The sequence below is a fragment of the Paralichthys olivaceus genome, chromosome 9 (genome assembly GCF_024713975.1).
Source record: "Paralichthys olivaceus isolate ysfri-2021 chromosome 9, ASM2471397v2, whole genome shotgun sequence".
In the NCBI taxonomy this organism is placed as follows: Eukaryota; Metazoa; Chordata; class Actinopteri; order Pleuronectiformes; family Paralichthyidae; genus Paralichthys; species Paralichthys olivaceus.
In genome coordinates, this window is record NC_091101.1 from 24,161,684 (window position 1) to 24,233,772 (window position 72,089).

Below are 72,089 nucleotides of genomic sequence, written 5' to 3' on the forward strand. Positions count from 1 at the left end.
GAAAATGTCCGGATCTAAGGACTTAGATATTTGTGTTCTTACAAACTGCTCAGAAACTTTCAGCGAAATGTCTGGAAGCAGCTTTACTCGCTTGTTTCAACAGCTCGAGAACCTCAGACGAGGTTCAACAATCTTACACGATTGTGTAGTTTAAAAAAAAAAAAGGGTAAAAAGGACAAAATAAAAAACACAAACAAACTGCTCGGTTGGTTAAATCACACTTGAAAGGTAAAATTGAGATTTTTCCCTCCGTCAGTATCAAACTGAGTTAAAATCTGGTTCAAACTGAACTGATCTTCTGTGATTCAGATATTTCCTGACCAGTCCTCGTGCTCTGGTTCAGCCAGGCCGTCCTCGTGTGCAGAGGAAGTGAAACCTTGCTCTAATTGACTTTACGACCACTGCGAACACAAATTGCAGCTCGAGCTGAGTGTGTGTCCTTTAAACAACCAGTATCACGGTTGTAAAAGTGCACAGCCGAGCTCCTCTCCAAACACAGGAGGAAACGCTGAGTGGTGGTCGACAAACACCAGAAACAGGCAACAAACAAAAGGGAAAGTCTTTCCTTTCATTTCACAGAATCCCATTTTAACGATGTACTTCTTTTTTTTTTTTTTTTTTTTTATCCACAAAGCATCATGAGCAGCCAAATTGGGTCTTTGGGGTTTGTATTGTAGAGCAGAGAACTGGCTTTTATAGCAAATCCTGTTTGTAATTACACATAAACCAACCAGTCCAGGGATTCTTTTCATTTTGATGGAAAAGAAAACAGGGGGAAAAAAACGTGCCAATTTATTTGAATGTTTATTTCATTGGTATTTATTATTTTTTCATTACATATTTCTGGTGTCTATAAACTGCTCTGACATTGGACATCGTTTCTACATTTGTAAAAATGGCTAACGGACAAAACGGATGGTGGAACGAGTTCGTAGGTTTTGACTCAGAATCACAAGCTCCACCATCGTCTTGTCTGTTGTCTGTTGTCTGCTCCACATGTGTTTCTTAACGGCGATGCCAAACTAAAATGATGCATGGAGCCATGAGGGCACTGACGGTACTTTCCTTGACATACAAAGAAAGCTGCCGTTACCATTTCACACAGTTTAACGGGTCGAACCTTCGGGCAAAAAAGCGTTTTCGGATTAAAAAACAGTTCCTGGCACTGCAGCTGAGAGAAGAAGAGAAACTGAACGATGCCTGCGACGTGTTCTGTGGTGGTTATGTAACTGAAACACAACAGGATGATATTTTTAAACTGGATCCTGTTCCCGAGGAATGAAACGTCGTGCACCTCGCTCACCTCCGTCGCCTCCTGCAGACGATTTGTCATTAACAATGCACAGACTCTATTAACTTGTTTTACAGTGTTGACAGTTTGATTTGCACGTCCCAGATTTCCGGAGACGACACGTAACTGTGCGACTGTTGTTTTAGAATGAATAATTCACAGGGGCTATGAATTTACAATGGAGACTCTGTGTTGAATTGAAGAATGGAATCTGTCATTATCCTCCAGCACATGAGGTGTTTGTAATAATTTGGTTTTGGTGCGACACATTTAATATAAACTCACAGATTCATTATTGAAATAATCAAAACATTTATTCCAACACTCTTTGGGAGCAGAGTGGTTATTTTAGTATTTAACATTTAACATATTAGCATTGGTTATACACACTGTTTTTATCTTGCTCATAATTTTAACTTAAAAACAGTTTTCAGATGTAAAAATCTGTCTATATCGAATAAAAGGAGCAAAACTAAAACCCAAATCTTAATTATCCTTTAAGGAAATCTTTATTTAACCCCTGAAATAACAACTGTGCCTCTTACGAACCTAAAAGACTGATCAGCAATGACATGATGAACAATGAAACCTGCAGGGAAACCAGTAGCAGAAGAAGAGGGAGAACCTTTGCTTTAATGCAGTGCACACATTAGCTTGGGTGATATGCTGCGTGTGCACACACACACACACACACACACACACAGACTCTCTCCAGGGACATAAATATTTCAGAGAGTTGTTGTTAGTTCCAGTCTGCTGAGTCGTACGAGCCCAAAGCAAAGGAGCAAATACCAGTTTGTAGAGAGGAGGGACACGAGTTCATGACCCAAACAGACAATTTAAAATGGATAAAAGCAACGTGGCTGAATGATTCTGTTGTCTGAAGCATCTCGAGGAAGAGTCTGGTCTTTAGTGGTGGAACACAAATATAAAGTTAACAGGCGCAGCTTTCTTTAATACTTTTCTTTTTCTCTCTTTGGCACCGACATCGAATCAACTCAGATCTGCTTCGGTTTGACCTCTGGCTCTCATCAAATCAATTAGTCTCGCAAAAGACGCCAGATGCTGAGTCCACACGGCTTCATTGATCTATTTCCAGAATATCTAAAAGTGAATATCGCAACTGTTTGATCCAGTTCAGACAAAAACGTGCTCATTTAATCTCGTATTGTTCAAATCTCAAAACATGGAGCTGCAGAGAGATGAGTCCCTCGTAAACAGGATGTTATGTTTTATGTATAATACATCTGGATCCTGCGACTTCACTTTTCCCAATGCAGTTTACTTTATTTTGTACAAGATCTTGTAAGAAAACAACAAACTGGATCGTCGGTTGTTGCCTCATGAAACGACTTCGGAGTATTTTCTGTTTAACTTCATATTTAAAACTTCTCTAATCAATGTTTTCTTTGACACAACAGATGAAATGATTGTGAAAATGTAAAGATGTGGCTCAACTCTGCAGTTTCCACGGCCGTGTCGATGGAAACGACCGTCGGATACAACGCGTCGCTCTCTTATAAATGTTTGGATTCCTGACCTGAGTCCGTCGCGTCAGCCGGATCTGCAAAGTTTGTGCAAACACTTTGAAATAATATTCGGGTTCATGTCGGGTTGATTTGATATTTTATCTTCACGTGTCTGTCATAAGAGAAAACATCAGTTATTTGTGCAGTTTGAGTTGGAATTGAACAACATTTCTGAAATAGCACAGTGTTCGCCCGACATACACACAACAACTTCAAGGTAATGACAAATTTCTGTTAACAGCTTTTTCAGCTGCCTCCGAGTCCGATCTGAACCAAACTGAAGTCAAAGAAAAGATCCAAAACATCCAAACCGAGCTCCTCTATCCGCCATTAACCTCCGATTTGTTTCTGTTTGACCTTTGACTCCCATCAAATCAATTAGTCTCTGCCGTCATGAAGTATTTTGAGTCAAAACAGCTTCAGTAGAGAATTATTTAAAAAAAGAATCAACATTTCAGCCCCTGAACATCTTGCCAAGTCATTCAGGCTTAAAAAATCAGCTCTGCCACTGTGTTGAAAGTGAGTGAAGATTAATTTGTGTCAGAATTCATTTCAAAGAGTCAAGCGTTGACACGCACAATTAAAAATAACACACAATCATTTAACTGCATATGTATAACACATGTTTAAGATTATAGGAGTCGGCAGAAGATTGATGAACGTAAGTGAACGTCATTTTCTCAACGAATTATCTTCCAATAATTGGAAAAGTTTCAAACTATCCTTTAAAAAAAACATTGTAATTTGTTATTCATTTAGCAGACATGTCACGTCTCCCCTCCAAAATAAATTCCCAAACAAGCCTCCAAACTCCTGACATATTTATCACCACATCTCTCTGATCTGAGGAAGCTGCGCCGCGGAACACAACATCATTTTCTACTTTCAGACGCTGTGCAGCTCAGCGGCCTTGGAACTGCCAAGTGCGCTTCCTCATTTTCCGAGGGGTCACTCATCTGCATCACGCAGTTTGCCTGTCAACTATTTGTGTATGCGCCTGAGGATAGTGAGCAGGGAAGACTTGACGAATCTGACAGGGGGGACAAAAAAATAAAAAAAATGAAAACCCGTATTTACTTCAGAAGGCTCCGGGCTCTAGCAGTCGTCATAGACGGACAATATTTTCTGAAAACCGACATGAGCGAGTGAAAAGAAAACAAGAGCATATATCCTACGGTCGAGCCATCATTTGTAAAACTGATCGAGGGGAAACACCTTTTGTCTGAACGCCTCAAGTTAAACCTCTGTGATTCACTAACGCACTAAATTACTGTGGTGACTTTTGTTTTTCAATTTTCTGTTCAAGCATATTTAAATAAATGTTTACTCTGGTCCAAAGGTCTGTTGCAGAAGAAATGACAAAGCTCTCAGAAAAAATGTGATTTTAAAAACATGAAGTCATAAGGTGCAAGCAGAAAAGAGTCAACCGCCTTTTTTATCACGTGTATGTTTAATAAAAATATATATACGAATAAATTTGGCGTAAAAGAGAAAAACAATACTTTCTGTCCAGATTCAACAAGTACCACAGTCCAAGAGAGAGATAAAATACTACTGCTACTACTAATAATAATACTATAATAATCTTGAATATATATATAGTTTTTCATACTTGTGTTTCAAAAAAGCCACCAAACGTTTTAATCAGATCTGACTGGTGATTCTGTAAATGCAGTTTTTGTTTCGTGATGACTTTTAAAAAGTGACTTTGTGACACTAAAAAAAGGCTGATAAAAATTTTGTGGAAAAATTTAGGAGAAACTGATGAACAAGGATCAATCTGAACACAGTTGGTGTTTTTCAATGGGACAGAAATTCCCGAAACTGTTTCGATTAGAGTGCAAACGAATACATTTATTCTATAGGATGAATTGTAATTTTCAAAAGCAAGATTCAAGAAAATATTTACTTAAATAACTAGTTGAGTTCAAACACACTGACTGCTCGATTACTCGTTGCACTAATATAATATTATCACAGTGTGGTCGCACAGAAAACTGATTTTGAAGTGAAATTGGTTGCCAGATAAAATAAAAGAAACCGGTTCAAGTGGAGCCGAACTGTGCCTCTGAGAATCACTTGAATGAAATATGAGTTATAAATAAATGGATGGATGCAGGAATCAGCTATGACTGCTACCAAGGTGCAGATTTAATCAGTTTGGGTTTCAGCTTCACCCAAAGTCACAGAACCTGATCATGCATCTGAATTATTCTGCACTTTGCAACACAGCAGCAGTCGCACATGCATCCTCGTACTCGCACACCAGGGACACACAACCAACGCAACCACTGGAGTGCCAGCGTGGCCCCGTCCTGTGATTGTGAATTAGCGCTTACAGGCCCGTAGCTCCGGGTTCCTTGATTGCCAATTATGTTTTACTCAGCTTCTTTTCAGAGGCCGAGCGAAGTGCTGCTGCACCGGTTATCACGGTCCGCATCCTCATTGTTCATTACTGCTCCCGCATTATGATTCTGGGCGGGGAAATATTGATTCTGCCCGTCGTTGTGTCGAAGGCGTTCTCATACATGTGACGTCGTATTTGTTCTGCAGGGACGTGAGCGGACATTTCGAGAGGTGGCTGCTGAATTTAAAAAAAAAGGACACCCCCTCCCCCCCCCTCCCCCAACTCATTGTCAGTGTGCTGCATCAAAAGAAAAGTCATGTCAGGACACGCACACTCATCTCTCTTACGTATGCATGCACATGCACACACACACACACACACACACACACACACACACACACACACACACACATTTAATCATCCTTGTGTGACCCCGCACATGGTTTGTTATTTGGATTTTTTATTTGTTGAACAGATCAGATCAGGACCGAGGTTAAAGAAATTTCAAAATGTCTCTTCAAAGATTTTTATTTTCCTGGTACTTGGTCAAATTAAACCCTGAAGCCGTTATTTTAGATCATTTTAATAATAATCTAAGACGAGCACATTGTTATTTTAAAATAAGATTTGTTTATTCCAATGCTTTTTTTATATGAGGTACTTCTTATCTCAAACTATTTTACTGACCGTGATATTAAATCTAATTACACTTGGTGTCTTATGTACTTTATGCTTTCTTGTCTTTTCAGTTGAATTCTCTTTGTGAGAGCTTTTGATTTATATCCTCTTCTTTCCTCTCCATCTTCTTTGAGCACTATCTGAGTTAAATCATGATTTTGACAATTTAAGACAACATTTATTTTACTTATGCAATGTTCTTACATGGCAGCTTCTGTTTCAACAACATAAAAACTTTGTCTTCTTGTGTTGGATAAAAAAAAGAGACTTTAGGGGAAAAAAGGTATTCAACCTATCAAAGCAGTGATAAAATATAAAACTGAAATAACGGAAACTTTTCCCAAACTCTCAGTGACCGTTACTAAGATTCACCTCAAACATTTCAAAAACAACAACCACAAATCGCACCGCCACAATGCCTGGAACTCTGTGAAACTGATAAATGTCAACCAATTAATTAAAGCCCCCTTTAGTCTCCGTCTCAGTCAAACATGCAAAACAACCACATTAACTGCCGCTCTGACTCGTTTCTCTGCTCTGACTCGTTTCTCCGCTCTGGAGTCGGCAGCCAAACTCCAACAGCAGAAGACAAACAAAGGAACTGAACTCGTCCAACTCAATTTACCAAAGCAAAGCTACGGTTCTCCGGCCAAACCTGAGTCAGCAGACGTGCGTCATCTCGCTCAAGGTGGAGAGTTTTTAATAAATGAATAATCACGGCGACTCCTGCTGGTCCGTCCTCCTGAGGACTGTGACCTGGACCGGTCGGTATTCAGTCCGAACCACGTCAAAAGAAACTGCTGTAATTATGTGAATTTGCGGCGAGCGGATACACACATCAAACCCGATGTGAAAACAGAGAGTAAACAACATGTGTTTTTCTATGGGGACCAGCGAGCTTGTGACTTGGCTCCTGCTGATACTGGACTTTAAAGTTACCGTGCATCTACGACTGAAGTTTGTTCTTATTTACACGAGCTCAGTGAAACTGACGGGAGGGGGAACAGACATGTTCAATGTTGGGTGATCAACCAAGATTTTCCATATTTTTATAGACATATACGAAAGAACTGACACGAGCTAAATGTCCCTCGGAGGCTGCATTTAAAAACTGATCACCATTTTGAATTGTTTGAGTATATTAGCATGCTAACAGTTGCTAACATACGACAATGTGAACACGTTGAAGTTAAGTATGTCACATTTGATAATTCTTTATGTATATTTGTGAGTTTTACTTATTTTATTTTTCTAATAGTTTTATATAGTTTTCTAAATCTCAGAGTCCCATTGTAATTTTTTGTTTTCTACACTATAATGAAGAGTCTCAGAATATATTTTCTGTAAAGTTGCTAACTGTACTCTTCATCCCCGTCACCAACACGAACGTTGTAAGAAGCTTTGATCATGAAGTCTGAGTCTCTGTGGTGAAAGTGATGGACAGGGAGGCTGGTGCTGCTCATTACTGTTTCTGAAAGGAGGTGGGTGGAAAACACGGACTGTAGTAAAGTGTGTTGCAGCTCACAACTTCTACAAAGTGTGGAAGAAATAACGTTTGAAGAACTGATGTTTCATTTTGTATGATTATATCATTTTTGCATTTTTGGCTGCTTTTAATCAAAACATACTGTAATTAAGCTCCAATTAATTACCTGGACAAGAGGTGAACTTCAGGTCACCTCATCTTCCTCCAACCCTTCTCTTGCTTATTTGCCGAGGAGCAGGTGTTTGCAGAGGAATTAAATATCATGTAAGGTCAGTCAGTGTTTGTGATTAGTTTGGAGAGCGGCTCAATATATGGATTTGTTTATCTCGTGGCTGCGTCCACAGCGGGCACCTCCACGCTCACCGCTCTGCATGGTAACACCAACACAGCCGATCATGCATCAGGCGCAGCAGAAACCAAACAGACACCAACGTCTGCAGGTTTTCAGTGAACGAGAAACACACGAAGGCTCAACAGCACGAGTCTCTGGTGTGATGTTTACTGTTTTAAAAGCTCTGTGGGGAATCAATCATTGTAGGACTGACAGCGGACAACTGGTAATTATGAAGGAAAGGTTTTGTTTTTTCCCCAATTTGAAGGCATCCTACTGTTATAATAGTTTCTTTTCTTTTTACAACATCGAAATTGAACCGCTTAGTTTTGCTGTTTGATAAATCTAACACCAAATATTCCAACAGGGACTCACTGGTGTGTGTGTTTATGGGACTTGTGTATTTATTTTTACCTCTCATTATATCACTGTTGCTTTAAAGTTCCTCTGTGATGTTCGACCTTTTAAAACACAATACAGCCTCAAAGGTGGTGAATCAACATCTCCACAACATAGGAGCTGTGAATTTTAAGGGTCGAGTGAGAGTATGAAGACGAGCCATCCATTATACTGTATATACCGCTAACACTCTGAGGGTTCGCGATTGAGTTTAAGCGAGAGGCAGGGTCTATCTTAGACAGAACCTGTGACAGCGCCAACCACCACAACACTGTGCTGCCTGTATGAAGATGACGCTGCGGGGGAACTGTTTTTGTGACAACATGCACAGGAATGTACTGCGCTGACGTATTCATGTTCACATATCGTCAGCAGGTTTATCTGTGAGCCCCGTGAGGGAAGCGGCCCCACTTTCATAGAAATACGCACCATGTGAGCTGAGCATTAATCCAACCAGCTCCTAAAGTTAGATTTGAAAACAAGCCAGAGTTAAATATACTAATACTTTCATGTTGCAAATTTATGTGCAACTATTTGAGAAGCAGTGAACTTTTGCGTTTCCAAGTTGGCGACTCAGCTTTGGTCATAATAAATAACTGTTCCTGGACTTGAGTCTGCATTTTCCTTCCCACCCTGATGGTTGTGTAAGTCGGAGTCACACTTCTCACTGAGTCACATCTACAGTCACTCTGCTTCGTCCATCAGTGTCATCTCAGGTCTCTGTCAGAAAATGTGCTCGCTCATGGAGTCGAGCTGCAGTTTGTTGGTTTATCCACCTGTCAAGATTTTAAATTGTGTTTCTGAAGAGTTTTGCTCGGGCAGCTATGGATATTTTCATATTTTGGCTTAATTTTGTTCAAAGCTGATTAAGCTGAGAAGCCGCTCAACTTTATTTACAGTCAAAGAATGACACACACGTAAACAAATCCAGTCATGCAGTCGTCACCGATTGTGAACGGAGGCAGCATCAGCTGATAACACACTGTCAGCTGTTGCATCGTACTGCAGCGACCCCTGAAAGAAAAGGCCCCATGGAGGAATTCCTCAGGGAGCGATAAATACGTGGTAACATCGGCACCCTCCAGCTAAAGCATCGTAGACCTGAGAGCCCCATGTGCATCCTTGCTGGAGGGAAGAAGTTTTTTTAGATCAACCTGCAGTATTGTTTTTCCAGCTGTGGCTGAAACACAAACGTTGTTAAACTGCAGGGACGAGTGTTATCGCCGAACCATAATCTGAGAAATAAAATAGGACCTGACATGTCAAGCAACAAGCATGTTTTCATCCTGGTTATATTACATCAAACTATGTCAGCGCCGTGGACTTTACTCAGAGATTGGCAAAGAAAAACACAGATTTTCAGCCTTCGTGTGGAACAACTCCTGAAATTAGAGTCCAAAGTAAAACCTAATTCCAGAAACACACACCTGCCTGCTGCTCGCTCACATCGACAACATCTGGTGCGTCAGCTGTGAGGCTCAAAAACACATCTCAGATAACAGCTGGACCTCGGTAGCAACAGCAAAGTGATGTTTTCATTTCAGATTAATACGGCGTTCAGTTATTTTCCATGTGGATCCATAAATAAACACAAATAATTATATAGTGTAATCGGATAAATATTAAGGGATACGTATTGTAAATAAACAATATTAGATTAGACTTCCAGGACCATGTTCAGGTCTCCAGCCTACTTGAAAACCAGTGGAAGTTGATGCTGCGTGTAATCATTTATTTCATTATTAATAGTGTTTGAGTGTAGAGGGACACGGAGAGAAGAAAAGAAGTACAGATTTAGAGTTTTGAGACTAATACAATATTTCTATCAACCCATTTTATGTTATTTCACCAGTTTAATCCACTCAGTATCAATACAGCTCTCTGGGGAGTCTGGGTACTTGCAGAATGTTAAAAACAAACATTAAAGTTTGTTGATATATTTACGCTCTGTGTTTTCTCTCCTGAAACATTTTGTCTGGGGAAAATAAAGTTATCTTTCACATATATTATTTAGAGACTCAAGTACTTTCGCAGGATTTGAATTTTGCACTTTCCTCGCTTTCTTTTTTTAATTACAAGATTCAATTGGAAACTACAGTCACAGCTGTTCATATGTAATATATATATATATAATATTATACATGATATAACATCTATCATATCATTTATCTTTACATCTCAGATATCGTATTATGTATATCTCATTTCGTATATAAATGTATGTAGACATACTTTTTTTCACTTATCAGAATAATTTATCTTTTTTTATTTATATGATTGAAATGAATAAAATAATGAACATCATATATATATATATATAAATATATATAATAATACATAATAAATAATGGCGACAAGGAGCTAGAACTCCAACTCCCATAAGGCACTGCGCGGCTGAATGCTGTGTGTGTGCGTGGAGAGAGATGCGGAGTGTGTTGGAGGCGGAGTGTGTGTGTGTGTGAGTGTGTGTGTGAGTGTGTGTGTGTGTGTAGCAGGAGGAGCCGCCGACACAAACCAGTGATTCAAAGGGAAGACGTCGCTCTATCGCAGGACTCGGAGCCTCGGATCGCAGCGGAGGAAACCACCGGTTCATCTGCGGCGGGTTTTCTTTTTATATATATATTCAACGTGGACTCGAACCACCGACACACTGCACCAGCGACCAGCGGAACAAACCTGCAGAAAAACACCCAGCGAGAGGAGCCGAGAGGAGCCGAGAGGAGGTGAGAGGAGAACCCGAGAGAGACGTTTGAAACTGAGGCGACAACAGAGGAACCGTCGGTGCGATTGAAGTTTACGGAGCAGTTGTTACATTGTAGCGACGCGGTGCATGTTGCTTTGATCTCTGGAGGGTTTTCTCCTTGAAGTGTTCGTGAATACGGTTCTGTGCGGGGTTTTCTTAAAGCTCCTCCATAGGTGCGAATTGTTTCCCATGTGAAATGGGTGAGGTTTGTCCGCTCATACAAAAGACTTGTGCTGCCTTCTCAGTCAACTGGAGACACACACACACACACACACACACACACACACACACACACACACACACACACACACACACACCGTGTATTTATATTCATGCACGTTTGATTCTGCAGAGTTTTCGGTTTTGTAGACAGGTGGGTGCAGATGTATAGAAGCTCGTGTTATTTGGCAGCATTACAAACTACCCAGCAAGACTGATGCCTGTGTGTGTGTGTGTGTGTCTGGGCTGTGGCATATTTGCATTTGCTCCAGAAGCAGCAGGAGACAGTGATGATGAAGGGGCCACAATGAAAACTGCATTTTTTCATAGAGGAGCCACAAATCATATGTAAAGAAGCTCACGTGTTATTTCCTGTAAAGATCCACAGTCCTGATCACCGATCATCACGTGTCGCCCTCTGTTAAACTCCTGCCACCTTGTTTTAAAAAAAACCCAATTTGGATTCGAGGTGGGGTCACCTTCCACTTCCACCCATGTGAGCGACCCCTGCTTTAAAAAAAGAGAGACCCCCCTAACTCTCTCTCTCCCTCTCTCGTTTGGACTCTTTTTTCGTTTCCCCCCTGCTGGAGTTCAGGACGGATGTGGACTGTTTGGGATTTAAAGCCACATAGGAAGGAAGGGGGGGATCAGTGGATAGACTAGAGAAACTGGACGAACCCCTGCCAAGAGTTTAGTTGCAGTGGCGGCAGGCTGGCCCTGATGTGGGTTGTGGAGGATAAAAGCATCGAAAAAAAAAAATCCACTCGCCCACCTTCGGGTAGCTGCAGGAGAAGCGTTAACCCTTCTCTGCAGTTTGTGCATCACAATAAATCATGTCAGCCGGCTGCAGCTTACACAGGGATTTGTTTTTAAAGGCTTACTAATGTCTCTTCATGTGGTTGTTTTGTGTTTTCTGCTTGGAAATCATGTATTAACAAACATCCCGTGGAATAATTAAAGCTGCAGTTTGCGCATTAGCATAAAGCATAAACTTGTGTTTGAGTTTTGTCCCAATTTTCTTTGTTTCTGTCTATGTTTTCCAGGGGAAGAGCCAGGCCGAGCATGTTATTGGAGAAAATGACTCTGCACTGGCAGTCGTCTTTCATGCTCATGTAATGGAAACACGCTTCGGTCGCCCTCGGTAGCATCTGAAATGCATCAGCGGAAATATATCAGCAACTCCCATGGCTAATTGTATCAAGCGGTGGTGGCTGGAGTTTGCCAGCGGATGCACTCAAGAGCCGGGTGCCCTGCCATGCCCAGCGCCATGCTAAGGCAACACGCTCATAATAACAAGGAGCACTCGGTTCAACCAGTGGGAAAGCTGTGGAAAAAGTTGGTGGAAAATCTATGGTTTGAGCATCAATTTTGATTTCCTCTTTATTTTTATTTTTTTAAATTTGACCTAGATATTCTGCTGCTTTCACCGCCATCTGCTGCAGCTCGCCTTCTTTTCTCTTCTCTCCCTCGAGTTGCATTCGCTCTGGCTCCTTCGCGTTGAAACCAAGGACGCTAAAGTGCAACCTGCTTTCTGAGAGGGGACGTTTTCAGCCCACAAAATGGATTTCCGAATTTACAGCTGGCCTTTGTTGGAGTTGAAAATGTGAGGGGCGGAATGAAGGGACCCCTATGAAGTGGAGGAATAGCTGGAACAGCAGCACAAGATCACAATGGCCCAAACCAGTTTGCTGCAGGGGAAACGCTTTTACTGCCGGGAGTGGGTCTTCCACAAGATCCAGCATTGCCTCCAGGAGAAAACCAACATCCTCAGCGGAGTGACCAGCACTCCCAGCAAGCAGCAACCGCCGGCGCCCGGCGGGGGTGCGTCCACTCCCGGTAGCCTCACAACGGGATCTGCAAAGTCAGGTAGCTCCTGGGGGGTGTTGCTGGTTGGAGGGCCGGGGAGCGGGAAGACAGCGCTGTGCACGGAGCTGTTGTGGCCCACGTCTGCGCAGGGAAGCCACCGCGGCCTGCACCAGCAAAGCCTGGCGTTCCACTTCTGCCGGGCGGACGACTCGGACACGCTGTGCGTCGGCGGCTTCATCCGTGGCCTGGTGGGTCAGATCTGCCGCAGCGGGCAAGTGCCGGGATACGAGGAGAAGGTGCGTGACCCGGCGGTGCAGAGCTGTCTGCAGCCTGGAGAGTGTGAGAGGAACCCCACCGAGGCGTTCAAGAGGTAAGGACACCATCACACTGCTCTTTCTCTTCACCTTCCTCTTCCTATTTACCGTTCTCGTCCACTCTACCTTCCTCTTCTTTTGACCTTTCTCGTACTCGTAACCTTCCTCTTTACTTTTCAATTCCTGTTTACCTTCCTCGTCCTCTTTATCCTCCTCTTCCTCTTTACCCACCTCTTCCTCTTTCGTCTACCTCTTTCCCATCAATTTCGTCTTTACCCTTCTTCTTCCTCTTTACCCTCCTCTTCTTCTTTGCCTTCCTTTAACTCTTTACCTTCTTCTTTGTCTTTCCCTTCCTCTTCCTCCTTGTTACAGCGGAGGAAAAGTTGTCCCTCAAGTTGTTGCTGACAGTTAGTTGATTGACAGGAAAGGGTTTCAGCAATAATCAGTTATCAAGCAACAAAATGTGTTGATGTGCAGTTTCCTGCTCCCTCAGTGTCTGGATGAGCTGCATCACATCTAAATCTAACATCTTACGTTATTCACTTCATTCTTTTTATATTTTACAGCGATAAATAAAATAGCAACAGTTGTCTTCATGACATGAAATCATCTAGTTTGTTCATATATTTGAAGAAACTATTTATTCTTTAGCTCTGTGTGTGTGTGACACGTGCTCGTTTCAAAGAATTAAACGTTGCACCTCCTCTCTGTCAGTTCCAGGTATTGTTGGAAATCCAAGAATTTGCTTTGGCCTGAAACGTAAAATGCAAAGCCAGCCCCTCCCCCCTCTCTTCCCTCTACACCTCCTGACCCTGATGCACCCCCTCCCTGTTTTTTTTTTTTTTTTTTTTTTTACTGCCGCTCACACTCAGCACATAGCTCCGCCTCAGCAGCCTCTCCACTCATTTGATGTCATGGTTTTGTTGGTTTTCCCCCCTGGTGGGACATGCTGGGTGGGACCGGCCCTCCCTGACTCCTGATTCATGAAAGGTCAGGTATTTTTAAGTCACTGCCGAACTCAGGTGGCAGGAGACTCATGAGTGAGGAACGTTGAACCGGCGACTGACTCACCGTCTGAGTCGCTGGTTGACCTGAACGACGATGTGAAGCTGAAGTACAGTAGGCTTGCAGGACTTCCAGCGCTGTGCCCGGGCATGTAATGCGATCAAGACTGTTATTGTAGATGCAGGCTTAAAGAGGAGCTGCACGTGAGCTTGTGTGTGTGTGTGTATGTGGGTTAGTTACACGACTTGTCTTCACAGTTTAGGTCAGGCAGTCTCTGCAACACAGGCTGGAATGCAGCACTGAACACACACACACACACTCACGTTTCTTGTCTGGCCATCTGGTGACGCTTATTGCACCATCTCCACATCACACACTGGGCGGGGAGGAGGAGAAGTAGGTCAAACGTTCAGCAAGGTAAATCATTTTTTAAATGCTCACCAGAGTCAACAGCTTAACCTGCGCTGCATTTCTTTCAAAACACACTTGTTCTCAAGGAAGCGAGCGCTCCTCTTGTCATCTGCTCGTAATCATGCGGCCCGTACCGACGACTCTGACTTCAGTTTGACCCTCTCAGATAAAAGGCAACGTTATCGCGGGGACGTAAACATCTAGCGGGACGGACTTCTAACTTCAGCTCTGCTCTGTGTCACGCTGCGTGTCGAGGGTCTGTCCGCCGAGACGGTCGCACGAGCTCGACGCTGTCTCGTGAAGGAAGGAAGACTCCGTTGCATTCGAGTCCTCAGGCTCTGAATTTGTAGGCAGCAAAGACGACGTGCTTATCACCGCCGCCTGTTTTGTTTGCAAGGCACAAAAGCAGTTGTGCAAATGTCTTATCGCCATCTCAGGTGTAAAAGCATCCCAGGCACTGTTGTACACGAATAATCTTAACGGCTCCGCTGCTGTTCTAGATGCTATCTGGTTTCAGGAAGTCAAGATTGTTGGTTGTATCTGGCAGTGACTTGAGAAAAGAGAGCAGAAGATGAATGCTTGTTTTGAATCAAGGATGAAGATTGAAAGAGGGCTGCTTGTTTTTTATTTTAAATGGACAGATTGAGGCATTGACTAAGTTTAACTTACTCAAAGCAACACTACGCAATTTTATACAGCGCCCTCTGCTGCCGCACGTGGTGATAAATTCACTCCTTGTCTGAGCAATTAGTTTATGTGGAGAAAAAACAAAGTCCAGGGCTGTGTTGGAAATCACCCACTCGATCACTCACCCCCACTTTACTGTCCAGGGTCTTCTGTGTGGAGGACTTTATCGTGAGCTCATCTTCTGAAGAAATCTACGCCTTTTCTTTGTGCAGGTCATTACGTCGTCGTCGCAGGATTGAGACGAACGACAACAGCGTCGTCCGCTGAAAAATCTGCAGTAACTTTTAAATGTTTATTTTAAACATTTAGGTAAAAACATGTTTAAAAAAAGTTTTTACAAGACAGGTCGGGCTGTTCCTTTGTCTCTCTCTCCTCTCGTCTCTCCGCCACGAGCACAATGCATGCTGGTATATATTGCTCGGTTAGTTACCATCGGTTGTACACTGCTTTTCGCGATGCATTGTGGGAAACAATGAGTGGAGTGGACTATATAGGGCATAAAAAATTTAATCGAACATCGGAAAGGACTACAAAAATGGCCAACTCACTATGGACGCAGCCCGTAATTGTGTTTAGACTCTCTGACTCTGGATATTACCCATGATCCCCGGCTTCCTGAACCAGAAAAGTTGCTGCTGTCACAAACACACAAAACTTTGTTCAGAATCATTCACTCTTTTTTAAAGTTTCCTGCCTTAATATTAAAGATAAACCGACTTTTTAACCGATGGACTGCACTAACATGCTATTTCTAAGTTTTTGACACAGATCTTTTTTTAAATCCCCACCCTCCCCCCCTCGAATCGCCACCCTCTCCCAGCTGTGATTTGAAAGGTTAGCTAGTGGCTGAATGCATGAGGCCGTGCCAAATTCTTTAGCCTGGTCAAAGACAAACAGCTCTGTTTGTTGATAGTAATCACCACTCGTGTGTTAATACATTGAAACTGGTTCAGACATGGGTTTGACGTCCACGCTGTGCAACCTGATCATTGCCTTTCCCACGTGTACGTCTGCAGCCAGAGATAACCACACTGTATACATTTTAAAGCTGAGTCTATAAATCCCCTCACACTTGTTTGCCCGTTTTATTGTTGCATTTGTTTGTTCTCATTTTTTATCTCATATAGCATTGTAAACAGCCAAACTACATGAAATCCAACATCAGATCTCATATCTAACTAAACTCATTGTAGTATAGTAATGATATAACATAGTACAATATTGTCGCAGTTACAAATCCTCATTATCGTCACATTCTAATTTATTTTAGTATAAAAATTCGTAGTTTTAGCAGAACTTTATATTTGTATACGTGGTTCTTTGGCTGAGCTGTGAACTATAATCATTTACGGATTCTCAGCAGAATCAGATTTTAAGGTTTTGTATTATTTTACCATTTTACATTTGATGTACTGTAATGTATCTCAACGCAACATATTTCTTCTATCATTTTATGTAATACATCAACATCTGAAACTGTACTTATCTTGATATTGATATCGGCCATTTATCACCGAGCCGTTACCAGACTGCCTTTCCGTTTCATCTACCACTAAAAGTCATGTGATGCATTAGTCGGACAGATTCCTGCCAGTAAAGGTCACGAGCCCCGGTTCTCCAGATAAAAGCCAGTTTCACCTTTCAGTTTAACTTTCTTCTGCTGTGGTGTAGCATGAACTGACGTCTTGTTCAAACAATGAGCGTGGTGCATTGACTCGCCTGCTCAGATGGGTCAAACTCATTGCCATCACTGCTATCTCCCAGCTTTGGTACTTAGAGGGCATCGTCAAGGATTTTATTTCTAGACAAAGCACATTCCTCTGTCTCATTAGCCTTATCAAAGGCCACTGCCGTGTTGTGACTGGATCTCCCATGAATTTGTGAGTTTTAAACGACCAGTCAGCCGCTTGTCGTCCAACATGCTTTACTTTCTGCCTTTAGGACAAAAGAGCGAGCTTCAAATAGGTGGAATTAACTCAGTCATGTGGGTCAAACTAAAGGCAACAGAGGGGGTTTTTTTTTGCTGATGGGACAAAGCTGCCTTTTAGTGAAGGTGTGACTTTTTGTGGATCTGCTGTCGGGCTGTTAACCACCGAGCAGTAAGAGACAAGTTCCTTTTTCTTTCGTAAAGGGCACCGACTTCACATATGATGAATGACCACGGCTTGAATTTGAAAAGTTTCTTGGCAGTGTTTCATTCCCTCAGTGAGCACGAGGGAGAACATGATCCTGATCTTTTTCTACAGCATGATTAAAAATGCAAATTGTCTTGCAGCTACATCAAACGTTTATTTAAGTTTGTTCGTCACTTTGTTGATAATTCGGATACACAATCACAGCAAAAGTACAATTATATCTTGTCTTGTTTTAATAAAGATAAATTTAGTGATATCGCGACTTTCAAAACGGCCATTTACAGAGCGAGTGGACGAATACAAACAAATCATCATAGACAACTAATAAAATAATAAGTTGTTTAAAGTTTAAACTGTTAAAAGTAAAAAACATCTCTGTGAACATAAATATCGTCAGTTGTCGTTAAGCATTAACGACTCCCAGCAAACTTTAACAGTACTTTTTGATGAGTGATTTCTAGTTTGTTTTCATTGTTTCTTGTCTGGATTACGCAAAATCTACTGAATTGATTTTCTTGGAACTTGGTGGAAGAATTAATCAACTTCAGGCAGTGATCTAGTTTTTTTAATTACTTTAACAGCTTTTTTTTTTTGACATTTGCACCGATTTCCCAGGGAATCATTTTGCATCTTGATGAAAAAACATATATTTATGCGACTGATTTCTCGGAGTGTGTTTCATTTGGTGCAGCTTGATTACATTGAACAGTCTGAGACTGTTGGGTCTTGACGACGGTATGAGTGAAATTCTATTTTTTCTTGCAATGTAGGAAACTGCGGTATCGAGCTATAAATACATGAGGATGTTTGCGGAGATGACGTCCTGTGAGCTAATGTTGACCTAAGTGAGAGAAACCCTCTAATAATGTGATGTAAGTGAAAACAGTTGTTTCACCAACGCGCCTGTTGTTCTCGTTTGGACACATTTCAATCTGAAGTGAAACCAACCACGACGTTATTTTATAAGATGGTGACGGAGCTCTGAAGGTTTTTCCCCCCCCTCTCATTGTGTTGAGTTTTTAACTGTTGCACGTTGGGCGGTTCTTCTTATTGGGGTTAAGAGACGCTAAATGAAAGCGGCCCTTTGCCTTTTCATGTGGTGCACGGCTGTGGAAAAACCTGCAGCAGATTAGGGCCACATTTTACCCAAAGAAAAAAAAAAGACTCAGCGTGACGCATCAACTCCAGTTGAGCAGATGAGGAGAAACAGCGGCGCTGGTGCGACTGCAATGATGACTCAGCAATCTGAGGTCAGCCTCTGTCTCCACACCAGCCGGCTCCTGTGTGTGTGTATGTGTATTTGTGTTTGTGTGGATGTGCCGACGTGCTTGTGTGGGCATGTATAACTCATTCACATTATTTCTATCGCACTCAATAAATTTTGATGCTCATATATCAGCTCATAGAGAAAGAATTAAACTTTCATTCATGAGGATAAAACGTGGTTGAATCTTCGTTTCCAAACAAAAGTTTAGTTTTTTAAACATAGAGCAGAACAGAGCAGATGAAAGCAGCAAATTCAAATGTTTTGGAAGATTTGAACAGTGAATTTCCTTCGTGTTTAAAGCCCCCGACAACCATCTCTTCAATATTTAATACTCATCAACAAATAGGCAGCTTGTCTGTGTTATCAGCGCAGCGTGGCTGTGGTGTCATCAGATCTGATCGTCCATGTCAGAAGTAAATAAACTTCACTACAGTCGACACGTTTGAACAGTTTTGAATTCTGATTGGTTTGATGTTAATATGCAGCGTCACCATTTTCCACCTGGGTCGATTTCAAACTTGTGAGCGAGCAGAATGAAAGAAGTCAGACGCTCTGAGCCAAAGCTGATTTGCCTCTTTACCACCATATTCCATGCACATGTACCGAGTTTGTTTATTTAATTACACGACTCGTATTAAAAGCAGGTATATAGTTGAAAATAATATTTGTTACTGTGCAAAATCCAGATATTAGTAATCTACACGTAAAGCAAATGTTAAAGAAAGAGAAAAAACAACCTGACTTCATTTCCCGTGAGTATTTCAGCGACTCACAAAGTATTTAATTTGTCCTGAAAACTTCATATAAAACATATGTGTCCACGTCTCATCCGGCTCTAAAGGAAGAATCACACAAAGCCACACCCTGTCTCGAAGGTTTGTGTTGAATCAGGTCCTAATGGGTTTAACCAATCTGCTCCAAAAGTTCCCCCGGCCCAAACTTCACCTTTCCACCAAGTTGCAAGAAAGATGGCAAATGAAAACACAACCTACTTGGCGAAGGTAAAAAAAAAGACAAATATAGAAATCACTCTGCTCTATTTTGGGCAAATATGTTTGTGCAGCAATCCACCGAGTTTATTGGAAATAAAACATGTTTTCAGTTTGATCTTAATCAAATATTAAGATTATCGTCTGATGATGACTGGTTGCCTCAGCACCAGATTGTTGATCTTCCCTGTGCCAGAGCGTTCACACAGCTGCCCTTTGTTACAACCAGCCTTTTCAGTTGAGATGAAGCCTCGTATGTATTTTCAAAATCCTGCCTCGGCTGGCTCTGGACGTCCTGCAGGGTTTTACACGTGTAGAACACCTGGTGAGCGCTGTGTGTTTACGTGTGTTGAGCCTCTTTGCACACGCAGACGGACGCCGTGTGTCCGTGCCGCGCAGAGTTTTGGAGGCAAACCCCGGCCAGCGCATCGGCATGGGAGACGAGCGAGGGAGGGAGGGAGGGAGGGGGTTGAGAAGGATGAAATTTCAGATTCCTTTGACAGTATTGGATGGCTGGCCAGGAATGCACACCTCGTCTGGGTTGGGAAGAGCTTTGGGGATTTGGAATAGTTATCTGAGGTATGTGTGCTGGCTCGAAAAGAAGTCCGCTTGTTTACACTTGTGCAGATCATTAATAGCCCGCATCATGGAAGTAAACAAGTGTTTGAATCGAATGTTTTAACTCAGATTCTGTTCATTTCAAATCAGAACGTTCAGACACCAGGAAATGTCAGGAAAATTGGGTCTGGACGTTTTTTGGTGAGGCCTCGGTGGAGGAGGCAGGACAAGTTTAAATGGATGTTGATGTCCTCTCCTGTGTCTTCTCCTTCTACTTCTACCAAGATATTTGTGTTCTTCCAGTTTTGCGTCTGTCGTGAGTTTGAAACATCATTGTTCTGCCCACTCGCTGCTGTATTCTCACGTGGTCTCATTGGGACATTCTACTCGGGTGCTTGTTTAGAGACGAGGAAAATGTCCCTTGCAACTGACTCGGAAATTCGTGTCCTCCCATCAGCCCCTTCGGGACAATTCAGGGGGGGTTGCTGCGAGTTTGAGAGGTTTATTGATTTTTTTTTTTTTTAAAGAAAAGAAGATTTACAAAGAAAGCAGAATGTTCAAAATGTTGCTTGAGTTTTAGAGCTCGTTTATATTCAGTGTCTTGGGTCTTAAAGGGTTAATCGCAGTTTAATAACACTTTGGTGGCACAGTTAAAGGGCGGGGCAAGAGTTCAGATGGTCAATTGTCCCAGATTCATAAAAACAATGTGCTCACTGTGTGTGACCGGTCCCATGATGATGATTAGAATCAAAAACATCATAAGACTTAATCTTTATCTCAGCGATCACCAGATATCAATTTAGATTCGTCAGTTTAGGGGCATTATGAGGAACCACTTTGGGCTTGTTTTTTTATTTTGGAAAATAAATGGTTTGTGTGTGTGTGTGTGTGTGGGTGAATCCCCCAGATTTAGCTCCCGCGTGCTCCTCACACCCCCCCCCCCGACCGCCTCCAGTCCCGCGGACAGCTGGAGGCACTCGTCTGTTCTGGAGTCAGCTCAGAATTGATTGTGCAAATCCATTAAGCCAAGATCAAATTCTTGCATTGTCCAGCGTTTAAAGAACGGCAGAAACAAGCACTTTTTAAATACTTACAGCACCATTCACAAGTGATCCGTTTCTGTGCTGGATGTCATTAAATGAGGTAATCTGCTTTTGGCCGCGTGTGGGAAACGCCCGCTTTGACGTCACGTACAGAGCCGCAACCTGCTTGTGAGTTTCAGCTCTGTAGACAGTAGGGTTGGATATGTTGACTCAGTGTCTTACTTTTACTTTTAACAAAATAATTTTTTGCTCATAACATAAAGAAGGCTTATCAGTTAATGCACGTGTGTCAGTATCTGTTGTTTCCTTCATTCAAGAAGCTGCACAATTAATTCATCATTACAATTGTCCAAAATAAGCAATATGAAAAAGAAGAAATTATAATAACGAGCAGTGTCCCGTGTGTTTAATGTTGGGTTGTGATTTCTTTTTACTACATTTTTCCAAATATTTGTATTCTTCTCTGTGTCCGTACATCTTTTTGTCAGTGGCCACCACCACATTATCAACACTGATCACAACACAATGATTCATGCTTTGCTCAAATTGGAAAAATCTTTCTTCATAGCTGCACGTATTCATTAATTTAGCCCCTCCTGAGTCGCCGTCCACTAATGACGTTAATGATTATTTGTGTACGGAGCAAGGAAGTGAGATCCAAACACACGTGGTCATAGAAGACACCTCCATGATGCGTTTTAACACCAGGTGTGAACACACGGATTTAACGGTGTTCACGTGTGATTGGATCTCTCAGGACGGATGTTAATGCCAGGTCTGAACAGGATCAGAGATTTAAATCTTCTAAACTGAAGCCGTCGCTTAAAACCTAAAGCTACTCATGTAAGAAAATTAAAAGGTTGAACTCTGTGCTTGATTAGAATAATGTTGCCATGGGTTTTAAACTCATTTGTGTCTAGACATGATGCAATTGTTTAAGCATGATCAGATTTTTTTTTCAAGCGATATGAACAAATTACTATAAAGGCTGTTTCTGTGTTTTTTTTGCGGAGTAACTAATTTGCCGCTGCAAGGTTGACATCCTCAGAGGTTTATCTGTCTAATGAAAGACTCTCAGCACAAATCCATGTAAATACGTCTGTCTGCCGTTGGTGTAAGTGCAGCTGGGCTCTTGTGTGACCAACACAACCGTTGATTTGTAAGAAAAAATATATACTTTGAATGAGAAGCTTTAGTCGATGCAAAAACTGTCATGAGGCTTTAGTTCCGGAGATTAAATCGAAACTGGAGCGAGATGAAAACAGACGGAGAAGGGAGCAAACAGCCAGTAGATGTTCCTGTTCCTGTCGTCATCAGATTACTTTGAACAAGACGACCGCAACACCTCTATGCATAATGTAAGAATCTTATAAGTAAGGAGCTGCAAGATACTCATCTCCTTCACTTTGCTGGAGCCTGAGTCAGCTGCTGTCGTCCAGCTCTGCGGCACTAAGCTCTCCTGACTTCACAAAGACGCTGAGCAGGCTACATCCACATTGACCCGATGCTAAATGAAGAGATGGACGTTCGTCTAATGAAAAGACATCTGGTTTTTCGACCGGCAACGGCAGAAAGCTTTGTCAGAATCACCTGCTCGCTGGTTTTTCCATTCAACAGAGCCGTGTCAGGACCACACGTGGGTTGTATATTTCACCCCTTGTGCCGCGTCCCGGTCGGTGTTTACGTGAGTGTGTGTGTGTGCGTGGTGATGTTTGGTTATGCGCCGTGGATCTCAGGCCCCCGCCCCGGCTCTATAAAGTGAGCTGTGTAAATTTGCAAGACTCTGGCTCGGTGCCCGGCGCGGCCCAGACATCTTCACTAAACGTCACACTGAAACCTTCACTTTGCACATTGTGGAGGGAGCGGCGGCCGCTCAGAATGACAGATGGCGAGTGCGTTAGATGCATTTCACACAACCCTCTCCGCCCTTTCTCTCTTGTCTTAAATAGCAATCTGCGTTAACTTGAGAATTTGGGTGAGAACCAAAGTTTCAGTCGTCCAGTTGCTTTGTGTGTGGCCCATTCACTTTTAATTCCGTGGTGCAGGTATGCTGCTGCAGGTTTGTGTTGCAAACCAAATCAGCTTTTCCTGAGCTGATTTTCTCTCCATCTCCCGCGTCCCAGGGAGTTTTCTTTGTCCGCAGCCCTCGTCTTTTGACTCTTTGACAGCCCTGAAAGTAGCTGAATTGTTGGAGAAGAAAGGCCCTTTGTTTTGCCCACTTGCTGTCACTGTGGATTTGATTGTCTCAGTAGGCAGCGTGGCCTCAGACACAACCATTCACACACACACTCGCTCACAGTCACCCCCGTGGATGGACATTCCTTTTGGCGAGGCTCCCAGATGGCACCGCAGGTTCTCAGCGGGGCTGCGGACATCAGAAGCAGTGATTGACCGTGTGTCTGAAAGGCTGAGCAACATCATGACGGAGCGTGGAGGTTGGAGAGCCTTAAAACCGCTTTGATTTCCCGCTGAGAGTTCAGACTGCTGAGAGAAATGCATGAATACGAGCTGGAGATTGTAGCGGCTTTGCTAAAACAGGTTAATCTGCTCAGGATCGTGTCCACTGCTGAAAAGGAGCCACGGGGTTAGTGACAGGCTGTTGAGCATCCAGAGGAAGTCTCATTAAAACAGTATTTTAGTGTTTTATGACAACGCTTACAAGCAATGTCGGCTCCCTTAAAGAAGAGTGGTAGTTAAAGAGACCGTCCCATCATCCGGAAGGTGACCGATTTTATCTGCATGATAGCTACCAGTGAAAATCCTCACATGTCCCGAAGCCGTTTCCACTCCCCATTAATTGATTTGTTCAATCTCCTTTAAATGTTTAATTAACCTAGACCCAGATTAAAATGTCACAAATATAAAATCCTCAGATCCTTTATCTCGGCCAGGTGAGCTGGAAGTAATATTGTGAAACCTCGAACGGACGTCCTCGATTGGCTGGATTTAAATTGTCGGTGGCAGTTTCAGTCACAGAACATTTCTTGGATATTTAGCTCGTGTGGGTGTTTATGTGATTCCATGTCTTTCGTGTAGTTTTGCGATGATGAATCGGTTAATGTTTCGTCTTCAAACATCAATATTAATGCAGCAGGGAGCTTCGACTCAGGTGAAGCCTTTGCATGTTTAGTTGTCATGATAGTTCACATCTTTGAGATCAGCTCAGTGCCGAGAGTTTAGCTCCTGGAGAAAGCTTTTTTGCTAACCCTCTGAATTATAGATGACTGTATCAGCTGTGGATGTTTTCAGCTCACATCAACTGTAGACGACACGTTAATGGATGCAGTTCAGGTTGGATGGAGACGTATTTAAACGCCTACACTCGTTCCCTATTGAGCCTCGAGAGAGAGAGAGTCGCTCTCTGGCTTCGCTGTGACTGTCGTTGTTGCATCACACCAGACAAACTGCTGTGAACTGATACATCCTGGAGTGGAGCCTGTGATGACAGAGGCAGGAAAACAATGGAAGCATTGTGATTCATTTCTACCAAACATACTGGAGATTTATCTTCCTTAACATTATAATATTGAGCTGTGTAGGAGTTGTAAGCATACCATTACTTAAATATACAAATATAAGCAACAACGATAAATTAAAACCAAACCCTTCCACGATAGATCAACGCTAAATAACAGTTTCATTGCTGGAAACAGAACAATACTCCAAACAGATATATCCCATCCCAACTTTCTGCTTTGGTATGTGTCCCGTCCATTAACACGGAGGAGGAGGAAGGGTATATGACATAAACGTAGTTTTTCAGCTGAGGTGATGTTTCCAGGCTCCATTGTCATGATAGTTAGTCTTTTTGCCTAACGAGCACAGCTGAAATCATTCCGTTAATTATTAATGGAAATCAAAATATTTTGGATCATTGGTAAATTATTTATAATCTCATACGATCTCATTCTTTTCAGATGCATATCTTAGTTTTTTCTAATTTACTGTCCTCATTTCTGCAGCCGATGGTGGCAGCCTCAAATTACTTGTTTTTCTGTCAAGTCATTTTTTTCTCTATTTTCTGACACAGCATAAATGATTCATCGGCTAATTTAAAGAAAATACAGATAACAGACAAATTAATTGATAAGGAAAATGCCATTGCAGCCCCACGTAAAAGAAAAAAGTAATTTGCTTGGTTTGTCGGGTACAATCAGAAAGATGAAAACATAATAACATTTCTTTCCTCTCCTTCCCTTAGGTGCGTCCTGTTGCCTCTCCTGGGTGTGAAGCCTCCTCAGCAGTCCCTCTTCCTGCTCGTGGACTCCATCGACGAAGGCTGTCAGCTGGGCGAGGGGGAGCAGAGGTCGTCCCCCGGCTCCCCCAGGACCATCGCCGAGCTCCTGGCCAGCCACCACGAGTTCCTGCCTCCGTGGCTGCTGCTCATCTGCTCCGCACGACGACAGAACAAGGCCATCACCAAACTCTTCACAGGTAAATACTCCGGCTTTTCTCTCAATGAAGGAAACGGCTGATGAATTAAGGTCAACGCTTGAGTGCTGCCATTGTTGAAATTTCTTCTTCTTGTCCTGTTGTCATCTTGCTCAATCTATTGGCTGCACCGCCCCCTCATGATTTCCAGTGGTTCTGCTCCATTTCCTTTGTTTTGTCCATATCTGTCAGCTGTCAGAAGACGTGCACAGATATGGAGGAAGTGCAGAGAGGAGGCTCCGTGTATTTCTTGTAGTTGAGCTGATTTAAAGAAACATTACGATAGAAAACAATATTTCTGCTCAGTAGCAGCTGTTTTTCAGTCTCATCATGATGCATCGGTACAAACAAAGTGTGGTGCAGTGTGGGTCGGTTTTTGTCGCAGCTTTTTGAAGAGCACAGATGCAAACGCCTCTCTGCCACCTCGGCCTGCCCGGCGAGATCAGGGTCATGGCTGCAGACCTCTGTGAGCGCTTCCTTCATGTCCGATGACACTGTACCAGCCCGGCTGCTATTATCTCCTTGTCAGGCCAGCAGCCCACTCTGTGCTGATGAGCTGGCACAACATTCATCAAGGACCTGACTGTGTGGGAGGAAGTCTGCGCCGCAGGCTCGCACTGCTGCGTGTTACCTCCTCTACCTCTGCTAAACCGCTGAATGTGGGAGCTTCTCGTGCCCTCGGCTCGCCCCTTAAATCATTACGTAATATCCCAGCAGTCTGAGCAGTCGCTCATCAGCTACTCCTCGCTAAGGAGAAGCAGGAAGTTAGTTTTAAAGCTGAATGAGCCACTCTTCCTTTTGTATGCTGCATAAATGACAGATCTGTGGCCTTATTAGTGTTATTATACTATATTATAATAATATTATTATTATTATTTCAACAAATATAATAAGGTGCTAATCTTTTAGTACAGGGGGGGTGGGTTTCAATACAGTATATTTTGAGAGCCGGAATAATTGATAACTTAAGGCGACTGTTGAACCTTGGCGGAGGTATTAACTCTACTGTCATTCCATAGTATTCTATTATTTTAAGTTATATAAGCTATTTTCAGGGATTTGAAGAAATTTGTGGCATTTTTATAATTTTTGCCATTTTGTCAACAGAACAATTAATCAAGGAAGTAATTGCCACAACGATTGATTAATACGTGGGTGAGTTTGGGTTTAACGAGCCATGAGATGTGACGCTTAGACCTGAGCCATGTTTTCTAATGGATGTCAACGGAGTATTGATTGAAGTTTTATGGAGCAGTTTGGCATCACAGTTATCAGAGCACCCGTCCATTTAGATTGATCTGCACCTCAACCCAACAATGTACGAGTAAAGTGAATGAGAGGACTCAGTGTTACGGTTGAGGTGAACTCTTAAGGTTCTGATTGGTGTTTAAAGTGGCAGCGAGAGGGTGGAATCGAGTTTAGAAGACGCCAGAATTAAACTTGGGAGTCTTTTGTGTGCTTCATGCGAAACAAACTGGCTGTGATGGGAGCTGCCCACTCCGTAATTGCAAAGACATGGCCACCCACACTTTTCCCTCTTAGATCAAAGCTCCTACGCGAGTGCCCGTGCGAGATGAGATTCTGGATCAGGTATCAGAGGCGCAGTGTGAAGCATCCTCACGGCGTTTTCCAAAAAACCTCGAGCCCACTGACAAAAAGAAGTTTTATATTTAATTTTTCTTTCTTCTGCCGGAATTTGCATTTAATCATATTTTCTGGTTTATCCTCAGTGTGTGTTTGTGTGTGTACTTTGTGTCGTATCGGGCCCGAACCACAGTTTTAAATCAGCAGGTTTTATACGGAGTGCATCTAACATCGACAGGGGAGTCAGCAGGGGAATATATAACCGTATACGCTGCAGATGTAAATGCTAATAGGAAGTTTTTTTATCTGTAAGTCACTTCAGAGAATCTCGGGGAGTTTCTTCCTGTTTGCTGCCTCTCCTCATATGTTTGTGGCTGAAGAGCTGTCTGTTCTTTTTGTTTTTGATATGATTTGAAGGGAATTTCATCTTGGAACAATCAGATAAACTGCACTTATCTTCTGTCGTTTCTTTCTTTCTGTTCCACTGGCTCTCATTGCTTTCCCCTTTTTCTCCCTCACTGGCCCTTTGATGACGGCCAAGCTTTTGTCAGGCTCTTATTCCAATTGGCCGACAATTTGGCGTTCAAAGACGAACCTCCTTTTGAACAGAGGATCAGAACCGAACTCACACATCAGATGTGACGACAACAGATTTAAAGGAGTGAAGGACGTATCTTCTTTTTCTTTTTTCTGGACAAACTCGCTGTTCTAGATTGAAACTCCTGTATTTTAGCTTTTCATCGGTTCCCATTGAGTTTGTGCATTGACATGCTCCTGCAGAGTCACAATGAGCTGTGGCCTTCCTCTTTTCTGATGCTTTTAGCAGCGTCTCTGTTTTGTCTAGATCCAGTCTTCCGCTTTGAGTTCAACACTGGAAATTCTTCTGCAAGACCGGCCTTTTCTTACCCCCCTCACACACAGACGGATGTAGACCTGCACACAAACACACTCACCCACTTACCCTGTCCTCGATTAGCTTGTGCACCTTATTATGAACACAGCAGTGTGAATGCTGCTTATTCATGCAGCACTGGACCTAAAATAGACCAAAGGACTTCAGAGGATCAAATTGAGGCCAAGTGTCCCCTAAAAATACCCTCCATATTGTTTACAAGTCAGAGATGGCCGTGACCTGCCAATACACTCCACTTTCATGCTCCGTGCAGAGCCAACTCCTATTTTATACGAGCGGCTTGTTTTGTCTGGGGCGGAGGTTGTGAGGGTTTCCCAGTATACTCTGGTCTGTGGTGATGGGAACTTTGCGGTCGTGTGAATATAGTGTCAATAAAGTTTGAGTAATGACCTTTAACCACGGGGTCACGCTGCAGAAAAGAAGCCGGGCCAGAAATCTGCTATGACGCGTTGAAGATTATTGAGAGACGGCTCTCTGGATTCCTCTCTCCTCACTCTACTGTTATTCCTCGTGTCCGACTCGGAGTGGAATGTGCTTCGGGATGTTTTCAACACCTCTGAGACCGAGCAGGAAGAAGGAGGCATTCTGACTTCTGCTGCAGAATGCCTCGCTCGCATCCGCTCGGCTAATGCCTCACAAACAAAGGCCGTTCTGTTGGAGAGGAGCTAGAGTTGTGCAGCATGTCGCTCTGGCTGACTCATTATATATATATATATATATATATATATATATATATATATATATATATATATATAAATCTCACTTCAGTCTTCACTTTGACTTAAGACTTGAGATGTAAATAAACACAAACTTGTACAAACTGAAGTGCACTCTGTAGTTTGTAGCTTCTTTACCTCCCATGTGACAGCAGACCTACAGCTTACCTCCTCTGTGTGCTGTGCTACTGTAAGACCAAGATGGGGGAAGCGGAGTGGAAACACTTAGGCAGCGATTTTGGTTTGGAGCCGGCTAGAATCTGTGTCAATTTAACAAGGCCTCCGGCAGCGGGGCAGAGCAGTGGTGAGGGGAAAGAGGGGGCGGGCGGTGGAGGTGGGAGACAGGGGGTTGGATTGGACGAGGGAATTTACATAGAAACAGCCTCAGACACAGCTCATACCTCAACCTCTCACTTTGTCAAAATTCATATTCACATTGTGCTGAATCAGAAACGCCTCTTAAATCTGTGCAGAAATCTATTTTAAGGGGTTATTAGAATTTCTCCTCATTTCTATAACATTAGATACCAAATTCAAACCAAACACCAAAAAATTAAACACAACAGTCGGTTGCTAGTAAAATGTTTTTACCGTCGTCGCCAAATGTCGGACTACTTTTGGGAGAACGAGCTGTGGTGGATTAATGAATAAAGAAATCTATGATGAACTGAAATCACTGGAAACTAACTTTCAGAGCAGAGCGCTTAGATAACCAAAAATACAGGATGAGGAAAATTAGACTTAACGTTATAATTAGTGATCTTTTAAAAATGCTGTTACCTTTGGACACAGTCAGGCAGTTTCCTCAGTTTCCAGTCTGAATCTAAACTGATCAGGCTGCTTGTTCCAGCTCCGTGTTTAGATGGAAGATATGGGAGTGATGGTAATCTCCTGATCTAAATCTTCTCTGCAGTAAATAAGCAGATTCCCTCAGAGGATATTTTTAAAGAAATAAAGGATTAATTATAATTCAAAGAACAGAAATGTAGAGCGTGTAGTTACCTGAATAAATAAAGAAGATAAGAATATTTATCTCTTATCAAAGTTGTCTTTTTTCCTGGATCTGCATAGAACCATCTTTCAGGAGAACGGCCACACGGAGACGGAAAAAAGGAAATATGTTAAGATCTGAGATAATAGAACGAGCATTATTGCGTCTCAGATCTCTCCTCCCGCATGGAAGCATCTCGTTGCTAATCCAGCAATACAGGAGGAGGTAGATGACAATGATACAACCCAGTTTAAAGGAAACACAAAACAACTCCATGTGCAAGCTGTATTTAGGATTTTGCGAGAAGAGCTAACATGAGCGAGGGATGAGGAAGGATAGAGAAGTCCTGGATTTGAGAACTGCAGTGCCAGTGGTTATAATAATATAGTTTTGGTGTTCTGCTGGAGCAGAGAAAGATAATAGCTCCCTTGAACAACCACATTCCTGCTCTGCCGTGTTACAGCAACTTCAATTAGATTGATTTCCACTATCGTAAAATACAGTATTATTTCCATTTTTTCCCAATTTTTGCTCTTAGTTCCTCTACTTGGTCATGAGGGGCACTTGGCAGAAGTCGAGGGCTTCTACCCGCCAAAAACTTGTGAAGCAGCCGCACACACATATACACACAAAAAAAAACCCACACATAAAAGCCCCTCTTAGTTATGAATCACAGCTGTAATTAAGACAGTTATATCCCTGGCTCAGGGTGAGGAATGTTGCAGGAGCGTGTGGCCACTTCAAGAGGACACTCATCCTTTGAGGCATTTTGATGGAGGGTTTACTCATTTCCTTCCTTAGGTGACACATTTGCACATGCTGGAGTTTAAACTGTGGGTCATTTTGTACAGTCTGGAATATATAGGTAAGTCATTACAGATTCTACAGCAGCTGTAAAATAAAACCTTTTAGGAAACGCAGATATAAACTGTGAAAGATATCCATAAAATTGGGTCAGGTCCTTTCCTGGAGTTTGGATCAAGGGGATCTGTTGGTTCGTCAGTTCACCACTTTGGATCAAGCTCAGATATCGTTTTTGGACATGAACAGAAGAATATTTGGACATTTTACGTTTGCATGCCTGCAGGAGGCGAGACAAAAAAATTCTGCTGCGAAAATCACGTGTTTTTGAACAGAACATTGACGCCATTATCCCCAAAAGTACGGCTCCTCTTTTTCATCCTGAGATATTTGTGTTTGTACAGTTGTGCGTTCTTCGCATGTTCATTGACACGTCCATTCGGTCCCTATGAATTTTCCGGATATTTTACCAGGGGGCTGGCTGGAAAATGTAGTGAAAATGTCTGGAGCAACTGACATGTACATTTGCGTTTTCTCTCTCCCCTCTGAAATCCTTTTTCAGAATGTCCACAACGTCTTAAAACAGCATATGCGACTCTGGGGTGCGCCTGTGTTTTTGTTTCCTGTATTTATATGTCATTGGAGAGAGGGGCAGTCCACCCCAGCAAGAACCTGAACCGCATCTCCCACCTCCGCTCTCACCACCGTGAATGGAGCTTTCTTTAGGCGCCCGTCAAGAGACGGAGCTGATTTACCACCAATGATCACAAACGAAAAGAGCAGCCCTGTTTAAAAGTGTACGTCCTCCTCCACCGCTCTGAGCAGCCCTTTGTCCAGAGGCACGCGGGTGAATCTGACACAGGGCAAGGCCGTGCCGGCGCAAAAAAAAAAAAGGTCAACCAAACTCTTAACATCTCCCTGGATGTGCTTTTTTGTGTGTATACTTTTTTTTTTTTTTGGTCAAATGTGAGACCTCACTGGAGAGACTGCGGGATCTTCTGGCCGACAGACAACACAAACACAGTCGTAAAGCAGCGAGGACGGTTTATTTCTTCTGGGCTGTGGAATGCTCCCTGAAGAGAGACAAAGATGGCTCTGCTTACAGACTCCCCAGTAAATGTTGCGGCATCATTGACGTGACGATTGGATGAATCTGAGACTCGACTGTGAAATAAAATTGTGAGTTTTATGAGAGGTTGCACGCCAAGAACAATTTTGAGGACTGAAAGTGGAGGGAGCTCCAAGGCAGTCTTTAAGCAGAAAGTGTAAAAGCTTTTATTTAAGGGTTTAAAGAACTTTAGGCCAATTCCAACACATTTTGTCCGGGCTGCAGCCTTCACCGGGGGAGCCTAAATTGCTCTGCACCAAACCAAAGAGAATAGTTGACAGATGCCTCCTGCAACCAAAACACAATAAAAGCCTTTTCTGTTCTCCCCTCTTAGAGTTTTCACTTCTGATCGTCTCTGTGCCTCGATTCCTGGGCAACAAGAGCGAGGACGACATATTTAATTAGCTTACCTCCCCCCCTTCTTGAAATTGGCTTACACAGACAAGCTGATTTATGTCCGTATTCATTTATGAGTTGTCGTCTGTGAGGCTGCATGTTGAGCCTCACTTTGGATGAGCTGAAGACCATAATCCTCGCTGAATACTGTAATTTACCACCATGCAGTCTGACACATGGGCAAATTACAGGTCTACCGTGTCTGTATCTCGAACACCTTGGGTGCTGCACTGCACTAACATGATTATGAACATGGCTGACGAACCGGCAGGCCTCTCTCCTCTTGAGGTGATGCCCTTTGGTATGTGGCATGCCCCTGCCAAATTTTTATAGACTTGAGATTTTTTATTCCATCAGTGAGTGTAGCACAGAGCATGACTTGTTGTTTTTTTTTTGTTTTTTTTTTTGCTTTAATTAAAGGGTACTTTAATTAAGTCTTAGTTTAACTTGAGTTGAAATTGAATTCTTGGCACATTTCTGGCTTCTTGTGCTTCAGGGTAAAAGTCTCTAAGGTAAATACAGTTTTTCTGTAAATACCACACTGCCTGATGACCTGCATGCCGAGGATGACTTTGCAAGTAACTCGATTTCACAGCACGCTACCAGAGCTTTCCCTGTGTTGAATCTGTTGTCGGGACATTTCCCTGTGAAATCTTTTCCAAAATGGTTCCAGACTTTACTGGCAGTGCATTTGCGATGGCAGATAATGGCTTGTTTGACTTGATGGCTAATAAAACACGACTGACATGCAAGAATGAGTGGTCTCTGGTGCAGGTGAATGGAAACATGTGGCGGCAGGGAGAAATGAGGTCACTTGGAGGTCAGCCAGTGTAATGATGAACAAAAAGCACCGGCAGATATTGAGGAAATCTGGACGTGAGTGAGAACTCCCAGCACAACAAGAGCTTAGCACCACCACGTTACGATTCTCCACACTTAAACAGCTTATTCTAGTTTTAGTAAAAGCATTTTTTATATAGCGCGTAAAACATTTTATGATAAAATAAAATGATTATGATTAAGAGGGTTAATGTTGGAAAATTGGGGAGTGAAAAATACTGATATATCGACTGAGATATATTTATTTAAAAAAGATTCTTAAGCTGTTATAAAACCTTATGACAAAGAAATGTAATTGAGCCTTTGACAGTTTAATCACACATTTTAATATAAATAACTTAGCCTATACAAATACAGCCTATGTATAGAATCTGTTTTATATCTGCAAACATAATCATATATAATAATAATGATCTAGTGAATACACAGTCTGGATAAGGTTAATACCATTTATGTACTGTTGGTCTGGTTTGATCTGGGTTTTCTTGGCTGAACTTTTTTTTTTTTCACTGGGATGAAATTTCCAATCGTCTGTGCAGCTGCAAGAAGACGCTCTGTGATATATAGCGACAACTCTCTCAGCGTTATCCGGTGTGGAATTCAGAGAGAGAAGGCATGTAAGTGACCAGGTGCGCTGCCTTATGATTCAGCCTCTTGTCACCGTCTTAATGAGCTTCTGTCATTCAAAGACACGGTCAGATTTTCCTTCAGCTGCTGGAACGGAAACTTCAGCGTTTCAGTGCAGGCAGTGTTCCATACAACTGTTCATAAGATGGATGTACTCTTCTTCATGCAGGTGGTTTGAACGCTCCATCACTCAAAGCTTTGTATCAGAAATAATCTCAGACTAGCACACCTGTAAACACACGTCACGCCACCATTCAGGGAACGAGGTTGTCTACTCTGCTGCAAGTTGATCACTCGCAGAAAACACAGCGAACGAGAAACAGCAGTGGGGAATTCTCGTAACGATCGGCGCGGTGGAAGCGTCTTTACAACGCTTTGCATTCGAGTCGTGACTGATAACCAACCAGAAATGATTTCAGAATGTCAAGAGTTTTCAAACTAGCAGCTTTAAAGCTCACCGCTGTTCCAACGGTTGATTATTCAGAAAAAGAAAAATGTTGGATGATGCTGTTAACATGAGTCGCTGGTTGAATATTCCTTTTACATAGCAAAGTATTGTTATGACTCACATCATCATTATGTCCAATACACAATTATGTCCAATGTTATTCCACCAGTTTTAAAACCTCAACCTGAAATAGTTCAATACACGATGCCAGCACACACTATTCTGGGTGTTTTCTTTCTAAATTTGCAAAGACTACAACTCATTTGTATTTCTACATCTTGTCAAGCAGTCGGTAACTGTACTCAAGACTCATATACACATCTACACAATCCTGCTACAACTCCACATCTTAGTGTGATTATTCAGATATTGATTTTACTCAGATTAAGGAAATCATAAAATGCATAAAAATCACATTAAAATCAGAATATTGGTTTCCATGTCAACGTAGCCGCAGAGATGGATTCTTAAAACTACAACATGTGGATGCAGCCTCAGAGCGCGACTCTCCCACTGAGCCGTGCTGTTGTGTGTTAAGTATATTCCTGCTTGCCCCACCCCCCACCTCATCTGCCCTACTCAGCTGCACCACGACAGGTTTGACTGGAAAACCCTCTCACGTCCTGTTTGAAATTCAGCGAGAGGCGTGTTCGGGCAGGACTGTTTTCATGTGCTGCGCCTCCAGCGTTACATGAATTAATTGTTAAACTGTAATAATTCCAGTGTCTGCACCGACGCTCATGAAGCGCGGCAGTGAATTTACAGTGCGCTTCAAGTGTAGTCACTAATCCAACGTGATTTTCTCTGCACAGCTGAATTAGGGGCTTATTAAAGACAAAGCCCCTCAGTGCCTTGCTTTGTCTCTTCTCACTTGTGAATAAGCCACATTTATCCGAGATGAAATGGAAGGTTTTTGTCTTTATTTGTCTGAAATCAGAGTTTATGCAACCAAACAAGGTCCTCAGCAGTGTTTCTCAAGGCTTCAATGGCAGCACACTTTTCAAAAGGCCGTTGTTTGCAGACCGTTGGAGCTGACTCTCGTCCACATACTTGTGTTTAGGAGGTTGGCGCTCGTGCTTTTTGGAGCGGGGAACACTGCAGCTGTCGAGCAGACGTTTGTCGAGCGAGGGTTTACTGGAGGGCCTGAGGAGAGGGCAGCGAGGGTTGGGTTTCTGTTTTCTTTATGGATCCGATGACTTAAGATGGTGTCTCTGGCAAAGAACGTGCCAGCTCTCAGGAGCTGCCATTCCAAAATCCAGGTTGATGAGCTCGGACCCCTATTTGCTCGACGTGCACGCAGGCACGCCGCCTCATTTATCATCTGAAAAATTAATCTACAAGGCAAACAGTCCCTCTTTTGTAGGCGAGGCTCTGTCTCTTGTGGACGGTTTCCAGTTCTGTAACGAGCAGCAGCTGTCTGCGAGGCCTGTACTCAGGAGCTGCGTCCCTCACCCTGATGAATGTGTCATTTGTTGCTTGTTTAGCAGTCGCCTTTGTTCAGACACTGAACCGTCCTCATGGTACACAGCTACAGTTTGTGTAGCCCCCCTTCTAATAGTGCAAAAATCTAGGCCATCATAACTTTTTTGGAAGGGAATAAAATTGTTCTTGGAGAGCATCTGGACATTTATAGCCAACGTGAGTTCTCGCATTTTTCTGTAGTGCTTAATAGTAGTTCCTGTTACACCACAGACATGAAATACAGGTCGGATGACTTTCCCCATGTGGTTGTTTTAGTGTTGAATCTGCACGAGTTGGGCAGAAATCATGCCATGACGTTACAGCTGACATCCAGGCCTTATAAAGTGATGTGTGCTGATGAAGTGGAAACTGTCGGTCATCCTCCTCCAAGTTCTTTCTTTTCCTGCTTGTTCTGACTGCAGACGTTTAGTCCATACTGTTACATTCTGAAAATGCATCCACTCTGGTGCCCACACAATCTCCAGAGCTTAGAGGTGCATAGAATGTTTGTTTATCTGCTTTTAGTTTGAAAACTGAGGAGCAGCGTTTTAGTCTGGACAGGCAGACACAGATGTTTGGAAACAGAGGACACTCACTTGCTGATTGGGTCTTTCAGTCACGATGCAGCCTTCGTTGATTCGTCAGGCTCCTGTCACACGACCCCCTTCCGGAAGAAAACAACTGGCATCAGACTCCTGTAGATCGCAACAAGGATAATCAATTACAAGCGTTGCTGACCCAGTTGTCTTTGCTAACAGCTGTTGTGCAATTAAATTCTGCATTTTAAAAAGATACAACATGTGTAAGAGACTCGTATTCATTGTTGTGTGTAGCCAGGCTCTTTAACTAACAACCAAATGCTTCCTGTTTACAGCATCAAGTGCATGTCCAGTGTACATGCGTGTTCACGTGTTAGTATCGACAGGGAGTTTGTAAATGCCATTTTCAGACAGAACATATGGATGTAGCTTCACTTGTTCTTTTTTATTTCTTCCTCTCTCTCACAGAAATCGGTTTTAAAAGAAATCAGGGCGACTGCTTTATTTCATGTGGCTGCAGTCAAATTTCCGCCTCCTCCTCCCACCTTTGTCGTCGCTGTATTTTCATAATTGGTGTGTCAGCGACCGTGGAATGTAGGAGAAAGTGTTTATCATAAACTACAGCACAGAAGCCTTTTTCTTTTGTTCCCCTGAGAAAATATTCACGACGTATCTCCACCGACTGTTTTTCTCAATCCCTCAGTGAGCAGAGTGAATCAGAAGACGGAATGTCACACTTTTTTAAAAAAGTCAAAATATTTTCTTTTTCCTCTTAGTCTGCTTAAATCCTTGTTTTCCCCCCTAATGGCCTCTTCCCTCGCTTTCTCAGCGAGCGAGTTTCCTGTCCCAGCTGGAACGAACCCAGAATGTCCAAAGAAGGATTTGGTCCAGAAGGAGTATGAGAACGAAGTCAGTGACGTCAGAGCAGCAGAAATTCACACACACACACAGAGGCACAGGATCTCAGCCGGCCTCAGACGTCTGTCCTAAAACATGACAGCATAGTAAAGTATTCATATTATGCCGCTTTGTTGACTAAGACACTTGTGATTGTGCATTTGCCTTAAAAACAACGTTCACGAGTCACAGATAAAAGGAGAAGGAGGCTCGTGAATTATGTTCACCAGCTAGCACGAGAAACTTTGGAGATGAGGTGGGAAAGTTCCTCTGATGATCTTACGAGAGGCTGAAACTTGATTGTTAACTATCTGAAACCCGAAGTTAACCTTTCCTAGAATCCTAACAACCCATTCCAGCTCCTCCCAGACTACTGTCACGATCCATCAGTTGGTATTTTTAAGCAAAAGTTTGAAATATTTAACATTTTTACATATTTAATGTCTTTTAGTAGTAAAAGATAGAAGTGCCCGAGTATTTTACTTTGCACGCTTCCCATGGATCCGGCTGGTGGAATGTGTGAGGTGGTGCAGGGGGTCACGGAGCCGGGGAAAAGAGCGTGGAGGGTTGAAAAATGCACACGGCCTCGGAAAACAATGACAGACTGAAAGTGGGTTAGGGTCATCGAGTTGCTGTAATGATTGGGCAATTATATTGTACAATGCAAGAGAGAAATACTTTATAGCTTTATTAATCCAAACTGTTTGTGCAGCTGGCCTTTTTGTTAAACATTAAACTGGAGGCAGGAATATTCAGAATAAACTAAATATGGATTTGTTTTTGAGAGGTATTGTTTTTCTATGTATTCAAGGCTTGTTCTGGTTCCGATTGTAGAATAGCAGAACTACATGTGTCTGTCCATATGATCCCTATTATAATAAAGTCATTAATCCTAAGAATTTACCCCCCCACTTCTCCGGGGGTTACCAACTCCGTCGTAAATTATTTTGGCAATTGGTACTTTTTATGAAGTCCAACCAGCGAGTGTGTTTTATTAGAGTTAATCCACAAACAGATTTTGCTGGTTCTTTCCTCCTGCCATGTTTGAAATGATACCAGAATATATATCCTCATTATCTCCAGTGCGAATGTTTCCATCTCAACTGTTTTATCACAGTTTGAAATACAACGGAGGCTTCAAGGACAAAGTAAAAGGAGATTACTGCGAGGTGCCGTTCTGTGGGTGTGAGCTTATCTAAAACAAACTCAGGAGCAGATGATAAAGAAAAGCCCATTGCTCCTTTGTTTACCAGGAGCTGTAGTCCAAACTGTCGCTGCCTGCTTGGGAACTGTTGTTAAACTCATCAGGTTATCTGGCGTCCAGGTGTGGTCACCATTAGGCCTGTGTGGAATAAGATTTCACAGCCTTTTCTAGCCACAAAATAACAGTCGGGTGAACAAAGCCCTGCCTCGGGCTCGGTGACAGTCAAATTGTGTACAGGGAAAAGTGCTGTTATATAATCAAAGCAATCACATTTCACTGTCGGGGGTGAAAGTGTATAGGTGCTGATTGTTGCTGAATTTATTCTTTTCATTAAAACCTGGAAGAGCACTTTCCCAGGGAGTACATAAAATGTTCTGTCAATACGAAGAAGCTTAAAATCGAAACCCTAATCACCTAATTTTTTTAAGCTAATCTTAATGAGTCTGTGCTCAGCCTGGCATGTAAAGTGGACCTTTTCACCAAGCAGAATTAAACCGCCACAGATGCATTAGCTGTGGAAGAAAGACTGTAAGTCATTGCAAATGGTGCAGTACTGTATGTCAATAAGGTTTTCTTTTTTTTCTCCTGTCCCAGTAACCCAGAGAACGATGGGAACTGTAAATACAAGTATGCAGAAATGCTCTCCTCGCCCTCTGGCTGCAGGCTGCACAGACCATGAGCAGATTGTTTTAACATGCATCAAAGTTCACTTAATGCCCATTAGCCGAGGCCATTACGGGGCCATTTTTTTCTCGTCTCTGAGAGGAATTCCCATAAAAGATCATTCATTAAGACCCCATCTTTTTTTTTTTCTCAGAAGGATTTCTAAAGGTCTGAGATGGGAGCACATGGGGCAATAATAAGTGAGGCAGATGTTATACAGACCATTGATGTGCTACAGGGATGGAAATGATGTCCCCTTTGCTCTGCCACGATTTAAATCTTGTACATCTCCAGCCTTTATTGCAGATTTGCTCCCGCTGATTAAGCTCTAATAACCTCTATAGTCAACGGATGGGTTGAATGACCAGTCAAGCAGGCTTCAGTGTTGAAAGGAATGTAATTTTGATACTCTGCCATTTAAAATCATACTGGAATGACTGGCACTTTCTTTTTTATTTCTTCTTTAAATCTTTCAAGCATATTTAAAAGTTATGCATGCATCACATCAGCCATGTTTATGGTGACAGTATTGCCATTTTAACTCGTTACAGCTGAAATTGCTTCTGTGCCAGACACATTAAAGAATGCTAATTGGAATGATTTTTGTTTTCGTTGGTGTTTTATGGTCCAAACTGATAGCGAACTCCTGCTGATCGTGTCTGCTTCCAGCAGCCAGAGGGGTTGTGCTCTCAATTCCTCTGAAAGGCTTTTCTTTAACACCACAGCTTTACTGTTAATTATCCCGTGCCTTAGGAAATTAAAGGTTGGCCTAACCTAATTATCCAAAGGTACAAGATCAGTGGATAAATACTGGGTATGATCTCAAGGTCAGACTCAGGATTATAACTCAAGGGGCACTGTGGGGAAAGTAACACTAATCATCGTTAACTAAGACTCCTTTAACTGCTCCCACCTCTTTTGTATGTGCATATATAGATTATAAACACAGACATTGACCTACCTAGTTATTTTTGCATTGTCTTTTTCATCCTCTGGATCTCTGCCACTTGTTATATATCTGTGATCCAACTAATCTAATGTCCTTTTTCTTGTCTTCCAGGTTTCCGTAAAATCAGCCTAGACGACCTACGCAAGGCCTACATTGTCAAGGATGTGCAACAATACATCCTTCACAGACTGGACCAGGAGGAGGCCCTGAGGCAACACCTCACCAAGGAGACGGCTGAGATGCTCAACCAACTTCACATCAAAAGCAGCGGCTGCTTCCTCTACCTGGAGCGTGTGCTGGATGGCGTTGTGGAGAGCTTCATCATGCTTCGTGAGATACGTGACATCCCTGGCACTCTCAACGGCCTCTATCTGTGGCTCTGTCAGAGACTTTTTGTCAGAAAACAGTTTGCCAAAGTCCAACCCATCCTTAATGTAATCCTGGCAACTTGCAGGCCGCTCACAGTCAAAGAACTGTACCATGCCGTCTGGACCAAAAATATGACACTAACTATGGAAGAGTTTCAGAAAAAGATGGACATTCTCTCCAAGTTGTTGGTCGACGGCCTCGGGGGTACTAAAATCCTTTTTCACTACAGTTTTGCTGAGTGGCTACTGGATGTCAAGCACTGCACCCAGAAGTACTTGTGCAATGCAGCAGAGGGACACAGGATGTTGGCAATGAGTTACACCTGCCGGGCAAAGCAGCTTAAACCACTTGAAGTGCAGGAGTTCGCTCTACACCTTGTCAATTCCAATCTTCAGATTGAGCCATTTAATCTGGCTCTTTGGATGGTTTGGAACGGAACTCCTGCTAATGACTCTCTGACCACCTCCATACCAAGAGAACAGGAAGTTCTGCAACTTCTGGTCAAAGCTGGAGCTCATGTTAACAATGAGAACGATCATGCCTCATGTATTGTACAGCAGGCCCTGGAAAGAGAGGACTCAATAAGGACATTACTTGACAATGGGGCATCCGTGAACCAGTGTGACTCCAGTGGAAGAACTCTGCTGGCTAACGCTGCATACAGTGGAAACCTTGATGTGGTCAACTTGCTAATATCTAGAGGGGCAAACATGGAGCTAGAAGACAACCATGGACAAACGGCACTTACTCTTGCTGCAAGGCAGGGCCATACCAAAGTGGTCAACTGCCTAATTGGTTGTGAGGCCAACATCAACCACACAGATCATGACGGATGGACAGCTCTCCGCTCAGCAGCTTGGGGTGGACATTCAGAGGTTGTATCTGCTCTGCTCTATGCTGGCGCCAAAGTGGACTGTGCTGATGCTGATGGTAGAACTGCTCTAAGAGCTGCAGCTTGGGGAGGTCATGAAGACATAGTGTTGAATCTTCTTCAGCACGGAGCTGAGGTCAACAAAGCAGACAATGAAGGAAGAACAGCTCTCATTGCTGCAGCATACATGGGGCACAGAGAGATTGTCGAGCACCTCTTAGACCACGGGGCCGAAGTTAATCATGAAGATGTGGATGGGAGGACTGCCCTCTCAGTCGCTGCTCTCTGTGTTCCTGCAAGTAAAGGCCATGCTTCTGTTGTGAGCCTTCTGATCGACAGGGGAGCAGAGGTTGACCACTGTGACAAAGACTGCATGACCCCTCTCCTTGTGGCTGGCTATGAAGGACACGTCGACGTAGTTGATCTGCTTTTGGAAGGTGGAGCCGATGTGGATCACACTGACAACAATGGCCGCACCCCTCTTCTTGCTGCTGCATCAATGGGCCACGCCTCAGTTGTCAACACCCTACTCTTCTGGGGTGCTGCTGTCGATAGCATCGACAGCGAGGGAAGGACTGTGCTGAGCATTGCATCTGCTCAGGGTAATGTGGAGGTGGTCAGAACTCTGCTGGACAGAGGTCTGGATGAGAATCACAGGGATGACGCAGGCTGGACCCCGCTACACATGGCTTCATTTGAGGGCCACCGTCAAGTGTGCGATGCCCTTATTGAGCAAGGAGCTCGTTGTACAGAGGTAGATAATGATGGTAGAATCCCGCTGATATTAGCTGCACAAGAGGGACATTATGACTGTGTGCATATTCTTCTGGAAAACAAGTCTTGCATTGACCAGAAGGGATATGATGGGAGGAACGCTCTCAGGGTGGCTGCACTGGAAGGCCACAGGGACATAGTTGAACTGCTGCTGAGCCACGGTGCTGACATAGATTACAAAGACGCAGACGGACGCCCAACACTCTACATATTGGCACTTGAAAATCAGCTGGCCATGACAGAGTATTTGCTTGAAAATGGAGCAAATGTGGAAGCTAGTGACACTGAAGGCAGAACTGCCCTCCACGTTTCCTGCTGGCAAGGGCATGTTGAAATGGTGAGGCTGCTGATTAACTATCATGGTGATGTGAATGCCTGTGACAATGAGAAGCGATCAGCCCTCCAGTCTGCTGCATGGCAAGGCCACACAAAAGTCGTACAGTTTCTGATAGAAAATGGGACACACGTGGATCATACATGCAACCAGGGAGCAACAGCACTAGGCATAGCTGCACAGGAGGGTCACATCGATGTTGTGCAAATACTTCTTGAAAATGGGGCTGACCCCAACCACGCTGACCAGTTTGGACGCACAGCAATGAGAGTGGCAGCAAAAGGTGGCCATTCAATGATCATAAAGCTTCTGGAAAAGTATGGGGCCACAACTTTAAATGGCTGCAATCCATCCCCAGTCCACACCATGGAAGAAAAAACACCCCTGGCTGTGACTGGTAAAATGCAGTCCCTCACCATTAAATCAAGTAGTTCTGGCAGCACTGGGGCAGGAGATATGCAGTCGTCTGGACGAGGTATGCCCAACGGACCTGTCCATGCTTTCAGTTCGCCATCAGAATCTCCAGATTCCACTGTAGATAGACAGAAATCCTCCTTGTCGAATAATTCCCTTAAGAGCTCAAAGAACTCTTCCCTGAGAACCACATCATCTACAGCCACAGCACAGACTGTGCCGATTGACAGTTTTCATGGACTGACATTCACAGAACAGATCCAACAGCACTCATTGCCTCGTAGCCGGAGTAGGCAGTCCATTGTGTCCCCTTCCTCCACAACCAAGTCCATTGGTCATCAGCCATCATCTCCATCCAATGACTTTGACTGGTCTCAGTTGAAACCTGGTCTCAAGTCAACAAAGGGAAGTAAGACCGGAAATGGGACATCAAATGGTAAAGGAGACAAGAAAAAAAGCAAGAACAGTGGATCGACACAAGGTCAAGTGTTGGAGTATGAGATGACACAGTTTGACAAGAGGATCGCGCTCAACAAGTCAGTAGCCAACATTTCAGTGAAGGATCCCCATTGTAAGATTATGATTGGTGGTTCAATTCAGCAGGAAAGGGGACAAGGCCAGGACCAATTCTTAATCCAGCAGCAGAGCTGTGCTGAAAAGAAGAGAAACGGCATCATGACCAACCCCAACTATCATCTACAGGGTAATCAGGTTTTCCTGGGTAGGGTATCAGTTCCTCGGGCTGGACAGAATAGAGGCCACCAGGATGTTCTAGAGAACTATCCCATAGGGGAAACAGAGTTAAGCCTTAAACAAGCCCTGAAACTGCAGATTGAAGGATCAGACCCTGGGTTTAACTACAAAAAAGAGACTCCGTTATAGCCGGGAGATACTTTTCAAAATGACCCTCCAATATGTGCTTGTTGAATTACATCAAGCATTTGTCTCGAAGTTGAAATCAAGGTCAGGGAGACAGCACATAGGTAATACTTCATTTAGAGTGGCTAAAATAGAGACTAATAACAGACATTAAATTGTTACTGGATTGCACTCAACAGAGCCGTCATTAGTTGGATTTAATCAGACTTGCATGAAGAATGCCTCAATCCGGATGAGAAGACTTTCCTCCCAAACCAAACATTGACCCAAGTCATTCCCATACTGTTGCAGATGTCTTGAATGCCATTCGTCATGCAGACCATTGGAGGGATTGTGCCAAAGCAACTGTTTTCATCTGCATTAAAAAAACATTTCTTTTGTTCATCCGAGGGAGACCTAAAAAATAAAACCTAGGGGAGATTGTTGATTGCTGCCTAAGGCTTATGTGAACGGATACTTCGACGTGCCTACATCTGTTACAGCCTTCTTCATTTATTCATGCAAACTATCATTTTAATTTAATGTAATGCTATTTAATAAACAGTGTATGCACTTTTAAAAGACTAAAATGACAGACATGCATTTGTTCTATTTACTTTGTATCCCATCCATGTTTTAAAGAAATTGTTTGATACAAACATCCAATGCTTTCTGTTATTATTTTACATCCTGTTTGTTCTGTCTTCGTTTTAATTTTCTTTCTCACACTGACAGCAATGTAACACTGAGTACATTGTCACAAACCAGAGGACATAACAGTAATTGATGTCACGGTATGAACTTAAGCGCATTTATAGTCTGCCTTTCTAGAGACCCCAAATAATCTGTGTTAACCTTGATCAGTGTGCTAAACCTATGTTGTGTGTAATGTATTGATAGCTATGGCAGTTTACTTCATGAGTATATACAAGCATATTTATTTTTGGAAAAAAGCCACTTTTGCTGCAGTTTGTGTTGCATTAGCTCTACCATGGTGCTGTGTTCAGAAGTTGCCTGCAGTTGTTTTGGACTCCCGATTGTGTTGGCTTTGTGCATTTCTGTATTATCACAAATATCTAAGAGAGAGATTCAATGAAAATGTTGAGGATAAAAAAAAGTTCATTTTGTCCCTATGGGATTTTTTTTAGTGTGTTATGTTTCTTTTGTGTGCATAAAAAATATTTAAATAACCCATTGTGTACCGTTAATAGAGTTTTGGTGCTAAACGCAGCAATTTCAAGTGACTATAAAAAGATGCATTCGTCTGCATTTGTCCGAGTTACATGTATAACCTACTGCAATGCAAGAAACAAAATCCCAGCTTTGTTTTCTTACTGTCACGTGGTTCATTTTCAGTGATTCCTTGCTGATATTTCAGGGGGATGACACGAAACGGCTTAAAACGGGGTTCGGCCATCAACTTGTAGCTGTCAGTGATGGTGTTTGAAATGCAAAATTGTAAAAGCCAAAGTTGAAGAAGCGTACTCTGTCCCGCCTCCTGCCTGCGAGGAGCTGAAAATCAGTTCAACGGGACTCAACCCCCGCGGGAGCAGGAGGGGAGGAGGTGCTCGGCTGTGGCACTGAGGGAACTGAAACATCTGTTTCTCATGAACTGTGTGGAGCTGCGTTAGCGTTTACAGGCTGTGTCATATTTTTGCAGGCTTTTCATACCGTTTAACAGTGAGCTATTTTTCGCCAAGAACTGGGATCAGGGGGAGTAGGAACCTATCGCATGCACAAACACTTATAAGCCCTAGTGAAAGCTCTCAGCTCTTCAGTACCACAGTAGCTCAAACGTTTGCCATGAAGGGTCAATAGAAGGATTGAAGGCAGGAGTGAGTCTAGAAACAGTGTTGGAAAACAAACTGTATAGTCTTATTGAGCAGTTCTCTTGTTTGTCTTGACTGTGTTTTGTCTGTCATCTTTGATTTGACTGTCAGTGATTGGATTGTAAATAGCTTACCATGTACATTCGACTTTCAGTTTAAAAGAATTCCTGTATTATATGAAGTGGAATTTTCTGATGTATATTAAAGTGCTTAATAAACATATTTGCTTTACTGCTGAACCTGAATCTTTTGATCATTTATTCTTATACAGGATGTAAACATAGATCTGAGGAATGAAGGAATTTAATGTTATGGTCCAAGATATTTAAATTAACATGTTTATTTTTAAAGTTATTCTGTTTTTTCTCTTTAAGTGTTTTCTGAGTCAAATCACCAAATCCTCCTAAACTCACTGATAAACACTGACTGATATTTCCTGAAAAGCTTTTGCTCCATTAACTCTCCAGAAGTCTTGATTTTGAAGATGAATAACACAATTCACAGAAACTGGAACTAGCACGTCAGTTGACAAGTCGAGTTTCAGTTTACCTCCATTTCTGTCCAGCCTCATATAGTTTGTGAGGGAAAAGTGCTTTTGCAGAATATAAACTCTTACGATCGTCTCAATAATGAACTGATTACAATTTGGTTGTCAAAGGTCAATGTCACTGTGACCTTTGGCTATAAGTAGTTGATCGTTATGACAATATTTCATTCAACTTTATTGGATAAAATGATGAAACAATGACATTTAATGTCCATAAAGTTAAAGGGCAACCTCACTCTGTTGTGCATGAACACTTCTCTGGTCAACTGGTGGGTCACTGGATTGGTGACACTAATTTCCAACGACCACCATGAAACACGTGATTGTATAGATCACACACTTTACAGAAACATGGACGACATGACAGCTCCCCTAACGTGAAGCCAAATCGTCTCGGCCGCCCCCTGGTGGCTGGTTCCTACATGTTAGTGGGTGAGACATGAACCAAACTAAAATGTCAAAGTTTCTGTCGTTTTACCCAAAACTGAAAATTCACTTATTATTATATGTATTCAGTGTGAAACACACTATTACAACAGATATACAGCGGAGCAAGAAGAGCAAAGCTTCGCCTTTAATCAAATTCTTTCACTTTTCACAACATGGACTTTATCATGTGAGCGTGGACAGACATGGAACTTGATTGGTTGGCAGAGAGATACAACTGCGATGTGGTAATTATAGTTTTTCTTTGTATTGAGGCTACAAAACCACAGGCTGTGCTGTTAATACCTATTCCACTGCTGGTCATTTGATGGTGGACGGCCAAACCAGGACACTGCAGGCATCACAACACATGCTGAAGTGGAGCAGGAGAGCGTGCCAGTGCTATGGCTGCTGCCTCCCCCCCCCCCCCCTCTTCCGTCCCTCCAGTTCACTCAGTTCATCACAGTTCAACAGGAGCTGCAAGAGATCAAGCACAGAGGGTTTGATTAAGTTTGATACAAATGCTTTTGCAATCTTTCAGAATTACACTTAACATAATAATAGGTTCTCAGCCAGTGTCAGCTGGGAATGGCTCCAACCCCCTGCGATCCCAGAATAAACAGCGCAGATGATGGATGGTACGAGAAGTTGATTCCTTGAACTCTTACATTCTTAAAAGACATCTCAGTCCAGAATCTATGAAAAGAATTATGGAACTCAAGATGTGTTTTGGATTCATATAAAGTGCTGCCCTGTCCACATTAATAAGGATTTTTCTCCCGAGTCTGTTCCTCTCGTCTACGCAGGAACAACAGGAAACAAGGATTCTTACAAACGTCTATAGATCGTTGATGCACACTGTAGCGCCACCTACTGGTCCGGCGTGTCTGTTCAATCGTTTGTAGTTGTTTACGTGTTCTTGTCTGGACGGAGATATATTGTTAAACAAAGATCTTGTGGTTGGAGATTTATTTGAATAGATGGAGGGGAAAATATCTATTCAAAATATATCAAGATATTAGCTTTTGGCCCGAGGAGTGAGGGTTGGATAATGTTATAATAAATAATTCTACTTGATCGTCACCACCCAACATTTAGTGAAAAAATGAGCCACAGAACAGCTGAAGTGGGATTTAGACATTTGGTCCTTCAGCTCAGTCTTGTCTCTATGATTTTGAGAGGGTGGGTGTTAATGAGTCGTCCATCTGGTACTGATGTCATCTACTATGCACTGTCCAAGCTTGGAGAATCTGCTCGGGAAACAGCTGCCAATGGCCACATCTGGTTCTTCTCCACCCAGACCCTTGTTTTGGATACGCTGCTAACAAGCTCCCATGCAACAAACATAACATGGCGACGGTTGTGACCGAAACTTTCAACTCTCTTGTGCGTTCAGGTTTTTATTCCAGACGTTCACTTTAGCAGATTATTTCTCTGATTGGTGCCTTTTAGTTCAAGAGGACAGGAACCACTGAGTGAAATCAGCTGTTCTGTACAGAAAACCAGTTTGCACATGCCTCTGCGATGGCTCTGAGTAATTATCAAATCAGATAACGGCTGTTGATGCCTGTGTCCTTGTGTGGAACACTTTCCCAGCCTGTGTTGGGAAGAAGGACTTCACAAGAATGCAAACACTGGAAACATTTCTTTGCCGTTTGGCAGAGCTGTGCACCTTGTGTCTTGTTTCCAACTGTCTCTGTGATCGCTTTCGCTCTGTTTAGCTGATCACAGTGCAGCTGTCGTCACAAGACACATTGTGTATATGCCTGTGATTACTACAACTGCAGCATGAGACCTTTGTCCTCAACGTTACACATTGTAATGTTCTCAAAAATGACTCTTGGAATAAAATGAATGAGCACAAAGTCAATGAAAAGCATCGGAAGGGCACCGATGGATACCATGTGTTCAAGCTAGCGATGCTAACTTTTTAAATGTCTAATAATAAAGTTTGATAATGATGATTGATATTCTAAATAAGCTGTAAAATGTGTCTGTAATCTTATTGGTTACCAAATTCAATGCATTACTACATTATATAATGTAATTTCTGACCTCATAGTAACATCCTGTCATAAGATCTTTTTTTTCTTATAGGATGCAGAGAGAAGATACATTTTTAACTATGTATGAAGTCATTTTTCTGACTTTTTAAAACTTATTTTTTGTGATTGTGTCTGATGGGGAATGATTTTGTTTTCTTGACTTTGATTTTTGACAATCAGCTTCAAAAGTTAATCATCTGGAGATTCACCACCAAGTAATAATCCCACCACGTTTGGCAAAAATCCATCAATGCATATTTGAGTTATTTAGTACATACACACACCAACACACAGCATCACAGAGGCTAAATATTTCCGAAACAGAACACGTCAGTGCTCCACAACTGTTTTTAGGGGTTTTAATAATTTTTTTCTGTTTTGAGAATGAACATATCCATCTGTTTTTTGACACACACAAATTATTAGAATATACATTTGCAAAATCGACACATTCTCCCCAGTGTGCATGAGTGAGACTGTTTAAGGGAACATCTTGTCAGACCATTTTTATTCTTCAAATGTTAATTGCTGTTCTGGGAAATCTGGCATCCGCACCAGCATAAATAGTCAACCTCTGTGGATCGGTGCCAGCAGTGATTCGGTGAGGAGGCGGCCAAGTGGCAGCCTCGTGGAGAAATTCTACAAAGGGGTATTTAAATCTGTCCATCCATTTTTATAATGACACAAGTGCAGCCATGCAGAGCCCTTCATCATACCGGGTTTCAAATTAGATTGACCAGAGTTGCCAGCGAGGGAGCGAGGTTCGAACTGTGAAATGGAAAAGGTGAATGTTTTTTTTTTGTCTCCAAACTCATAGCAATTACACGACAATCCAGAAGAGGAAACGACTGCAATTTAAGCACTGAATAGAAATACACGTTGTATTTGAATGTCCAATGACCTTGGTTTAATAAAAAGAAGTAGTACATAGAGCCTCAGCCGTTAAAGGAAAGTTACAAAGGATTTCTGTAAGAGAGGGTCTCAAACAGATCCCGTGTATATTCACGTGTCATATGCAGATATTTCAATAATATTTCAAATGTTTACTGACATTTTTTTAGACCTTAGAGATCTGGGAACAGACTTGTAGTTCTAAATCCAACTGGATGTAAATTATCAGTGTCAGCGAATACGAAAAGGGACATTTTTTTTTTACTACAATGTAGACAAAACTGAGAAATTAGCGTAATGCTAAATTGTTATGGAGGATCACAAATCCCATCACTTGTGTTTTAGCTTTGTTCTTCAGACTTTCATAACAAAAAGGTCAGATAGAAAAAAACTACAAAACCATCCTGAGCTTTGAAAGAAAAAATTATCCAGGATCCAGGATTTTGTTTAAAACTTTCTTTACAATGTTTTATGACTAATAACCATTCACATATCCCACCACCTCATCTTTAACATTTCTACTGTAAGAACTAGACAATCATCTGTAGGATTGTTCGTCCTTGGTGAAGGATTATGTTGTTTTTGGATTTTATTTCACTTCAGTTGTTGGTAAGGTTGTAACATGCAATAGTTCCAAAAATGAACATTTGCAGTAACCTGATATATGTATTTAAACGATTCCGCAACCAGGACAGAATAAGGACATGATGAAAGTGATTCAACGAAAAAAAACCATATGAGATTCATATTCATCCAACATATCTTGTATTGACCAGCTGCTGGTATCGATGTAACTCTTGGTCCCTCACATCTCATCCACGAGAGATTTTGCAAGTTTGTTTTCTTCTACTTTTTTTTATAAACAAGTTACGATGACATCAGTTTGTTTTTCTGAGGCCAGAATTCTCTGATTCCCCTGAAGTCTTCATTCAGACATTGATATTGGTCTCAAACCCCATCAATCCCCTGCAGATACATTATGATCACTTTGTGCTATGGGGCAGAATAAATCTTAGTTACAGCTCCTATAAACTGTTGGATTCACATAGAGCCAACAAGCAGAAAGATGGTTTCAGATGTTGTTGTGACAACCAAGTTTTATACACGTCACTGGCAACTGTTCAAACAAGGAGCTTCTGAGCTGAACAAGGCCATTCTTGTCCAGGTTTGTGTCAGTGAAGTGCAGCAGGTGGGGATGGGGTTATTCATCGGCCTCTGAGGAACTAAGCATTTAAAACCTGGCTTAAAAGACCTGCTTGTGCTCATCTGTTTTCCCTCAGAGCTCTGAGATCCATCAAAAGCACTTTTGTGAAAGCAAATTCTACAAAAGAAGGAATTAAGAAGCTTTTTTATTCGGAATTATATCCTGCTATCTGTTGCGGTGCAGCATCAACATCAAAAGTTGAATCAAAATTTGGGAAAAAGCCTGTGCTTTAAAAAAAAAGACGTCTTTCCAAGCAGTTGCTGCTCAACAACAATGCAGAGACTCATGGCCAACAAAGCTGGAGAAGGAGAGATTATACGTCCTGTATTCCTCTTTGTTGCCTGTTTACATAATCCCTACAGTCTCTCATCAAGCAGCGAGTATGAAAAGCTTTCATCGACTCTCTGTGGAAAAACAGTTTTCTTCTCTGAACCTCAACACTGTGGCCCGACGTGCACACAGGTGTTCCACTTTCACTAAACGCTGAACAGGATAATTAAAACACCCGGTGACAACCTAAAGTCAAAATGTCCGTCTCTGGGGACACGAAACACTGAAGCACCAGTCTTTTGAGTGTGGGTGAGTTGACCATAGTGCACCGTCATACTATGCATCATTGATCATTATGGCTGAAGCCAAGGATAATAAATGGACCAGAGCGTAATACAATGAAAGGCCTGTAGCTCCACGGACCGAGATATTCTGGTTTCAGAAAAAAAGCAGCTGCCTGTAAATCAGAGCGCTCAGTATTTCACGGCTCCCTTCTTTCTTTCCGTCAGTCACTTTCAGATGCAAACCTTGTATCTGCACCATGTCAGCTATACAAAAATAAAAAAAGAGGAAATACAAAAATGTCTTTGTTTACAGTTTGAAAACAATCCAGCTTTGAGAAGAGTGAAAATGGTTCATAAGCCTGAGAGGTCAGTGAATTATCCCGACCTACGAAGCATATAATCATCCAATCTGCCTCTTCTAGGGTTACAAGATTTGTCCCCAACAGGAATGCCAAACTTATGATGGTGGAATCTGTCAGAAGCGGCTGGGAATTGAACGCTTTAGATGTGTAACGGGGAAAACCAATAAAAAATGACCATTAAAGGAATCTTGAATCTTGAAAAAAACACAGGACAGCAGCGCTCATTTCTCAGTAAAATGATCATTTACGCCCTGTGAACCCACGACCGCCCCTTCCTTCTGGGTTTTACTCTACCTGAACAGGGCAGCAGAAACAGAAGCAAATGAAAAGCAGATTTAGCTTTTGCCCAAGCTGGGAAAACTGAGCGCCACCTGGGTGTTTTATTGGTACTGAGCAGCTAAATCGGCTTATTATGCAGAGCTATTATCGCCGGGATTTGAGGAAATTTTACAGTGTTGGCAGAGGTTCTCTCTTTTTTTGGCCGTTTCCTTTCTTTTCATTATACCTCACCTGCTTTCAGGCACTGTGTTCCTCCCCGTCGTTCTTATTCTCCCATTGTTTTTGTTTTTCACTCTATTTTTTTTTTTATCTCCCAACCTCCATCGCTTCATTTTGATTTATCTCCATTTCCTGGTCTGTCATTCCTTCTGGGTTTTTTTTCTTCCTTTTCCGTGCTCCTGTTCTCTATCATTCTTCATCTTGTTTGCGTCTTTTGTCCTGTCCCCTGTTTTCATCCTCTTTTTGTAACAGTTTCACTCACTGTCCTGTTTTTCTCATCTCTCCTTGTTTTCCTGAAGCTGTTTCTTTATAGCTCATTCTCCCTCACTGGTGTTTATTGCCACTGTGGAATTCTTTTCTACGTTTAGCCTTTTCCTCTTGCTCTTATTTGTCATGTCTGCCTTCTTTGACGCTTTCCCCCCTTTGTCTCTTTTTGTTTTGCCCTCCCCTGCCTTTTGCTCTCCCTCTGTTTCTTTCCTCCGTCAGCACCGAGCCGCCCTCACCAGGATGAACGCTGCAGAGTTCATTTCAGGACAAAACTCTGCTGCTGCTGCTGCTGTTGCTGTTGCACACACACCGTTTGTCGACCGAATCAAAGTCCTGGGTGTAACGGGGCCCGGGGACAGATGGAGAACAGTGAAGAAGAAACATTCTCTGAGTTTCACTCACGCAGACTAAGGGGAAAAATATTGTGAGGACAAGGATGCCACACGATATCACAAATGGATGCTGCTCAGTGGTGTTTTGCACATTAACACATGAGAAAAAAAGCTGGCATAGACTCTGCCCTCTTGGCTTCAATTTTGCGATCTGTTTGCTCCATCTCGCATCTGCCAGTATCCAAATTTGTTTTGTCAAGAGTGTTTAACAGACTTGACCTGATTCGACTTTCATAGCAGATTTTAATCAGCAGTCTTGCTGAATATCAGTTGTCACAGTGTGGGCTGCGCACCACAGCACGGCTGGAGATTGAAGGCTCTGATTCAAGGTGGCAGTTTTAAGAAAAAATTACATATAACTTTTATACGTCTAGCGCTCGTCTACAATGATGCAATAAGTAAAGAGGAAATCACTCAGGGCAGGATCATCGCCAGCACTCGAGTTAATGCCAGAGAGATTGTTTTTCCATGGCAGCAACAGTTGAAATTCAACTCAACCTGATTAGCCACACTCGCAGCATTTCTCTGGGGCTAGTGCTGGCCAGGCCGTCATCTTTCCAAAACCTTAGCGTGAAATATCTCAACAGCTATTGAATATATTTACATGGAATGTGGTAATTCATGGAGAGCAGAGGACGATCCCCTGTAAGTTTGCAGTTTAAAACGTTTCACTTCCACAGGACACGTTAACTACCAGGGCCTTTTAGCCTCAGCTGAAAGTGGTAGGCTATTGATGAATGTGACGTGCTACGTTAGCATGTTTTGCAAACTGTGAGAACTTGGTATCATTAAAGCTGCAAACAATTATTTATATGAACAACAAAAATAACTTTGTGTTACGTAAACAGGATGTAGCTCAATGAGAAATTACCCATTTTCAGCTCCCGACTTCTCTGTGTATCAACAATCATGAAAGTTTCTACTGTTCATTAGCACTTCTGTCGTACAAATACAAATTTGTCGTACACGTGTTGGTATGCATGAACTACAGCGTATTGCGTTATTATGAACTGGTTGTGCTAATAATGGCTAGCTGGCTTACGTTGGCATTGACTTTGTGGGGTTGTAAGCTAGCTTGACCGTTTCCTTGCAGATCTGATAACATATAACGAATCGTTGGGTCATGTGTGCAGCCAGGTTTTCTCATTTTCATCTCTGAGCATTCCAGCGTCGATAACATAGCCCTCAGACACATTTGCATAACTGACAGTCCCAGGTGCATCATGGTCTCTAGAGTGTGTGGTGTGTGTAGGCGATGGCTGCTGACTGAGGTGTCTGTTCATGCTGGAGACATTCGCTCCCCATCATTCACATCACTGGCCAAGCTTTTGTGTTTGACACCAAACCCTGAAAGTAGCTGCTATTCAACACAACCAGTGCATGACTCTTCTAATGTGGGCTCCTCTCAATGTGAGTGAGGTCTGACCTGGCAACCCTGAACTTCCGCACATTTCAACCTCCCTCCTCATTAGCACCAACCCGATTCCAGGTCAAGAGAGAGCACCCCCCCCACACACTTGGTCTTTTACACACTTTCTTTCTCACCCACATTCACACACTGTGAGCCTCTCTTTGTCTTGCTTGTTTTATCCCTGCCCCCCCCCACACACACACACGTAATGACACACATGTTGCTGATCAAGGCAGCCGAGCAGGAGTCTGACCTCATTAGGAATCACGGCAGCGAGCCAGGGCTGTCGATGAATGACCAAGAAGCTGGAGGCACTGATCTGTAGAACAGCAGGAGGAGATGTTAGGGTTCCTCTCTGTTGTGGTGAAACCAGGATGTCTCTGTGCAGGGGTTAGACTCATTTACGCCATCTCGTAGTTTTTATTTATTTTCCAAATTACTTGCAAAAACATATTTGTGTGCAGACTGAAATATTTCTATTTATATGGACTCATGCTCCCCAGAGGATAAATCCTCATGGCTTATCTGGCATTGAGTGAAACATCTCAACACATACTGTATTTAATGGATTGCAGTAAAATTCAATTTAGCCATTCAAGTTACTGGTGATCCCGAATCTTCTAATCTAGAACCATCACCTCAAATTGTCTTTGTCCTGTTGTTTGTTTCAAAGCAGCAGAACATCCACCTCAGTGCTTCTGTTTCATGCTAATAAGCTCCAACAAGAAGGTTAAAGGTGTTTATCTGCTTTTGTTTGTCTTATTACTCAAAATTAAACGCTGTGGCAGCAAAAACTCTCTGTGTTTTGGATGGATGGATGGATGGCTGGATGATGGATGGATGAACAACATGACTGTTCCGCAGTGGAACCTTTTTAATGCAACCTTTTTAATGCAACCTTTTCAAAGCAAACAGCACAATTCAAAGCCCTTTTCTGCTCCTCTGTCGGACACTAGCAACCATTCATCATGTCATTTTTTGCATGACTTTCAACAGGCATGCCTTTGCATTAGTTGCCAAAGAAAAATCTCTCATTTCCTCATTTTGCCCCCCCCCCCCCCACACGTTTTCCATTTCCATTTTGCAAGTTGCTGAATGGGAAGAAAGTACTTTCAATCATACACGGGCAAGTTCCTACTTAGTCTTCTGGATTTATGATAACGGTTGACCTCAGCTGGCTGGTTGCTTTATATTCAACAGATACTTTACAGGTAGTCCTCTAAGTAATTGTAACAGTTATGAAGTCTGGATCGCCGACATGCTGCCAAACACCACCAATGACAGATTGCCTCCGCGCTGCGACGATGTATAGATTCACTGTCGTCACAATATGTCCGGCTGAATGCATTAACAAACCGTATGCTGGGATCGCTCAAATCCCAACCAAGGTCCACAGACAGATTAACATATAAATGAAACTATAGATAGGCAAGATCCTGCCCTTCATTTCTCATCTGTTTAGGCCAATGATGTAAAGTCAGGGAGGTTTGGAGGAGCAGGCATCCAGGTGTCTCCTGGAATAGATGTCAGGCTTTTATATCAGATGGTGAAAAACATTGACATCTCCTCGTTGTCCTGATTGAGCAGCTTGAACATTTTTCTTTCTTGCAAGAACAGCCTCTCATCCAGGATTTTAAAGTGCAACGTGATTAAATTACAGAAATAAACAGAAATCCCAAATCAAGAAGATAATTAAATTATGTAATTTTGAATGTTGTTCTTTTGAAAAAACAAAACTCAGAGAGAAACTATAAATAATGCACTGCACGACTTTATACAATACATTGTGGATTCATTCCTTAATTATCACTTGAATATTAAAATCTATGTTTCTTCAGTTCAATCACTTGCCCAAACAGAAATGGCTTCACCCTCCAGGTACATATTACTGTAATACAGAGTTAGTACAACACCTATTTTAAAAACCAACTACATATGACTGTCCAGTGAAATGAATGGATGTGATGTGCAGACTTCAACAGCGATTAGTTTTCTCTCAACAAGCAGCTTTTAAACTCGAGTAACACGTCTCTGACTGGTTCTGTGGAAAGCTTTTCTAAACCCTGTGTTTGTTGTAGCTGTGCAGTAAACAACCAGCATATCCAACGAAATCTCGATATAATTGCACGTTGCGCTAAAAGAGCTGTTGCTATTTTCATCAGTGCATGTAAACAATGTTTAGCAGATCTACGTGGAACGACACCGTGTAAAGTGAAACATGGGGACCGACCGTGATCTAATTTTAAAACGAGAAACACCTTATTTGCCAAACATAGTAAACACACATCTGTTGCTCTTGGTCGTCCTGCTGCAGACACAGCACAGCGTGTGATATAATAACGCAGTATAATAAGTACTTGACAAAGTCGAAGGATGGTGTGACCTCACAAAAATAGGACAGTAGCACACATGCAGCAGAATTGAAACCAGACGAGGCTAAAATTTCTAAAAGAAATATTAAAATGCTATAAAAAGTGTTTGTCAAAGAGATTTAAATCAGTTGAAATGTGTTTGTTTGATTTGACGTTGAGGTACTGAAACAGTTTGCAGTATAACTAAATGCGTGAGAGTATTTTATGACACAAGTTGAAGTCTGAACTGTCTGAGAAGACAGTTGAGATGTTAGTCCTACCGAGGAACTTGCACTGGATAGTTTCAAAGCGTGTCACTTAAACGCTGGAGACCGCAACTCATGCCCCGTCCTCTCCCACCATCTTTTTCTCTCACCACTTAAGCCCCTCAACCCTCAAGGTTGTTACCGTACGTTTCTCCAGTAGTTTTAAAAGCCTCTCGTGGGATCGTGTGTTTTTCTTACAGTCACAAATCCAATAAAAAAAAAAAAGACCAAAAGACACAATAAAAGATCCGGCACACATGTACGTCTGTTTGTTTATCCAGAGCCACATCTATCTTATTCCTCTGCTGCTACTGAGCCCGACTTTTGTCCCAAAACACTTAAATGAGCCACACTGTAGCACTGGGTGACATGTCCCTTGATTTACAATGAATTGTGGACACTGCTGCTTATTTTGAACTAACCACACATACACCATCTTGCTGTAAATCATCACTGAGCTGAATCAACTATCTGCTGTTTGACTTTAGTTTTCTTTTGTTTTTCAAATCAAACAAAACCCAGGCCCGGCTGTGTTGTTTTTCTCAAATAAACTTGAGGGACCTCACACAGACAGGATATAGAATTTGAACGGTTTAGAGAGGCGGTCTGTTGGTTTTGGTGTTTTTACACAGATCAGAAAATGCTCATATGAGTTTGTTTTGTGAGAATTCATTTGGATAATCTTGGAGGACTCAGATAAACAACCTTGCTCTATCATAGAATAGGTTTTCTCCTGTATGCAGAGCGCCCTGGGTTTTTGGAAACGAGCTCTCATAGTCAATACAATAAATCAATGAAATGGCATTTAACAGAGCGCACACCTCCACCAAGGCCCAACGGTCCCCTTGAATTAATTTAATTGCACACACTCAAAGAGATGAGTCCCCTTAATGAGACTGATCTTCTTTTCATCAAGATCCACAAATGATTCCTTAAGAAATCTGTAAAAAAAATCTCAAAATTCTTGTAATGTTAAAGAAATCGAAAAACAAATCTGGATACACAACTTTTTTCAGCTCTATATCCATATAACATCCAAATCCTTATATTTATTATTTATATAATCCTGCTGATAACCAACCAGACAACAAATAACCTGTTCAACCAACCAACAAATAACCTTTTCAACCAACTAACCAACCAACAAATAACCTGTTCAACCAACTAACCAACCAACAAATAACCTATTCAACCAACCAACCAACAAATAACCTATTCAACCAACCAACAAATAACCTGTTCAACCAACCAACCAACCAACCAACCAAAAAATAACCTGGTCAACCAACCAACCAACAAACAAATAACCTATTCAACCAACCAACCAACCAACAAATAACCTATTCAACCAACCAGACAGGAGCAAAAACATAATTTACTTGGCGGGGGTAATATTTAAAAAAAGAGGAGGAACCCTTACAGGACAGACTGAGAACAAGGGACCAGTTGGAAATAAGAAGAAAAAAGCTCTGGACATGAGAAGACAAGAAGAATCTATCCCTTTCTTGGCCTCTTCAGTGAATGGACACCCTGGTGTCAGGCAGCACCAGCTCCCATTCAAAGTCACTGTTCATAGTGAAAATCAAAACCTTATGAGTCACATGTAATTGCACCAAAACGCTACATTTTCACAAAGCATGTCTCGTCCTGACCACTTTCTCCCTTCAGGATGAAAAAGGCTTAGATACAATTCTAAAAGCCCATTTTGGTAATTTTGTAACATGTTTCAATACCATGCTGAAAAACAGCACAGAGTGACTCAGCTGAAGTGAAGTGAGGTGAGGGGCTGCAGAAGGCCCCCAGAGAGCAGACCACCCACTCATGTCCGCCATTAAGGCAGCCGGCTCTTCCTGCACGTCAACGCCCCTGCAGCAATTTACTGCTCAGCCTGCATGGAGGGCAAACGAATGGTGAGCGACTGAGAATTAATGAGACATGGGTCAATGAAATGGACAATGACTAGAGGAAAAAAATGTCCTCGGCCCCGATTGAAATTCCAGTCTGTGCATCTTCAGACGGAAAATATGAACTGAATTAAACTCTCTGTGTTTTTTTTTTGTTCTGTTCATTTTCTTAAAACTTGAAGGAGACTAAGATGTTGTTTTTTCCTGTGAGCACTAAGAGCAGTTTATTTAGGATTATTCAGAAATATAATGATATAAGGAAAGGAACTCTCATCCATCCATTGATTCCAAACCCATTCATGCCTATAGTGTCCGTTAGAAGTCGAACACTCCTTCAAACGGGACACACAATGTGTCTTTGATTGCACGTTTACCATTGTGTGGCCTCCTGACACGAGGGAACTGGCAGCAGTGAGCGTCACAGAATACAGGTCACACTGCACAGCAAGATGAATAGCTTACACAGCACATAGTGAGACGGCATCAACATTCAGCCGCTCCACAGGAAGTCATCGGCCCCCGCCTGTGTTCGTACAGCGGTTTATTACCAACGCACGTGTTGTTACCTGCATCCTCTTCCTGTCATGTGACGATGGTGAATACAGTTACAGTCCCAGTGAGACGGTAATAATCTGCCTGTAGTATTCAGAGTTTATGTTTCCTCGTGAGAGAGAGACGGACTTTCATCTATTAAGTTTATTAAAAAAGGAAGAAACTGCTTGAGGTTTTTAGGAGAAAGTCAGACCTGCATGGAACCAGAGCAATAACAAGAATGGAGACTAGTCATAAGGGTTTGAATCTTATAATCAACTTAATTCTTAAGTGTTTGAATTAAATCTCTATTAATGTTTAAAAATGCCACTGATTTTAAATTGTAGCTGATCAACAGTTATATTCTTGTTTCTGTAATTTGAATTGGTCAATTTTCAATCTAAAGTAAATCAAGTATTTCTTATAATAATTTATTGATATTATCATTTTATAGGTGAATGCAACATTACACATCACTCATTCTATTCGATGCTACTGTTCCTCATGTTTTTATTTTCTATTGTCTGTGTTGTATTGAACCCATTGTAATTATTACATCGACTCTTGGTGGGAGGACGTGGAGTCAAGTAACGAACAAACACATGTTTACTGAACATATTTATCAAAGATGGGGGAAATCTGGTGCAGCCTGATTTAAGATGACTGTTGGGCCGTGGTGGAGATAAACGCTCTTCTGAGCAACATTGTAGTTTTCTATTGTAGTCTATTTTGTGTTGTTTCACTCCACAAGTTTAGATGCTGATTCTTTTTTTTCTCTAATGATACGGTATCTTGTTCCTTCCTGGCATCGTGTGCCGGGCAGTGGGGAGGAATGAAGTACAAGTTAGCTCTGTACACAACTCTGTTAGTGCTCTTTCCTGCTGATAGTTACTCTCTAAAAACATTAATAACATATATATTATTCAAAAAATTAACTACCCTATTATAATACATTTCATTTTGGATGTATTGCACATTTGTGGGCTGCATGTAAACTTTCTTGAGGTGAGCTGATCTCTAGTAACCTCACAACACTTGTCATCAAACGGTCACGATGTGTAGGCAAGCATCAAACTTTTTAACAAGGTTTATTTCACGGCTGAGAGGAACGGATGCGCTCGGCGATGGCCTTTAATCTCCAGAATACTAATAAACAAAACAAAAAAAGAGAGAGACTGCAATCAGTTTGCAATCAGACGGGACGATGAGGTGTGCAGCAACACGTGAAGAAGCTCAGACGGAAAATCAGAGAATCACGTTGTTCCCCACACGACCGACTGTCACAGAGCAGCTGGAGGTAAAACCCAGACCGACGTATCGATTGATTCCGTGATTGATTCATCAGGGAGGAAATCGAACGGCTCAAAGATGCATCTGTGTGAAAGGCCGAGTCAAGGAGCCACGATCATCAGAGCGTTATGGAGCCCAGCAGGTGTCCGAGCTAAAAGTTTTCCTAACGCTTTGAATTCATTAATTAACCGTGCTCACAAATCAGTAATGTGTGTCCTCTGATTACTTAATTATATTGATGTAATCAATATTTCCTTTGCATATTTCAACAGAAACAATGTGTTATCATGTAAAATGTATTTATGGGATGTCACAATAAAATGTTTCACCAGCTAAAAATCCAGTTTTCCAGAAAATCTCCGCTTGTCCAGACTGCCACAGATCACAGGGCGCTAATATGAAATAATGCTTGAACACATGAACACACATTTCCCTGTTTCCTTTAAATAAAATTATAATACTTGATTTGGGGTTTTGTCCCCATCACTTACATCAATTATAATAATTTTCATTATTAATTTAATCTGACTATTTGAAAATAGAAGAGGGAATCTTTGTCATCATTTGACATCACACACTCACAAGAAAATGTCCAGAGCAACTGCCTCGAACTTTTGCGTTCTCACGTGCAGCTGCTCTGGAAAATGTCCAGACTTCAGTGCAGGTCTGAAAGCAGATTTACAGAAAAGGCAACTGTGGAGGTAAAAAAAAAAAAAAAAAAAAAGACCACACATTCAGGTTGAATGATTGAGTTTCACATAATGACAATTCAATCGTGCGAACACTCTCGCACCGTGAGTCTGAACGAGGCTGCAGCACTTGAGTCTCCAGACGTTTGTTTAAGATCTCAGACTTTTCCCCGCTCTCCATCTCTCCAGCTGTTTTCTGTCTCTGCGTCTACGTGCGACATGCTGCTTCCCCCCCGCCTGCACGCCCCCGATGTAAAAAAAAAAAAAAAAGGGTCGCTGTGTTCGACGCTGCTTGAATCACACTGAGCTTTCGGTCTTTAAAGATAGAAATTGTAGCCTGAAATATGCCGGAGGCAAACCACAAAGTCCTCAGCTCATTTAGCACGTGGGCACTGACGGGTAGAGTTACAGAGAGGAGCTCCGTCTGAGAAATTTACATCCCACTGAACAAGACTGTCAAGATTTATTCTTTAAAATCATATTTTCAGCAAATATTATTTCCCAGCAAGATGGAATCCTAACATGACCTTGATGCTTTCTGCCCAAACTATCAACCACCGGTGGAAACGAATTAGACCTCTGTGGCCACAATTACAAATATATTATTATATAAACTACATCGTAAGCAAGTATTATGCTTGTGTCTGTACCAGGAAAATGCCGAGACGGAGGAGAAACATAAACACAGTCATGACGCGGTGTGTGTCATGGTTGTTGTCACTGCACACGACGGCTTTTTACTCCTGTTTATATCCATCAAGTTAATCATTTGAATGTAACGCAGTAACACTGGTTTTGGTTGGTATGCATGTACATTAATGTATTCAGTGTCGTCCTGCGGCTCAGCAACAGCCTCTTAGACTCCTGAGGGTTGAGAGATTTCCAAACCAATCAATATCGTCTCAGCGGCCGTCCAAACGTGTTACACAGGTTTCCATAGTTACCATCCCCCTACACACACACACACCCACAAAAGGTAACGGCTGATGTAACAGGCTATACACAGCGTACAGACAACCACTAGCTTGTTGTATTTATATTTATTTGAGACTGATTTCATTCATGACATTAAAAACAGCCTCCATGAGACTCCCTGTATTCTCCCTGCAGCTTTTGACTACGTTTACATGGACACTGATATTAACCTGATTAAACGACTCAATAAGACACCGTCAACAGATTATCTTAACGTGGATAAGATCAGACTCGGAATAAGCAATAACCAGATTAAGACGATGGAGTATGTCAACCTTCGCATCATAACGTTCAATCAGAGTTTTCCTTTTTGCGAAGAACAAACTCAAAACAGTACGGTAGCATCTTATCATTACAATATTTTGAAAGCGGCTGAATAACATCCGATGTAATGGCATGAGGCATAATCAGACTTTGTAAATAGCTAAATAACTATGAATGGAAAGTTCTATTAGCAAACACTAAAGTCATTGTGGTGTCCATGTTAACATAGTCAGTGTTTTGTCATTCCCTCCTCTGTGAGCAGCTTTTGTTAAAACTATATTTTCTAATGCTCATCGTCGATGGAGGGCCCCGGGGCTGTGGTTCCACACACGGACTTTGGAAGTCATCATATTGACAGATAACACATTAGATTGGATTTGTTGACAAAAAGCGCAATAACAGCAGCCTTCTCCTTTAGAGGAATTTCATTTATCTTCGTGGATCAGTGTCAAATGATATTGAGAGCTTTTGCCTTACAGAGATTTAAGATGGATTTGTTTGCAGGTGACACCAACGAGAAATGAAGAAGACAAAGGTCCTGATAACGTACGACTGAACTTAGCAGCTGTCGTGAGCTCTGAATTAAATCCAGACCCGTTGGAGGAAAATAAAGGTGTGACGTTAATTATTGTGATTTTTGTTGTAGTGAAAAAAATAAATGCAGGTATCAGAAGATCTCAAATAAATAAAAGCAAACATAAATGAATAAATGTCCGTATTCTCTTAACTTCCGAACACCGTTGATGAGATTCAGATTTCTCTGCTCGCTCTGCCGCAGCCTTTGTTTTTGTGCGATGGGCATTATTTTCTCTTCTGGCCTTACAAATTGAATTTCCCTCAGGACAGTCACTGGTGTTGCATCTTGTATCTGATGAGCACGTAGGCTGACTCTGAAAGGAGGAACTGATCCGTGCACTCCGCTGATTATTGATCTCTGTTTTGCTGAGTTTTCCCAGAGAAGCACTGGACTTCACAGTTTTGTGCTGAGGGACTGTCTCCGTCGTTTAACCGGCCGGCGTGAAATAAACCATGATTTACCACTGAAATGTCATTACTGCGTCTCATTATGTCCACACATGGGGACGACTCATTTCCAGACAACGCATTTTTTCATTAGTGTGTTTATATTGGTCTTTATACCTTTTATTGTCTTTTTATTGCCTCGTCTGCAAACACTCCCTGTTTTTATCTATTCATTGTGTTTAATTCCCTCGTCTCTAACTCTCCATCTATATCAATAACAGTCAACAGTCCATCAGCAGGGGCGTCACAGCATCCAGGGTCGGACAGAGCAGGTGATTACCTGGGGCCTGAGCTGAAAGCTTTGTTCAAACAAAAGAATAGTTCAGTCGACAGAAACGCTGTTGAGCTTTTACGGCTACAGGAAGTTTTGCAGATCTTTATGTTTGTGACATCCTCTCTCTTGAAGAGAGAGTTGAATTTGTATTATCTTTACTATTATTAATCGTTTGCTCACACAGTTTGATATCATGTCTTTGTTTGGAGGGGGTTTGGTTCAATGTAGGAGGCCCCAGGTCCCTCAGGACCGGGGCCCTTGAAAGGCTCCTGTCCCTCAGTATGAGGCAGCATCATCTCGTTTCACGGGGAGTCATTTCCTCACAACGTCTGACTGAAGTTCCTGATCGCAGGTTTGAGATCTGCTTCAGCGGTGATCCATCCTCAAGGAGAAGAGCGTCGAGTCTGCAGAGGTGAACTGACACTTTGCCTCTTCATCGCTCGTGTCGTCCTGCACACGACAGTAAACCGAACATTTGCTTGATATTCGCTCTCCTGCAGCGTGTTTGCTGAAGTATGAGCGCTGCACAACAATGTGCTAATGACAGAATGCTAACGTTCACAGAAAATAATGACTTTGGCTGTGTGAGTGAGCTTCTGGGCGTGTCCCCTTCATTCATGTTCCTCTCTCTCTCGCTCCGTCTGTCTGATCTCCGTGGCTCGTTAAAGATGGGGGTGGGTATGAGGGATCGGTGTGGGGGTGGGGTTCACAGGTGCAGCCGAACTGGGATGTGCCGTGGTTAATGGTGTCCTAGGATCAATTATGGCCCCGGTGGAGGCGTGGTGTCTATACATATTTAATGAATTATCAGCGGATGCGAGCCGGGCTGCCTCGCCCCCCTCATCCTCCAACCCACCCTTACACGCCGTCTCTCCGAAATCCACCAGCACTCATCTGCCTCCCCCATCCACCCCCTTCCTCCTCCCTCCAGGCCCAGATGAAAGGGAGGCTTGACTTGTTAGCACCCGGCGTCACTTAGCTCCGGACAGGACAGTGGGGCGTCTCAGCAGGGGGGTGGGGAGGGGGCTGGCCGGCCTCACCCTGAGCGATGGGAAGCTCCTGATTGCTGTTCGTCTTTGTCTGCAGCACGTGTTGTGTGTATATGATTTTATATGATACAGGCAACGTTTGAATCAGAGGGATGAGTCTGTGTCATGTCACAGTTAAATTAAATTACATTTTTGCTAAAAGAAAGAACCCAATCCATTACGTTCTTTAATCTTGCAAATATGTTTTTCCTTATTTTATAAATTTGTCAGAGAATAATTCATGAATATTGATGAGAAAATCATGCATGTTTAGGGAACTGATATTTATGAGTTTGTGTAATTTGGTGCATATCCAAATAAAACCCAGATCTAGTGAACTGAGTCGTGTTTTCAGATGGGGACTGTTGGACCTGGGTGGAAATTAACACTCGACTGAATATCACTCGAGTTTAATCTCTGAACACAGATTTTTACTATCAATGTTGTATGCTCCTGTAGAAGCCGCAAGTCTGTATGATGTAAGTCTGTTTTATTTCAAGAACTACGCTACCCACAATCCTCAGCAGTAATAGAAAAGTCTGATTGGTGGGGACTTGCTGTTACCGTGAAAACATTTATCACAACCACAACTACGATCTTCACCAACGGTTAGTTCACAATATGAAACGCTTTAAATACACACACAAGATAAAAGCTATGATATTTCACAACATTATACTAACAACAAGGTTGAATCCACGAAGCAACGCAATGGAACTTGTTGGAAAGGAATCATTTGCATTGGTTAAAATAATCATACTTCTTTCACAAAATATTTCTGTACTCAGTCTTGTACTTTTGCCATTTTTCAATAATGTTTTGGTCCTAATCAAATGTTTTATGGTCAGGATTCATCTCGTGGCTCATCCATTTATCCACTGCTGCCATTTCTCCTCTCTCTTGTCCCTGATGACTCTTATGATTGGACAATGTGAAACCTCTCATGAAATCCCACAGCAGCATCTGGATAGAAGCCATTTTGGTCGAAAGGTGCAAGGGCCCTGCAATTATGTTGGTGGGGGTTTGGTGGGGGGGGCATGAGAGGTGGGTGCCGGAGGCTGTTGGCCAGGAGCCGGTCGGTAACGCTTTGTAGTCGCCTGCTGCTCCACAGATACGACAGCGCTCTGTGCACTGACGAGAAAGACAGACTGCAGAAAATAACTCGTGTAATTAGCCAGTTTGAGTTTCAGACACGGCTTTGGTTCGTTCCAAGAGATGTCTGACATACTCAAGACGACGGCAGCACTCGAAACTCTTCATTTCACTTATGGAAATCGGTGAAACAGACTTAACAGAGTTGCATCTGAGCTATCAGACCCAACAGCCAGATGTTTTCTGATTCTGCAGCACAGAGGGACAAAATAAAATCACATATGGCAGCACCGGATACAAGGATTTCATTTTATATATATTATACAAGAGACTGGTCCTGATCTAATTTTAGAAGCATGCAGTCGCAGCGCTGCTCTTTGTCTTGTAGCAGATTTTAAATTGGTGTTCTCATACAAAGCTCAGAGAGTTTCCTTCCAGACAACACAAAGTCTCTTGTCTCTCTCTCTCTAAACCTGCAAGGACGGTGATTAAAAGCCTCCGTCCTCCTTTCTCTGCTCTCAATAATAAAGTTTGAAGCTTGAATTCATCAATTCTTGAAATGTCACTGTCTGAGGCAGGAGACGAGGTGGACTCGACCAACCATTACCTTGTATTAAAACCAAACGTGGAGTCACTCTGACATTCTCACTGCAGTGTCAAGTAGGTGTTGAAACATGGATGGATGGAAAAAGTTTTCTTAGAATTAGACTCTTTGCACATCAAGTATTTTTCGTAAAAATATTCACGTACAGAAACTTTGCACAAAGAAGTATGATGCGTTTCATTGTTCTGTTTGTTCCGAAAATTCGAATTAGTAGATTTAAATCTAGTGTCTCTCGCCACAATTTCCACACCAAACTATTTCTTTATCTCTTGCCCCAACCAAGATCACGAGGAAAAGCGTGATAATCACCTAACCTCTGTTTTGTAATAAAACATTTTATTGCCTCTATGAACGGTCAGATTGAGAGTGAAACGCAGCAAAAGGCCCAAAATTGGAATCCTGAGCTGGAAACTGTGATCGGCTGTTGTCAACGTCGGCCACTCTTACTACAGGCCGCGGTTATCGCTCTCCACGTCTGCTGTATTACCCTGCAGCCGAGCATCTGGTTTTCAATCAGCCTAAAAGGGCACATGTAGCTCTGCTGCTCGTCGACTTCCGCTGGCCACTCACGGCTGCCAGAATCAAATTCAAGTCACTAATGCTCGACCACAGAGCGACTTCTGGGACTGCTTGAACCTTATCACATCGGCTTGTGTTTCTTCTTTGCCACAACATTTCTCCGAGGCGATCACAGGCCGGACTGGTTTGTGGTTTCCTGCGACGAACTGCAAAATGCTATCAGAGCATTAAGAGACTCATGTCTTCCAAAACCATCGTCTGTTGCTTTGCACCTTAAAATGCTGAACTAACACATACTGTGAATGTTCGCGTCTTATTCTATATGATTTATCAGATTTTCAAACTGTTCTGACGCTTACGAAATGCTAAAGTCTGACTTTTCCTGCCAGCGCACTGGGGAAAAGTTTCGAAAATGTCAGAGCTTTACTGTGAGCAGTAAAGCAGGAAGAGGTTGTTTCTAACACGAAACTAGAAGAATACAAATGTCTCAGTATGAAAAAGAAGATGCCGGAGATTCGAGAGCTTTTAGCAAGAAATGCTGCAGAAAACCAAAGAAAGCTGGATCCATCATGAAGCTGTTTACTGGGTGTTCACGAGGGACAGGCCACATGTTGAAAGAGCGAATACAGAAAGGAAGTTCCCCACATTATCAGCTCCACCCACCGATGTCACTCCTCTATCACGTAGTCTTGTCCCGTTGTGACCTCTGATAACTGCTCCCCAGTCAGTTGTCTCACCCCTCTCAATGCTGGGCTGTGTCTCATGCTTCGATTGCTGTGGCATTAGTCATCACAAAGCACTGACCACAGCATGACATCTGCAAATGTCAGAAATTCTTCGGATCGCTCTCTCCGGTTTGTGAATATGAAACTGAGCAGCAGCACATTCGACTCATGTTCGAGTGTTTGTGATGAGTCTGGTTTTGAATTTGTGATTTGATTATATAAAAACAGATACAACTTCACGATTGACAGCTGAGACTGACTCGTGGTTGGTCAACATTCATTTGTTTCAGCGTCGGAAGCCCAAGATGGCGGCGCCCACATTCAGGATACTTTGGCTTTATTTTTTTGAAGACAGGACGAAGAGGAGACTCATCTTCCATCGTTAACTACCGTCTATGTCTTTGACCACTGTGGACATTGCATATTGAATAAAAAGTGTCACTGAAGTCATCTATTGCTTGGTACGTTCCATGCACAACCAATGCTAAGCTAAGGTGAGCTAACTCCAGTAGATATTGCCGTGTAAATTACAAAATAGTGTGAGTTTACTTCACTTCATTTCACGTTTGACAGATTTCACATGATAAATAAAAACCCACAACTGTCAAACAGCTGCAGTTATCCAGTTCTTTTGTCTTCATCTTTAAAGCTGCACACTCTCTGCTGCAGAGTTTCTGCACAACAACCAGGGGATCAAATCACAAACCTGTACTATCTCACATCTTACATGAAGATCTTCTGACAAATGCAAAGTGAGAGTAGAGCAGATTTTCAAAAAACAACAGAGAATAGTGAGAGAAAGGTCACGGGGGAGACGTGTAATTTTAACGCTGCCTCTTTAGCTCGAGTGGATCCAGTTGCCTGTTTGCGTTGTTTTTTCCTCAGAGGAATTTAATCTAACAACAAATCCAATTTAAAGATAACTGCGGAGCGAGAACGTATCCGGTGAATGATGTGTGTGTCTGTGTGTGTGTGGGGGGGGGGTTGAGCTGGCAAGTCCTACAAATTGGTTCATGGGAAAAGACTGTGTTTTTCCCGACTGAGAAAAAAATAAACGTACCAACAGCTGTGACTTTGGGAATCCTCCATGGACGGGCTAGCACAGATGTAGTTGTGTAACGGTTCGTGTGGCACTTTTTGTGTGTGCATGTGTTTCTGTCACAAGTATTTTCCTCTAGGCTTCAAAAGAGCTCGATGAGAAATCCAGCAATTTAAGCAAATGATGAAACTTTCACTAACGGTGCGACGATGTCAGCCTGGATTTTTATCTCATGTACTTTGTTGTATTGGACACCAACCGATGCCACATCTGGAACGTCTCACGATGTCCTCACAGTAACACAGCTGACTCTGGTTCCTTTTCACGCCGAGAAAAGATCTCTTTGTATAAGATGCCTTCTGATCCATAAAAACCGTCAGTTTTGTGGATAACGACTTGATGACAGGTCTTTCAGGGTTATGGGGTCTCCTGGGTGGTGGAATATAGTCTTTCCATTAACCCTGCTCTCTTGGCCTTTTGGCTCTGTCCCTCCTGCTTCTGTCTCTCCGGGGAAACACTCCACAAGCTCCCAAGTGGCTTATTTAGTTGTCAGCCAGCATCCCCTCAGCAGCCCTCCGGCCCAGAGCTTGACTTTGTGGAGTCCCATTCAAGTCCCCTTATCGTGCTCAAGTGGAGCTGCTCACTGCGACCCGAGATACCTCGCGCAAGCCAAGGAAAGACGTGGAGGTGAACGGAGGGGCAGAGCTGAATGAAGTAAGATGAATGGAAAACAATGGAGCGAGAGGAAAAGAAAACAAGACGCCTCTTTCTTTTAACAGGGGTGCATTAGTGTGTTTGTGCATCCAGGTGTGTTCTTAAGTGTGTGTTGCATGTTTGATGGAAAAAGAAACATTTTCCTTTTAACACACTTGAAAGGCTAGAACATAAGTGGTCCCGCTGTTTTCTAGTATGAGTGGAAAATCAACGAACAAAGAAAAAATACATATTTTGAGTATTTAACCAGGGTATTCTAAAAAGCACAATAAACGACGCAAGTCCACACTTAAACTGTTTATTGATGTTTTTCTTGTGTTTATTTCCAATTTCTTTTTATTTTTGAGCCATTTTATAAGAAGAATGGAGAAAACAAGATGTTTGTCGTCTCACAGGATAAAAAACACACTGCACATATTCAAATACTGTAAAATACCCAGTGAAATTATCTAAAATATTCTGGTTACTTGAGATTTTTGCATTGAAAACTGAAAACAATGCATTGGGCTATACGAGGTCATATGTGCATGCACTGTATTCTGTGCAGCCTACCTCTGCAGAAGAAGATTTACAGTGTGCTGTCATGGGCATGTCATAGACGGATATTAGAGTCCTCTCTGGTCAAACCATTAATACAATGAATGGGGACTGAAGTGCCCGGCCAGTAGATAAACAGGACGATGCCAGCCTGCAATGGATTGCCCAAGTGCCACATCTGTCACAAAGCTAAACAGAAGGTGATTGTACAGGACACTTGGGGGGAGAAGGCGATTTTGTTTTGATTTGGCTCAGAGTCAAAAGATCCTTGCAGCTCTTTATTCATCCGACTATTCATGCATCTTTTCAAAGTCTATTCTTGCAGGAAACTTGTGCCTCGCCTGCACCGTGGCTTCAGCAGCTTCCCTGTTTCTCATTCAGTGAGATGCATATATTCACATCCTGGAGCTTTGCAGTACAATTAGTTTTCCTTCTGTCGGCGACTGAGCAGCTGCACCAGAGCAGGTGGCGGGTAAGTGCTTCTCTAAAGCACAGTCCCCGGGTGGGAGGCAATAATTATTTACCAGATCCTGATTCTTTCCAGTTGATCTATAGATCCAAACTCTGCACTTTGTGCAACAGCACATAGTCAAGAGTTCCTCGAGAATGAAAACTAGTGCTGGGTGCAGACTGGTTTGCAGCAGCACCTAATAATGAGATGACATTTAAAAAGATTTGTAAGTCGTCACTAATGTGTTCTTCAGGCTGTGAACAACCTTTTTGTTTGCTGTTAATCCTCCTAAAGCTTCACACCTGCTTTGTCCTTTAGCTGCTTGCGCCTATTGAAACATTTGACCTGTGACTTTCAGGGAATAAGCTGCCGAGCATCTGGACCACAATTCATTCACTAAAAACCTATTACAGCTGCAGCCTCACGTTATTAAGAACCAGTAATAAGGAATTACTAACATTTATCTGAACATCTTGCTGTCGTTTGTTCTTAAAATTTAAAAACACACATTTAACTTAACTTCACTGTTTTGTCTGACTAAGAAATTGCCGCTCTTTGTACGTGCATTATTGAGCATATTCAAGATTAGATAAAATAATCCTTTAATACATGCACAATGTGGAAATTATTAATAATTATAAATCCTGTTCTTTTTCCCCTCTTTGCTTCTATTTCTGCATTTTAGACGAATAAAAAGAAAAACACAGGGATCCACCGACCAGGCAGCTCCTTGTTAATCAATGCCACTTGTAATTGTTCAACCTGTAAGTGTCCTAACAGCCCATTAATTAAAACAAACCAATATTTCAGCACAGCAGAGGCGACTGAAACAACATACTTAACAACAACTTAATTTTTGACTGATTAATTGATTGGACTTCCAACTTAATGACCTTTAGTTAAAATTGTAAAATTCACAGCAATGCAATCACTCTCACTCAGGCCCGTTTAAATATTGTACCTGTGAGAAAATGGTGAATAAAACCGAAGCTGATTCTGAAATCCCCCACAGACGACAAATATCGACGATGACATCGTGCGTCTCTTCCCTCGGCTCCGCACCGGCACTCTATCGTAAAGATTTTCCGATGGTGGAAGCACAGAACAGGAAGCATCGATAAAAGTAAAGTTGGTTTGAACAGACAAACAAAAACACCCTTGAGACAGAGCACTGGATTAAATCGAGCTGAACACTCAGTGAGAGCAGATTGCGCTGAATGTCTTGCTGCAGGACGCTGGCACAGGACTAAAACCTGCAACCTTTTCACTAACCACCCTGTCACCTGAGAGCCAATCAGCACTTTGCATTTATTCCTCTGGCGTCATTGGATTGACATTCACATCAGATCCACCGGGGGAGAGTGTGGTCAATGATGTCAACAGCCTTCAAATGGCAGAGCGATGGGCGGACACAACAAAAGATCGATGCACCTCTGCACTCGTTTAAATTCAACGTCCTTTCATATTTCACGTCACCGGGTTGACATTTTTAAATGACACTCGTTTAGCACCAATGACTTTGTGAGGATAATATAAACAACACATTATCGGCTCCAATTCAGAAAGAGAATATGGATCAGCCGCGTGGTCGATTTAACTCATGTTGTCAGCGTGGTCTCGTGATAAAGGTCTCCAGTTACTCTGCCGCCGCCGACAGATAATTAAGAACTCTCCGCACTTTGTTCCTGTTGGTAATTTCTGAACCACGAGCGAGTTGTGACAAATGACCAGAACGGGGGCTGCAACAGATGATCTCAGGTGAAAGGAGATTATTGATTTAGCAGAATAAGGTATTAAAGGTATAACAAGTTCACAAAGTACAGGTTGTTCTGCTGTTGTGCATAAATACACAAGTTCTCACTGAAAGGCATCATGTTAATTTAAAACAACATGATCAATAAAAGCCCCACAACTCAGCCCGGTGTTCTCGCTCCTCTTGTATTGCATCGTTACGGTTCAGA

At 42.4% G+C, this 72,089-nt stretch overlaps 1 protein-coding gene across 1 annotated transcript; it reads left to right on the plus strand.

Annotated features, from left to right (window-relative positions):
* Positions 1-10,527: 10,527 nt before the first annotated feature.
* Positions 10,528-45,494, plus strand: ankrd50 (ankyrin repeat domain 50). The gene is made up of 4 exons (XM_069531435.1): positions 10,528-10,784; positions 12,067-13,199; positions 25,440-25,672; positions 39,918-45,494. Exons 2-4 carry the CDS (start codon positions 12,694-12,696, stop codon positions 43,448-43,450), a joined length of 4,272 nt encoding a protein of 1,423 aa, XP_069387536.1. The 5' UTR covers positions 10,528-10,784; positions 12,067-12,693; the 3' UTR covers positions 43,451-45,494.
* Positions 45,495-72,089: the final 26,595 nt, after the last annotated feature.

Coding starts and splice junctions, on each gene's coding strand:
- ankrd50 (XM_069531435.1), top strand. CDS start 12,694: ATGGCCCAAACCAGTTTGCTGCAGGGGAAACGCTTTTACTGCCGGGAG. Junction 13,200..25,439: donor CCCACCGAGGCGTTCAAGAG/GTAAGGACACCA, acceptor TCCTTCCCTTAG/GTGCGTCCTGTTGCCTCTCC. Junction 25,673..39,917: donor CATCACCAAACTCTTCACAG/GTAAATACTCCG, acceptor CTTGTCTTCCAG/GTTTCCGTAAAATCAGCCTA.